Here is a 72,089-nt window from a genome sequence, read left to right on the forward strand (position 1 = left end):
GTAGTAGCTAGTAGTTTGTGCACGTTTGACAGGATTTTAGAAAAATAAAAATAATAATAATACAAGACGTAGTCAGCTAGATGATGAACTATCAATATTATTAATTAATAGTAATTATAGGATGCAGTCACACATGTAGCAATAATTGTTAGTTCTGTTTGTTGATTCAAGGTTAGCATCATCTGGGGTCCTCTGAGGGTCAGCATCATCTCATCTCAGGTGTTCTGGATCCAGACTGGAGCTTGTGTAAATCCTAGTTACCACGGGATGTAAATCATGCAAAACATAGAAACAAAATAGAGACATCATTAGCATAGCTCCTGATCCAACAAAGTAAAATTAGTTTAACCCAAGCTAAAGAATAAAAATGCAGATGCAACTACACTCACAATTTAAGAGATACATTATTCGAATGCTTGGCGAAAGAGATGCGTTTTTAATCTAGATTTAAACAGAGAGAGTGTGTCTGAACCCCGAACATTATCAGGAAGGCTATTCCAGAGTTTGGGAGCCAAATGTGAAAAAGCTCTACCTCCTTTAGTGGACTTTGCTATCCTAGGAACTACCAAAAGTCCAGCGTTTTGTGACCTTAGGGTGCGTGATGGGATGTAGCGTGGTAGAAGGCTAGTTAGGTACGCAGGAGCTAAACCATTTAGGGCCTTATAGGTAAGTAATGATAATTTGTAACCGATACGGAACTTAATAGGTAGCCAGTGCAGAGACTGTAAAATTGGGGTAATATGATCATATTTTCTTGACCTGGTAAGGACTCTAGCTGCTGCATTTTGGACTACCTGTAGCTTGTTTATTGACGAAGCAGGACAACCACCTAGAAGTCCATTACAACAGTCCAGTCTAGAGGTCATGAAAGCATGAACTAGCTTTTCTGCATCAGAAACAGATAACATGTTTCGTAGCTTGGCAATGTTTCTAAGATGGAAGAATGCAGTTTTTGTAGCATTGGAAATATGATTTTCAAAAGACAAATTGCTGTCTAATATAACACCCAGATTTCTGACTGTAGAGGAAGTAACAGTACATCCGTCTAGTTGCAGATTGTAATCTACAAGATTCTGTGTGGTGTTTTTTGGTCCAATAATTAATATCTCTGTCTTATCCGAATTTAATTGGAGAAAATTATTTGTCATCCAATCTTTTACATTTTTAACACACTCTGTTAGCTTAGATAATTGGGAAGTTTCATCTGGTCTCGTTGAAATATATAGCTGAGTATCATCAGCATAACAGTGGAAGCTAATTCCGTATTTTCTAATAATATTACCAAGGGGCAACATGTATATTGAAAATAGAAGGGGACCTAGGACGGATCCTTGTGGCACTCCATATTTTACTGATGATAAATGAGATGACACCCCATTTAAGTAAACAAAATGGTAGCGATCGGACAGGTAGGATCTAAACCATCTTAGAGCCTGCCCTTGAATACCTGTATAGTTTTGTAATCGATCTAGGAGTATGTCATGATCTATGGTGTCGAACGCAGCACTTAAGATCAAGTAAGACTAGATATGAGATGCAGCCTTGATCTGACGCAAGAAGCAGGTCATTTGTAATTTCAACAAGTGCAGTTTCTGTGCTATGGTGGGGCCTAAAACCTGACTGAAATTCTTCATACAGATCATTTTTATGCAGGAAGGTGCTCAATTGAGCAGACACAACTTTTTCAAAAATTTTAGACATAAATGGAAGATTTGAAATAGGCCTATAATTTGCCAGTACACTAGGATCTAGTTTTGGTTTCTTAATAAGAGGCTTGATAACCGCCAGCTTGAATGGTTTTGGGACGTGACCTAAAGATAACGACGAGTTAATGATATTGAGAAGCGGTTCTTCGGCTACAGGTAACAGCTCTTTTAGTAATTTAGTGGGTACAGGATCTAATAAACATGTTGTTGGTTTAGATACAGTGATAAGTTTATTTAGCTCTTCCTGTCCTATATTTGTAAAGCACTGCAGTTTATCTTTGGGTGCGATGGATGAAACTGAAGTGTTAGACGCTGTAGAATCTACATTTGCTATTGTATTTCTAATGTTATCTATTTTATCAGTGAAGAAATTCATAAAGTCATTACTATTTAACGTTGGTGGAATATTTGAATCAGGTGGCGTCTGGTAATTTGTTAATTTAGCCACTGTGCTAAATAAAAACCTTGGATTGTTTTGGTTATTTTCAATGAGTTTGTGGATATGCTCTGCCCTAGCAGTTTTTAGAGCCTGTCTATACCTGGACATACTGTTTTTCCATGCAATTTTAAAAACTTCCAAGTTAGTTTTTCTCCATTTGCGTTCAAGACTACGAGTTACTTTCTTGAGAGAGTGAGTATTACTGTTATACCATGGCACAGTACGTTTTTCTCTAACCTTTTTCAATTTGATGGGGGCAACAGCTTCTAATGTATTAGAGAAAATAGTGCCCATGTTGTCAGTAATTTCGTCTAATTCATGTGTATTTTTGGGTACAAATAGCAGTTGAGATAGATCAGGCAGGTTATTTGCGAATCTGTCTTTGGTGGCTGGAACAATAGTTCTGCCCAGACGGTAACGCTGAGACATATAGTTAATATAAGTTATACGCAGCATGCACGATACAAGGAAATGGTCTGTAATATCATCACATTGGGGTACAATATCTATAGCAGTAAGATCGATTCCATGCGATATAATTAGATCTAGTGTATGATTAAAACGATGAGTGGGCCTGGTGACATTTTGCTTGACTCCAAAGGAGTTTATTAGGTCAGTAAACGCAAGTCCTAATGTATCATTTGCATTATCAACGTGAATATTAAAATCTCCCATGATAAGCGCCTTATCAACTGTAACTAGAAGGTCTGAGAGGAAATCTGCAAATTCTTTTAGGAATTCTGTATAAGGCCCTGGTGGTCTATACACAGTAGCCAGAGCAAGAGATACATTAGATTTCTTTTGCATGTCTGACAGTGTAACATTTAGCAGAAGTATTTCAAAAGAGTTAAACCTGTATCCTGTTTTCTGGGTAACATTGAGAATATCACTATATATTGTTGCAACACCTCCTCCACGACCAGTCTGACGGGGCTCATGCTTATAACAGTAGTTTGGTGGAGTAGACTCATTTAGACCAAAATAATCATTTGGTTTTAGCCAGGTTTCAGTCAAGCAGAGTACATCAAAACTATTTTCTGTGATCATTTCATTTACAATAACTGCTCTGGGTGTGAGTGATCTAATATTTATGAGCCCAAACTTTAAAAATTGTTTTTGTTCATTTACTTTACATTTTTCTGGTTTAATTACGATAAGATTTTTTCTAGATCCTACATTATATTTTGACCTCACTATTCGGGGAACAGACACATTCTTAATAGTTTTTACAGCACAAGTACTTTTATCATTTAAGCGGGTGGAACAAAACTCATCATAATAGTTATTAGAGAATTGTCTTACTAGTCACATGGAGCGAAGTGTCCTGGAGAAGTTGTCAGAGAGCAGCTCCGCTCCGATTCTGCTGGGGTGTAATCCATCAGCGCGAAACAGCCTAGGACGCTCCCAGAAAAGATTCCAGTTATTAACAAATAGCAGTTTCTGTTTTTTACACCATGACAACAACCATTCATTTAAAGCAAAAAGTCTACTGAACCTTTCGTGTCCTCGTCGATATGTGGGCAGTGGTCCTGACACGACGATCGTCGCCGCGGGCGTCGTGCTGCGAACCGTCTCGATCAGGCTGCTGAAGTCCCTCTTCAGCGTCTCCGTCTGCCGCAGCGTGGTGTCGTTAACCCCTGCGTGAAGCACGACCTCTCTGGGGCTCTCCTCGGCCTTCAGGATCGCGGGTATCTGCGCAGAAACATCGAGAACACGAGCACCAGGCAAACAATGAGTGTGCACTTTACCTTCGGCTAACGTAGCACTTACGTGTCGGACGATGGAGTCTCCGATGATCACAGCGTCGCATCCTGTCTCGCGGAGGGGAGCGAAGCGGTTCCGGATGGAGATGTCGAAGGCAGGGGGGGGAGAAGTCGTCGCCCGGGACCCGGCTCGCGTCCTCCGCTGTGGATGCACCCAGGGTCCGTGGTGTCCCGGCGTCGCAGTGAAGGACATCTGGGAAGATCGCGTCCTGGGTGCACCGGGCCTGTGCAGAGAAACACACGGAGTAGACGTGGTGGGACTGTTAGCAGATCGCTGTATACTTACCCCGGACTTGTGAGCGTCAGCCCGGGATGATTCCAGCGTGGTTCTCCGCTCTCTCAGCTGGGCCTGCCTCACCTCCAGGTCGCGAATCTGCTTTCCCACGGCCTCGAGCTCGAGCTGCACAGAGTGGAGACATTCATCCGCCATTAAAGCAAGTAACAGTGAGTACAGCAGTGGTAATGTGTGTGAATAGAGTATTAGCAATGTTAGCGCAGTTAGCTGTATGTTAGCTGTAAAATGTATTTTCGATGCTTCAAAAAAATTCTAACTGACCCTCTGATGTCACATGGACTACTTTGATTATGTTTTTCTTACCTTTCTGGACATGGACAGTATACCGTACACACAGTTTCAATGGAGGGACTGAGAGCTCTCGGACTAAATCTAAAATATCTTAAACTGTGTTCTTTAGATACACAGAGGTCTCACGGGTTTGGAACGACGAGTTATTAATGACTGTTTTGGAGAATTCTTGCAAATCGGTACGATCTTGGGATAGCCACAATTCTGTACTGGTGGATCTTGCTTCTATCGGCAGGTGGTCTACCACATTTGGATCAGTACTTGCCCACTGGTGAAGTTCAAAACCACCGCTGGCAAAAAGGGAACAGAGTTTGTCTACAAGCTACCTTGCCTCTTGAGGTGATGTGAGGCTCTTCAAGCAATTGTCCACGTAAAAATTCCTTTCTACAGTGGTTCTGATACTGTCTTCAGGAGTGCTGTGGTCTATAACATGTCTTTGGACAGCATAAATGGCACAACAAGGACTACATGTAGTGCCGAAAGGTAGCACTTGCCATTCATAAATGTCTGGTGGTCTAGTTTTGTCCAAATCTCGCCATATAAAGCGGAGAAGATGACGGTCATCTGGGAGGAGATGAAACTGATGGAACTTTAATGTCGCCGCTTATTGCCACTGGGTGTTCATGAAAGCGTAGGAATACACCTAACAGGGATGGATCCAAGGCTGGTCCTGGCAGCAAATAGTCGTTCAGGTTATGGCCTTCAAAGTCAAACGAAAAATTAAAAACCACTCTGTTTCTTCGATTATGCTGCACAAGGTAGTGAGGGATGAACCATGACTCACTGTGTAAATGAATTGTTTCAGGTGGGAGTTTGACGACATAACCCAAAGTTTCTAGTTTCTTCATCTCCTGTTGGTAGGTGGCCGCTTTGATGGGGTCTTTCTCCAGGCGTTTCTCTGTGTTCCTAAGATTACAAAGCATTGCCTCCATGGGAGCTTGAAGAATAGGCATATATTTCTTACGCAAGAGAGGAGTGGCATAACGACTCACGTCATCTATCATTACTCTGACAGTCTTCGACTGGAGCAAGGTAAGGGCTTCTTTGTCCTGCTTAGACCGAGTAACAGATTTCTCTGATCTGTCGGGAATCACGTCTGCTTGCCAGAATCTCTCAACATTCCGGAACAACTCTGTCATGGAGGGATTAACTACAATGTGCAGACACTGATGGGAGGTGACATTATCTCTGAAGACTGTGGTTGGACCTTGTAAGGACCAACCCAGTCTGGTCCTGACTGCTGCTAGACCTCCAGGTGGCCCAAGTCGTACTGGCTCGATCGGAGTAATAAGGTGAGGATGATCCGCTACGATCAGTAACAGGGGACAGGCTTTGTGTACAGGCTTTAATGGTAAACCTCTCAGATGTCTGTAACGTTGCTGAAGCTCTGCAACAGGGTAAGTATGTTCAGTCAAGCTCAGCCGTTCTGCAGTGAAGGCTCCTGTTATGTTGTAGCTCCTGCCTGGCTGGGATGGAGTTAAAATCTGAAAGGACACTGAGGCACCATGAAGTTTAGTGATGTCTAGCCGTATAGTTTGTAAGGCTAAGTCCTCTGCCTGGCCTATGAGTCCCAGCTTTCTGGCTGCCGTTGGTAATAGCATAGTTCGTTCAGAACCATCATCAATCACAGCGTAAGTATTTAGGCTCTGCCCCTTATGCTTCAGAATGACTCTGACCACTTTCAGAAGTACGCAACTGAATCCTTGAGGGCGGTCTAAGTATAGCCTTTTGTTGAACTAACTAAACATGTCCCTTCATTTACTGGCTTAATGTTGACCTCATGGAGAATCTGGAGGTGTGTTCCATTACACAAATGGCAGAGTTTCTTAAGAGTGCACTGTGCAGCTTGATGGTTGCGTCCACACTTCCAGCATCTGTTATTAGTCTTAATCCAGTCAATCACTTGGGATTTGGTTAGGGACTGGAATGTGGGGCCCTGACTCAGGTAGTGTTCTTTACTGTCACAATATGGACAGAAGGCAGAGATCTTAACTTGACTCTTGGTTGACGCTGATGGAATTGAGGAAAATGGTTCATTTGAGCCATGGAGGATTGTAGTCTGTCTAGTCTTGGCTTGAGTTTCCTTCTGTTGATCCACTCGGGAATGGCCTCGAGCTTTCTGGGGCTTATATCCACCAAAGTTCTCTGAATCTTGGCACCAAGATTCGAACTTAAGCCATTTTGCTAGGTCAAGGAGAGTGTATACTGGTTCATAACTCATGTGTCTGCGGAAGGATGCTCTTTGTTCTGGAGGGAGTTTGGGCAAAAGTCAAGCCACATGAGATCCACAGTGTAGCTCAACATCTCCTTCATCCCCTACTGTCTTAAGAAACCATACTAAGGCTTGTATCTGAAGAGCAAAACGTTCAAAGCCTACAGTGTCACCTGACTGAACATCTGATGCATCCATAATGGCAGCAATTTTGCTCAACGCAAGCTGTTGAGGTCGACCAAACTGTTCAGTAAGGGCTGCTAGGGTACCTGAGTAGGGTAGGAAGTGGTTGAATTTAGAAAGGAATCAGCAATGAGGCGAGCATCTGCTAACTTCAGGTGATCTATCAAAACTTGGTACTTGAATAGCTCTGAAGCTTCGTCAGGTAGTAGGTTAGTCAAAGCAAGTTTGAGATGCGCAAATTCAGCAGGGTCTCGGCGGGTAAAATCTGGAATGGTTGGCTGTGGACCTCTATAAATTATCTCTTGTCTTGCAGTATTAGCCTGTATTCTTGGAAAATTAGCTGGTGTGATGTGTGGCTGACTGTAGCATGAAGAAGGAGGTGTGGATGTAACCGAAGCTCTCCTTCCTGTCATTGGCTGCCTTGTGTCCTGAGTAACTCTATGAGTGTCAACAGTACCGGAGTAAATCTGAGCAGCTATGTTATCTGGAGCAGAGACATTTGTATAAGGCTGCACTGAAGGAGGCACATGTTGTGAATAGCTGATTAAAGATCCATAAGGATCTGGATTCTTAATTGTAGAAAGGCAGCGCGGTGCAGGCACTGGAAAGGTTCTGGGGGCTGGTGTAGGTGCGGGAGACTCTGACTGTTTGCTTGCAATTCTAGGCAAAGGAATTGGAGGGGTTAGTACTTGGGGCTGTGGTTGAGGTGTAGGATCTGACTTTTTACTTTGCGGCTGGTTAATCAGAATCTCCTGCATGCTTTTCTGGATCTCTATCAGTCAGCTGATCTCCTCCCTCATGAATGACTGATCGGCACGGAGGCGTCTATTCTCTTGTTCTAAATCATGCACTGCACTTTGGACATCAGGAAGCGGTGAATGTGCAGTCCTGCGATGGTTGTGTTCTTCTCTCTCACTCCAATAATCTGTGGTAAGGTACCAGGGCTCCAGTGTCAAGCGTGATGATTCTAAAGAATCAGGTCATCAGACAACCTATTCTCTTTGATCATGATGAATACTGGAGGCACGCAAATGTGCCATACGACCATCTCTATCATAATCATTCTGTTGCATGTCATCTGACCCTTGTGGCAGGAGGACATTAGCTCTAGGCAGCCCAGTATAATGTAACTCAAAATCTTGTAAGTAGGTTGGTTGACGAACTGTACATCTAGGGCGTGTTCCTTGAACTTGATACTCTGCATTCTGATCCTCTGACATCATTAGTCCAATGTAGACACAGCTATCCGGCTCGAAGGACCAAATTGTTTTGGAGAATTAGGTAAGGACTGTATTTGTGCTGTCATAGGTGATTCTGTATCCGCACTGGTGTGTTGGTAAGAACACATAAGACTCAGTTGAATCAAAGTTAGGAGTTTACTGTTGATCAGGTAGAGTGGTAACAGTGAGTGGTCTGAAAATATCAAAGAATAATAAGAAATATTAGGTATACAGCAGATTAAATAGCATTCACACAAGCAATAATACAGGTTACATTATTAAAGTTGTTGCAGTACACAGTTGTCCACAAGGTGGTGTCGCGAGCTTACTAATGGCATTAGATATGACAGATGTCATTGCAACATGTCAGGGAAACTGCGCGTCACATAATATATACACAAATATAAACAGATAAAACTATAAATAGCCATTCAGAGATGTTATTCATATTATAGTGGCACTCAGGCTTAGTTATACATATTGTAACAGACAAACTTTGCCGCTTAGGCGCTAACGCGGATTGCCGCAATAAAGTAAACAAGCTTGTAATGCAAAGAAGCAACGCTGCTTTCAAACACACTGAAATGATCATATGATAACTGGATATAAACAACCTACTTTCTACGCATTAACTCGCTCATATAAGAACACTAATAAAGGCAATGGAGAGATTAGTTAGGTGTAGGAGAATTCACAGTTCGTCTCTAGCTGAGTACGAGGCACTGACTGACGTCACTTAATAAACTGCACTCTGATTGGATGAATCCTTCGTGACAATGACATAATTTTGATTTTTGGGTGAACTATCCTTTTAATTCCCAAAATGGCTAAGCTCATGGGACTGGTACTTAGTTGGAAACACATTTTATATTCTTTTTTTTAACTAGAGACAGTTAAACTCTCTCTCTCTCTCTCTCTCTCTCTCTCTCTGTGTGTGTGTAGCATTTGGAAGGTATTTCGTGAAGATTGCACAGAAGTGAAATTGTAACCTTTTTTCTAGATCGAAACTGCCAGTTACCTTACTCCTGGCGAGTGCGATATCATGGTCCATGAACTCGCCGGTGTTCTGAAATGTTCAGTGTCTGAGATATTTGGTGTCATTGAGAATAAAGAACTATATATAAAGACTCGTATGCAGTAAAAACTATTTAACTTTTTTTCTCCTTAAAAAAGGTGTCACATGGAAGTGCATGAGAGCCTACAGTTCATGTGGAGAAGCTGTTTGTTTGTAATTAATGTATATGTTACAAATCAGCAGAGTTTGATACTTGCAATTCTGCCTGTTATTTTTTTCCTAGTTTGCAGGAGCTCTTCTAGGGAGACTTACATTTTCTCAAGTTATATATGAGCCACTATTGCACACATGAAGACATGGTAAACATTCTCAGAATTAACTCTTGGTTTTTTTATCCGATGCAGGGGATGGTGGATGGTGGATCTTTATCAGTGTAATAGTTAAACATCATATGCCAATAAAAAAATAAATAATAAAAAAACTTGTATAGCCTATATTTGATACAAATGTTGTATTATTAACCAGTTTTAAAGTTTTACTGCATTCTGTTCCTGAAATCCAAACTTTTCAAATCAAGATAATCAAAGGTAATCAAATCAAGCACAACCTAAAAAAAAATCATGTTTCGTGGATAAAGGGTTTAGTAAAAAAGATCATGTTGGTGGATATTCTGGTGATGGTCCTTGGATAATTAATCTCAAAGTGCACCACAATGCAGTGTATGATTAAAGACAAAAACAAAGCGTATAAAGACATTTTACAAACTTTTTATAACTATATAGTACATTTTATCTTCTAAAAGTATTATTTTGGGGCAAAAAATAAAAAAATAAAAAAATAGAGAGATTAAGAATCTCTAAAAAAAAATCATTCAGCTTTCGCTTTGTTATTAAACCTTTTTTTTTTTTGAATGATTAAGCAAACGATTAGGAATCAAGCGGCAACATTCTGATCTGAAAAATGAAGCCTACCCGGAAGTGCGAAAAACTGCAATACATCGAAAATCCGCCAGGGGAAGGTCCCAAAAGGGAGCGAATGTCCATAGCCCCCATGTTAAAATGTCCGTTTTCACAGCATAAATTCATGTTTTTACAAGTTGGTCCAATGGACTTTTATTGTATTTTCCGATAGCTTCCGATTGCCTGACAACTGTGAGGGGGGTGATTTTTTTTCTAACTCGTTAGTTTAGATCGTATTTAGATATAAAATATATGACAATAAGGGTGTGGTTAACTTTGAGTGACAGCTTGATTGACAGCTGACAAGGCAGCGCCACGGAGAATGACAACAAGAAGCGCCATTTTTTAATACAGTTGACATATAATACTACTGTTTCTGTATCATGAAATGTAGTTTTAAGAGGTTTTCAGGCGAGAATGTAGTTGTTTAAAGCTCAAATCTGTGGTTTATTTAAAGATTTATGAAAATTTTATCCAGTTGATCCAGCGATGACCGGCCGCTCGGCGTTCATGTACCCCGCCTGAAGCAGTCTTTCCTCGGCTAGACCTTCTAAAGTTTGCCGCCAATGCAGCGGACTCTGGCGTCTCTGTAGTGGTTAAACATGAGATATAATTCATCTTGTGTATATCTAATGGGCGATTTTTGGTCTCGTAAATCTATAATTTTTTTCCCTGGGCAATCGTTTTGGCTGAAGGGAAGTTTCATAACTTTATAAGCTATTTAACTTTACCGATGTATGGTTAGACTAGAGCGCTGACTTTGTATGTTTAACTGAATTGTTTGCTTTATTTGTATAGCTTCTTATACCTTTTACTTATACTTTTATAATGGCTAATATTGATAAAACTGAAATTTAACAAAAAGAGACTGGGTTGAGTTTTGTCATTTTAAATTTTAATACAACGCTGTTGTTTAGTACAAATGCACATATTGCCTTGACCATAAAATGTTTAATATTTTTATATTATATTTAAAATGAAAAGAGGCAGGTTTGTGTTTTATATTTTGTTTTTTCATAAATAGGCAAACGTTATGAGCTGAGTGAAGCGCGCTGCGTCAGAAGGTGGGCGGGGTTAGGATTTCCCAAGATTTTCCAAGATGGCGCAGCCCATACCCCCCATAAACGGCTTCAAACCCGTTTTTCAGAAAGTCTATGGGTGACGTCACAGACGCTTTGTCCATATTTTTTACAGTCTATGTTAGGGGGGGCCAAGATGGCGTCCTTCTAATCAGACATGCATTATCTCCGTCCTTGGTAGACGCGGAGTTTGGAGCTGGAAATTACGTCCCAGCTTCTATTTAACTTTATTTAATACGAAGATACCTCTTACGTCTCAATGGTATTGAAGGAATAAACGTTTTGGATGGGCAAAAGGAGAAGTAGGAAACACTCCTCTCATCACAACGCTGTTGCAAACGAGATGGAACTTCCTTGTGAGTCTGTTATGGAGACCTGTTGCCTGGCCGATTTTCCTAGTCTGCCTGAAACACCCCAAAAAAATGATTCTCCGGCCAAAAAAAGGAATCGAGTTGGTGCAAAACCTGATTTTGAGAACACTTCGGAAGTGCTTGAAGCTATTCATGCACTTGGCTTGAAACTTGATCAAATGCACTTAAAGGTTTCGGCGATTGAGAAAACCACGGAGCTCACTTCAACCAAGGTGGACAGTTCAGCAACCTCTGTGCAAAAACTCATCGTCGAAGTTAACTCTCACGACGAACGGTTATCCCTGATGGAGAAAGAAATGCAAACTTTAAAGGACGAAAACGCGACTTTGAAGTCTAATATAGCAGAGGCTCAACGTTACACTCGACGATGGTCTCTCAAATTGCATGGCTTGAAGGAGGCTGATGGTGAAAATGTCAGACAGATAACTATTGATGCTCTTGCGAAGGTTGCTCCAGATGTTCAAGACCAGCTTGATCGGGTGGTGGATGTAGTTCATCGTGTTGGTCGCAAATCAGCGCCACCAAATAAGCGACCCATTATCGTTCTCTTCTCGATGCGCCGTTACCGGGACGAGATTTGGAGGGCAGCCAAAAACTCCAGATATTTACTGGACAACGCGCTACGCATCTCTGAGTTGCTATCGCCTGAAGACAAAGCGGCAAGAGAAAAACTGTGCCCGAGGGTGAAGAAGGCTAGAGAGGAAGGCAAAAGGGCTATATTTCGTGGTCCACATGCATACATCGAGGGGAAAAGGATTGACACTAATGACTGATTGATTTCTGATTGAAAACCCATTAAAGGCATCTTCAAATTTTCTTACATGCCGGGCGAATTTATTTTTTTTTTTTCCAATAATTGTTTACAGCCTGTTGCATCTCCGGGGCTTCTAATTTAAATAGTACATTTAAGCTTGGGAATTTGTGAATAAAATTTTTCTTTCTTTTTTCTTTTTCTTGTTCTAGTTCTTTCGGAATGGACTTTAAGTTTAATTCTCTGAGCATAGCATCACTGAATGTAAGGGGCGTTCGTGAAATTACGAAGCGAAAGGCTTTATTTCTTTTTTTAAAACGGACAGATGCTGACATTATTTTTTGTCAAGAAACACATTCGACAGACTTGGATGAAAAATTTTGGAAATCTCAATGGGGAAAATCTATTTTTTTCAGTCACAGCACTTCGCATTCAGCGGGAGTTTTGGTTTTGATGAACAGATTTAAAGGAGACGTTCTGAACTCTGTGGCGTGTGAAAACGGAAGATGGGTTATTTTGACTGTGAAATTAGACAATAGTATATTTATACTTTGTAATATTTATGGTCACAATTCCAATACGTTGAATAAGTCCTTATTTGCAAAGGTTTCTGATATTATTCAATGCAAACTTGATGCATTCCAAGCTTCATATGTTATATTTTCAGGCGACTTTAATGAATGCGTGGATAATCTGTGTGATAGATATCCACCTCGTTCTTCTCAACGTGATGCACAATCAAATTTAGCTTCTCTATGTGCCAATTTATCTCTTACTGATGCTTGGCGATTCTACAACCCTGGAATATCCGAATATACTTGGTCTAACAAAGACAAATCTTTGCAATCTAGAATTGATATGTTTTTTATTTCTACATCTGCTTTGCAATATGTCAAGGAAATCGATCAAAAGTATGCCCCTTTAACTGATCATAAGCTTATTTCTTTAACGCTTAGCTATAGGCACAAAAGAGAATTCTAGTCTTAGAGGGTACTGGAAATTTAATAATAATCTTCTTAAGGATGAATACTTTAATAATAGTGTTAAAAATGCAAATGACATTTTGGGAGGTGTAAAGGCAGGATTTAAATGTAAATGGGAATTTTTTAAATATAACGTCAGAAAGATTGCAGTTAAACGTAGTAAAGAATTAAAAAGAATTAATAGACAAAATGAGTTAGAGTTAATTAATAAATTAGGGATACTGGAACAGAAGCACAATTTTACTAAGGAGGAAGAAGCTGAACTGGTTGCAATTCAATCCCAGTTAGATTTGATCTATTTAGACCTGGCTAAAGGTGCTTTTATTCGTTCTAGGGCGAAATGGCTTGAAGAGGGGAAAAAAAATTTCAAGTTATTTTTTCGCACTTGAGAAAAGAAATGTTAAAAGAAATGCTTTAACTGCTTTAAATATTAACGGGAATCATTGTATGGATCAGAAAACAATTTCTGACTTTGTTTACTCTTTTTATAAAGAACTATATGATTCCAAATTTGATTTATATAATTGTGAAGAATTCATTCAAATAGTCCATCAACATACTCCTATTATTGATAAAGATTTTCATGATTTTTGTGAATCCAATATAACTTCTTCTGAGATCAAAGATGCCCTGTTAAGAATGAAAAAAGGGAAAGCACCATGTATAGACGGGTTGACAGTAGAATTTTACTTACATTTTTGGGAACTGATCAAAATACCTCTTTATAATATGTATAATGAATGTATTAACAGTGGTGAAATGACTAATACTATGAAACAAGGTATAATTTCATTAATTGCTAAACCGGATAAAGATCCAAATTTGATAGAAAATTGGAGACCAATATCTCTTCTAACAATTGATTATAAATTAATTACTTTAGTATTTGCTAACAGATTACGAGAAGGTTTAAATAAAATTATTAGTGAATGCCAATCAGGTTTTTTGAAAGGACGACATATAACTAACAATATTAGACTTGTGCTTGACCTTTTGGATTATGCTGAGAATGTTGATGAAGGAGCCGTTATTTTCTTTTTAGACTTTTATAAGGCATTCGATACAATTGAACATGCATTTTTATTTAAAACTATAAGACTTTTTGGATTCGGAAATTCAATTCAATTCAATTCAAGTTTATTTGTATAGCGCTTTTTACAATACAAATCATTACAAAGCAACTTTACAGAAAATTATGTTTCTACAATATTTAGTAGTAGCTAGTAGTTTGTGCACGTTTGACAGGATTTTAGAAAAAAAAATAATAATAATAATACAAGACGTAGTCAGCTAGACGATGAACTATCAATATTATTAATTAATAGTAATTATATGATGCAGTCACACATGTAGCAATAATTGTTAGTTCTGTTTGTTGATTCAAGGTTAGGATCACCTGGGGTCCTCTGAGGGTCAGCATCATCTCTTCTCAGATGTTCTGGATCCAGACTGGAGCTTGTGTAAATCCTAGTTACCCCGTGGCAAAACATAGAAACAAAATAGAGACATCATTAGCATAGCTGCTGATCCAACAAAGTAAAATTAGTTTAACCCAAGCTAAAGAATAAAAATGCAGATGCAACTACACTCACAATTTAAGAGATACATTATTCGAATGCTTGGCGAAAGAGATGCGTTTTTAATCTAGATTTAAACAGAGAGAGTGTGCCTGAACCCCGAACATTATCAGGAAGGCTATTCCAGAGTTTGGGAGCCAAATGTGAAAAAGCTCTACCTCCTTTAGTGGACTTTGCTATCCTAGGAACTACCAAAAGTCCAGCGTTTTGTGACCTTAGGGTGCGTGATGGGTTGTAGCGTGGTAGAAGGCTAGTTAGGTACGCAGGAGCTAAACCATTTAGGGCCTCATAGGTAAGTAATGATAATTTGTAACTGATACGGAACTTAATAGGTAGCCAGTGCAGAGACTGTAAAATTGGGGTAATATGATCATATTTTCTTGACCTCGTAAGGACTCTAGCTGCTGCATTTTGGACTACCTGTAGCTTGTTTATTGATGAAGCAGGACAACCACCTAGAAGTGCATTACAATAGTCCAGTCTAGAGGTCATAAATGCATGAACTAGCTTTTCTGCATCAGAAACAGATAACATGTTTCGTAGCTTGGCAATGTTTCTAAGATGGAAGAATGCAGTTTTTGTAACATTGGAAATATGATTTTCAAAAGACAATTTGCTGTCCAATATAACACCCAGATTTCTGACTGTAGAGGAAGTAACAGTACATCCGTCTAGCTGCAGATTGTAATCTACAAGATTCTGTGTGGTGTTTTTTGGTCCAATAATTAATATCTCTGTCTTATCCGAATTTAATTGGAGAAAATTATTTGTCATCCAATCTTTTACATTTTTAACACAATCTGTTAGCTTAGATAATTGGGAAGTTTCATCTGGTCTTGTTGAGATATATAGCTGAGTATCATCAGCATAACAGTGGAAGCTAATTCCGTATTTTCTAATAATATTACCAAGGGGCAACATGTATATTGAAAATAGAAGGGGACCTAGGACGGATCCTTGTGGCACTCCATATTTTACTGATGATAAATGAGATGACACCCCATTTAAATAAACAAAATGGTAGCGATCGGACAGGTAGGATCTAAACCATCTTAGAGCCTGCCCTTGAATACCTGTATAGTTTTGTAAGCGATCTATGAGTATGTCATGATCTATGGTGTCGAACGCTGCACTAAGATCAAGTAAGACTAGAAATGAGATGCAGCCTTGATCTGACGCAAGGAGCAGGTCATTTGTAATTTTAACAAGTGCAGTTTCTGTGCTATGGTGGGGCCTAAAACCTGACTGAAATTCTTCATACAGATCATTTTTATGCAGGAAGGTGCTCAATTGAGCAGACACAACTTTTTCTAAAATTTTAGACATAAATGGAAGATTTGAAATAGGCCTATAATTTGCCAGTACACTAGGATCTAGTTTTGGTTTCTTAATAAGAGGCTTGATAACCGCCAGCTTGAATGGTTTTGGGACGTGACCTAAAGATAACGACGAGTTAATGATATTGAGAAGCGGTTCTTCGGCTACAGGTAACAGCTCTTTTAGTAATTTAGTGGGTACAGGATCTAATAAACATGTTGTTGGTTTAGATACAGTGATAAGTTTATTTAGCTCTTCCTGTCCTATATTTGTAAAGCACTGCAGTTTATCTTTGGGTGCGATGGATGAAACTGAAGTGTTAGACGTTGTAGAATCTACATTCGCTATTGTATTTCTAATGTTATCTATTTTATCAGTGAAGAAATTCATAAAGTCATTACTATTTAACGTTGGTGGAATATTTGAATCAGGTGGCGTCTGGTAATTTGTTAATTTAGCCACTGTGATTAATAAAAACCTTGGATTGTTTTGGTTATTTTCAATGAGTTTGTGGATATGCTCTGCCCTAGCAGTTTTTAGAGCCTGTCTATAGCTGCACATACTGTTTTTCCATGCAATTCTAAAAACGTCCAAGTTAGTTTTTCTCAATTTGCGTTCAAGACTACGAGTTACTTTCTTGAGAGAGTGAGTATTACTGTTATACCATGGCACAGTACGTTTTTCTCTAACCTTTTTCAATTTGATGGGGGCAACAGCTTCTAATGTATTAGAGAAAATAGTGCCCATGTTGTCAGTAATTTCGTCTAATTCATGTGTATTTTTGGGTACAAATAGCAGTTGAGATAGATCAGGCAGGTTATTTGCGAATCTTTCTTTGGTGGCTGGAACAATAGTTCTGCCCAGACGGTAACGCTGAGACATATAGTTAATATCAGTTATACCCAGCATGCACGATACAAGGAAATGGTCTGTAATATCATCACTTTGGGGTAAAACATCTATAGCAGTAAGATCGATTCCATGCGATATAATTAGATCTAGTGTATGATTAAAACGATGAGTGGGCCCGGTGACATTTTGCTTGACTCCAAAGGAGTTTATTAGGTCAGTAAACGCAAGTCCTAATGTATCATTTGCATTATCAACGTGAATATTAAAATCTCCCATGATTAGCGCCTTATCAACTGTAACTAGAAGGTCTGAGAGGAAATCTGCAAATTCTTTTAGGAATTCTGTATACGGCCCTGGTGGTCTATACACAGTAGCCAGAGCAAGAGATACATTAGATTTATTTTGCATGTCTGACAGTGTAACATTTAGCAGAAGTATTTCAAAAGAGTTAAACCTGTATCCTGTTGTCTGGGTAACATTGAGAATATCACTATATATTGTTGCAACACCTCCGCCACGACCAGTCTGACGGGGCTCATGCTTATAACAGTAGTTTGGTGGAGTAGACTCATTTAGACCAAAATAATAATTTGGTTTTAGCCAGGTTTCAGTCAAGCAGAGTACATCAAAACTATTTTCTGTGATCATTTCATTTACAATAACTGCTTTGGGTGTGAGTGATCTAATATTTATGAGCCCCAACTTTAAAAACTGTTTTTGTTCATTTACTTTACATTTTTCTGGTTTAATTACGATAAGATTTTTTCTAGATCCTACATTATATTTTGACCTCACTATTCGAGGAACAGACACAGTCTTAATAGTTTTTACAGCGCAAGTACTTTTATCATTTAAGCGGGTGGAACAAAAGTCATCATAATAGTTATTTGAGAATTGTCTTACTAGTCACATGGAGCGAAGTGTCCTGGAGATGTTGTCAGAGAGCAGCTCCGCTCCGATTCTGCTGGGGTGTAATCCATCAGCGCGAAACAGCCTAGGACGCTCCCAGAAAAGATTCCAGTTATTAACAAATAGCAGTTTCTGTTCTTTACACCATGATAACAACCATTCATTTAAAGCAAAAAGTCTACTGAACCTTTCGTGTCCTCGTCGATACGTGGGCAGTGGTCCTGCCACGACGATCGTCGCCGCGGGCGTCGTGCTGTGAACCGTCTCGATCAGGCTGCCGAAGTCCCTCTTCAGCATCTCCGTCTGCCGCAGCGTGGTGTCGTTAACCCCGGCGTGAAGCACGACCGCTCTGGGGCTCTCGTCGACCTTCAGGATCGCGGGTATCTGCGCAGAAACATCGAGAACACGAGCACCAGGCAAACAATGAGTGTGCACTTTACCTTCGGCTAACGTAGCACTTACGTGTCGGACGATGGAGTCTCCGATGATCACAGCGATGCTAACGGGCTAAAAGCTAATAGCGGACCCGGGAGATCAAAATAAAACTAGTGATAGCGAGGCGCTCTGATTGTTTTTGTTGCAGAATACAATAGAGGATATATTCACACGTTATATAAACGGAAACGATGATGTATAAAATTGATTTTTGAGTTAAAAATAGTCAATGAAAAGAATATAGTGACGGAGCTCAAACGCAGTACAGCCGCCAACAACAAACGGCTGTCATTTACAAAAAAAAATACATTTTTGAATGTAGTTAAAATGTTTTACAATGATATTAATAGTTCTGTTATACTTAATACTTCCACCTATAAAAGATTTAACCTTAACCGAGGAGTACGTCAAGGTTGTCCAATTTCCCCCTTTTTATTTTTGTTGGTTGTCGAGTTATTATCCATTGGTATTGCTAATAATAAACAAATTCAAGGTCTCCAAATTTTTGGTAAAGAAATTAAAATTTCACAATTGGCGGATGACACAACCTTATTTTTAAAGAGCTCATCTCTTATTCCTACTGCTATCTCTTTCATCAACATTTTCTCTAAGGCTTCTGGCCTAATTCTAAATTTATCCAAATGTGAAATCCTTCCTTTACACAATTTAAATGATAAAGTTATAAGTGATATTCCAGTGAAATCCTCTGTCAAATACCTAGGAATTCTTGCAACAAAGGATGTTACAAAAAGACAAAGCTTAAATTTCTCCTCTAGATTAAAAAAGACCAAAGCATTATTAAACTGTTGGTTACAACGTGATCTCTCTGTTTATGGTCGTGTCCTAGTATGTAAAGCAGAAGGCTTATCTCGATTTGTCTATCCAGCCTTATCTTTATATGTTAAAGATTCTTATTCTAAAGATATCAATAATCTGTTCTTTTATTTGGAAAAACAAATCCCAAAGACTGAAGAAAAGGGTTCTTACTAACAAGAAAGCTGAAGGGGGTCTGGAAATACTCTATTTTGAAGATGTTAATAGAACTTTTAAAATCAATTTGATTAAAAAATGTTTGATTAATCGTTTCTCCCTTTGGAACCACATCCCACAGTCTCTTTGACCAAATAGGTGGCTTAGAATTTCTGTTAACTTGTGACTTTAATATTTCTAAACTCCCTCTTAAATTGTCAAAATTCCACCAGCAAGTGCTTTTAGCATGGAAAATTTGCTACTCACACAATTTCTCTCCTCACACTGCCTACATATGGAATAATGTGGAAGTCGACTTCTCTCCGAAATTAGGAAGTCGTGGCCTAATGGTTAGAGAGTCGGACTCCCAATCGAAAGGTTGTGAGTTCGAGTCCCAGGCTGGCAGGAATTGTGGGTGGGGGGAGTGCATGTACAGTTCTCTCTCCACCTTCAATACCATGACTTAGGTGCCCTTGAGCAAGGCATCGAACCCCCAACTGCTCCCCGGGCGCCGCAGCATAAATGGCTGCCCACTGCTCCGGGTGTGTGCTCACAGTGTGTGTGTGTGTTCACTGCTCTGTGTGTGTGCATTTTGGATGGGTTAAATGCAGAGCACAAATTCTGAGTATGGGTCACCATACTTGGCTGAATGTCACCTCACTTTCCTCACTTTCAATATCAATATAACTAGTGCCAATAGATCTTTATTTTTAAGGAATTGGTTTAACAGGGATATTAATCATCTGATTAATATGTTTGATAATTTTGGAAATCTTTTAACTTATGAACAATTTATGCGAATCCACAATTTCCCTGTGCATTTTAAGGAATTTAATTTGGTCATTAAAGCTATTCCTCCTACTCTTGTACATCTGGTTAAAAGTCATATTCATTACAACTCTATAGTAAGGACAAAACCAAAATTAATTTTAAACGGTCTTGAACTGATTGGTAAAAAATGCAATAACAAGCATATTTACAGTATTTTCCAAAAACAAAATAAAATAACACCTAGAGGAAAATGTTTCTGGAACTATATTATTGATAATATTAATTGGAAGACTGCTTGGTTAATCCCATTTAAATATTGTATTAATAACAAAACTAAAGAAATACATTTTAAAATTTTGCATACCATCTACCCTGTTAAATCAATAATTTTAAGATACTCTGATATTGATGATTTATGTTCTTTTTGTAAAAAAGAGAAAGAGGTGTTAACACATTTGTTTTTTGATTGTAAAATTTCCCAAAAGTTTTGGAAGGAATTGGCAGATTTCATTTTTTCTCTTGTAAAGGATAAATACTATTTTTCTTTAAAGGATATTATTATGTACTATGAAAATAATGTAAACAAAGGTCTTGAATACATTGTTAATTTATTCATATTGCTGGCGAAATTCTATATACACAAACAAAAATGTTTAAACTCATCCCCTATATTTAAAGTATTTTTAATTGAATTTGATTTTTTTATATCTTCATTGAAATTGATAAAAAACAAAAAGTCATTAACATGTTTAAAATATTATGAAATTTTCTTTAGATCCCCTGTAACTAATTAATGTCAATTTATATTACACTGAATGTCCTATGTTATGCTCTGTACTATGTATGTTATTTGTTCTGTGTTCAATAAAAAAAAAATAAAAATACAGTCTATGTTAGGAATGACACAGATCTCTGTCCATGATGCAAATGCGGTTACTTCCGTTCACGCTTAAATGACTTCCTTTTACACCACAATTTCCGTTTACACTGCAAATTCACGCACATCCACATATGAAATCACTTGCATATATATATGTGTGTACACAAATAATGCATATGTTTTTCTCATCTTAACTGTATACGTTAGTAAATGTTATTTTTTGTGTATGAGCGAGTGTTTTATGGATGTGTATGCGGCATCGAGTTTATATGTTATGTGCGAGTGTTTAGGTGTGTATGCACGGATCAAGTTTATATGTATTTGCGAGTATGTGCAGGTGTGTTTGTATGGAGCGAGCTTATACAGTATGTATGTGCCAGTGTTTAATAGATGTGTATGTACGGATCAAGTTTATATATATGTGCGAGTGTCTGTAGGTGTATGCATGCGTCAAGTTTATATGTTTACGCAAGTTATTCACAAGTGTGTATGCATACATTGCTAACATTATATGTATTGGTATCAATTTCATATTAGGGTTCACGTGTATTTTATATATGTATTTTTGAACATACAGTAGTATGCATGTATATGTGAGTAATTTATATGTGTATATGCACGTGTTTTATGTATGTATTGATAAGCGAAGTTTGATTTAAAACACGGCGCCTCGGATAAAATTATTTTTCGTAAGGGTCTAGAAAAACCTGGGGGGGGGGGGGGGCAATGATTTAATGGTGGTGGTGCCCAGAGTGAAACTGGCTTTGTAAATTTGTCCCAACAAAGTCGAGAGGGTCCCCTTATAAGAATGGTCATTAATCAATCGGTTGTTTTCTTTTTGCTCCATAACATCACTAAAAGAATGAATGAACATTAAAATGTTGTGCTGATGTTGATATTCTACACACTAATTCATATCCTTTACAGCTGAAAGTTAAAGGCCATTACACTTTCCAGAACTTTCTACATCCATTAGCTAATACAGACAGTCAGTTGTTGGGTTTGTTGGTTTTTACTACGCTTTTACTTTTGCTGCAAACACATTAACTTAAAAACCACACTACATTTCATAGTACATTCCAAATTAAAACTGATGAGCATGCAAACAAGTAAGGGTTGTGAAATGCCGAGTTGCTGTTTTCGTGACATGAATATTCACTTGAGTCATAAATTAAAGATTACTTTTAATTAGCTGAATAATAACAAGAAAAATGTTAAAATCTAAATTTTTTATGTTACAACAAATGTGTACAATTAATGTGTGTGAAACAAAATAATGTATGAAATAAATGGTGAGCTCAGAACAAACTCAAAAATGATGCATACAAGATGAATACAAATGTGAAAAAGATTTGTATATTTAAGAGATTTTTTAAATAACTTATTCAAATGGAAATACATTTAATTTTATTTTATTTTAATTTAATTTAAATACATATAGAGCAAGCTCAATAACTCTAAGATACAGTTTCTGTTGTGTTTGGCAAGCATTACTGTAAAAAAATCTCTGTACAAGCAGGTAAACACAGAAATCCGAACAAGGACAGGAAAACATAAAATACACATTTTGTTCTAAAAGTCTCTTCCACACAACTACAACGAATAGGGAAATTACATACATTTGCTGCATAAAACCTTCAGAAAGAACGAAAAAGCAGCCAGAAGTATCATAAAAAAATTGGCTGATAAATGAATGAAACATTCAGACCTATTTTGTGAAAAGGTGGATGAGAGTGCTGTACATTAACTCCCCCCACCTCACTCCCTGCCGGTACCAAGACTCAAACCCACAACCTTTGGGTTACAAGTCCAACTCTAACCATTAAGCCATGGCCATTATAGAATACAGTGTTCTAGAAGTATGGTATAATATTTTGTGATACTGTCACGTCTGCGATTAAGGACAGGAGGTAAATGCGAGTACTGGATATTTATTAGGATGAGTAATGGTGAGGAGATGATGGTGGGTGACGCAGGGACCTCGACGGCAGCACAGACAGGTGAGGAGGAGTTTGAGTGCGCTGGTGGAGGTGGTGGTGGTGGTAATCCGTGATGATGACTGGTAATCCAAGGTTGACCGAACTGGAACAAGACACGATGAAGCGGAACAGGAGGAAGAACAGACATGAAGCACGGAGGACCTCAAACAACGATCTGACAAACAAGAGACAAGTAGGCTAGGTGGAATGAGCTGCAGCTCGACAATCGACACCCACATGAAACAATCAACATGACATAACAAGAGACGAGCAGGAGACGGTGCATTCATAAACTGTGACAGTACCCCTCCTCCTAAGGACGCCTCCTGGCGTCCCCAGACTCCCTTAACTGTTGATTGTAATCATCGATAAGAGAAAACGCGCATGGGGGCACCTTGTCGTCTGAGGGAGAATGTTGAGATAACACCGCCCCTACCCCCACCTCCGACGCGTCGACCTCCACCACAAACTGACGTGATGGATCAGGAGCAGCTCTTCAGTTTGGCAAACACAGCCTCGGCTGTGTCTGACCACCTGAACGTAGTCTTGGGAGAGGTCAAGGCAGTCAGAAGTGCGGCTAGTTGGCTGAAGTTGCGAATAAAATGCCGGTAGAAGTTGGCGAACCCCAGAAACCTCTGTAGGGCCTTACAGGAATCTGGACTTGGCCACTCTACCACAGCCTTAACTTTCTCGGGATCCATGCGTATTCCCTCAGTCGATTCTCTAGCAACCTCTGAAGCACTCGTCGAACGTGCTGCACTTGTTCCTGGAGAGAAGAGGAAAAAATCAATATGTCGTCTAGGTAGACGTATATGAATTGATCAATCATATCTCGCAGCACGTCGTTGACGAATGCCTGGAAGACCGCTGGGGAGTTGGAGAGCCCAAAGGGCATGACCAAGTATTCAAGGTGCCCCCTGGGGGTGTTAAAAGCGGTCTTCCATTCATCCCCCTCCCTGATGCGGACCAAATGATAAGCATTACGCAAGTCCAATTTCGTGAAAATCGACACTCCCTGCAACCTCTCGAAGGCTGAAGACATCAACGGCAAAGGATAAGTATTCTTTACCGTGATGTTTTTCAGTCTCCGGTAATCAATTCAAGGTCGGAGCGATCCGTCTTTTTTCCCACAAAAAAGAACCCCGCCCCCGCTGGAGAAGAGGAAGTGTGGATGAACTTAGAAGCTAGAGAATCAGAAATATATTTTTTCCATAGCCTCCCTTTCTGGAACAGAAAGTGAATATAACTTGCCTTTAGGCTTACCAGACTTACCTGACAGTAAATCTATGGCACAGTCATAGGGACGATGCGGAGGGAGAGAAGCAGCACGAGACTTACTGAACACTTCCTTCAGGTGGAGGTACTCCGCGGGCACGTTAGACAAATCCACTGCCTCCTCCTGAAACACAGACATAGAAACAGAAGGACAAGCAGACACTAGACAAGACTCATGACATTTGTTACTCCAGGTCAGGATGGAATTTAGTTGGGGTTGTGTAAGATGAGCCAGGGGTGACCGAGGACTATGGGTGCCATAGGAGAGTCAAGGATGTAGAAGGAGATGGTTTCTGAGTGGTTGCCTGATGTGATGAGGGTGATGTCTTCAGTGATGTGAGAGATGACCGGTAGTCTCTGTCCATTAAGGGCGTGAACTGTGATGTGGTGCGTGAGGGGTCTGAGGGGAATGTAAAGTCTGTGTGCTAGTGTGTTGTCCATGAAATTACCTTCAGCCCCTGAGTTCAGTAGTGCTTGACAGTCGTGAATCTGTGCTGACCATCTTAGTCTTACCGGGAGGAGCGTAGATGATGATGAGGTCTTCTCGGCGGAGATCCCACCCGATAGTAGCCTCATACTTACTACCGGGCTTGGCCTTTTACCGGACAGATGTAAGCGTGATGACCGGTCCCCCCGCAGTAGAGCGGGCGGTGTGAGCGGCGCAGTGGAACTCGTAGAAGCTGTAGTTGTTGGGTGAGCTCGGACACCTGCGCCACCAAAGCCTGAACTGCGCGACCAGTGTCGTTAAGATTCCTCTCCTGGGAGTCCATCCTCCGAGCACTGGCGCTAAGAAATTCCTCCAAGGCAGATGACGGGTTACTCGCTGCCTCCATTGTTGGTCAGATCGTTCTGTCACGTCTGCAATTAAGGACAGGTGGCAAATGCGAGTACTGGATATTTATTAGGATCAGATGGTATCATCGGTAACACCCACATGAAACAATCAACATGACGTAACAAGAGACGAGCAGGAGACGGTGCATTCATGAACCGTGACAGATACCTTTATGGTGCCTTAAAAAGCTATAGTCCTCATTCATTGTAATTGCATGGAATAAATTAATTTCTGTCAAAATATGTCCATTTATATTCCACAGAAGAAAAAGTCCTATGGGTTTGGAACAACATGATGGTGAGTAAACAATGACAGTATTTTCATTTCCTGGCAAACTATTTCATTGAGGTCAACACTACCAAAGGTATGTACATGTGTTTATGAAAGTCTTTACAAACTAAAACAAAGCTTTTGAGATCTTATGCTGTAATATGTATTGTATCAGGATTTCTTCAGGTACACCACAATGATGAAAGTGAAATAGCGTTTTCTTCCACTCCTCTTTTAATGTGTCTGTCATTAGTGTCTGTTAGTGTAAACCAGACTCTTTGGAGCTAGGCGGTGAACAGACCACTTCCTCTTCATCATTAGACCTCTGTATAAAAAAATAACAGGAACAGAGAATGACAGGGAGACAACTAATACAATGAACATATTTTCATCATCATCAAAAAAAAGATAAAAAAAGGTTACAAAAGATTTTTAAAAAGTCTTTAAAAAAAGACTTAAATTGTCACAATTTTTTTTTTAAAGATTACACGTGTTTCATATTAAGGCTATAAAATTAAAACTTGTTTTAATTATTAAAGAAGAATCTACATTTGTAATATTTTTTAATCTAAATGTGAACTAATTAATTTCATTTTATTACATTTATTAAACTGCACTTTTTTTTTAAATTCCTGTTGAGGTAAATCTTGGAATAATTCATTAGTTGTGTACCTAAATTTGGAATTTCACATTTTGCTTTATTTTACATTCAATATAGTAACATATAGGCAACATGTGTCAGAAAAGAAAATTACTGCTTGACAAGATGCGGTCATACTACTTTGAAAATACAAAATTTCTTTGCACATTGCATCAGTTGTGACATGAATTTGCAGTTTAGAGTTCACCAAACTTGGACTTGGGAATGCAGAGAAATGTGAATCTTCTTTGCCTGAGCATGCATTCCCCATCCCACGCTCCTTGTACTCTCTCACCGCTCTTTCATACTCTTTCTTTGCATCTTCTGCTTTTGCTACCCACTCCTGGTGGAAAAATTTGTATCAGTTCAAGTTCAAAACAAGACCATTAGAAGGAGAAACAATCTCCTTCTAATCTGAACCATTAACTGTTGAAATGTCTGTTTGTCACCTCTTTCTTCTCTTTGCTAAGCTGTTTCCACATTTCCCCAGCCTTTTTGGAGATTTCTGTGACAGAGATGCCTGGGTTCTGATTTAATGCGGTCTCTGCTCAAGTTCAGCCAGAGCATGTAGGCACTCATTGGCCTCTTGAGGGCACTGCTGTCCTTTTCCTTTTCTACACACAAAAACACACAAAGTAGCATTGAATTTGAGAGTAAAAAAGCAAACAGAGTTAAAAAAAAAACTTGCCTTTGCTAGCACCACTAATTAAAATTGTGTCATATCAACACAAAGCCTCTTACTCCTCTGCGATTTCATCATCATCTTCTCCAGGACTAAAAGACTCATCTAAAAAAAAAAAAAACAAGTTAAATGTTAATTTCTCACACAAAACATTTTCCTATCAGTTATTATTCATGACATTTAAACACCTGCACCTAGGGGTGGGCGATATGGCCAAAATTTTGTGTCACAATAAGAATAATAGGTAACAATATAGGTCATTTTATTTCACGATAACAATATATATCACAATATAGTGATTTCTGCTGAAAATAAGATTGTAACAAAACCATCATTTTAGATACCACTAACATTGCACAATTCTAAAACGAAATATCTCCCTTTGGAGTGGACTTTGAGATTTGTATCTTTGTAGAACTTTTTATGCTTAAACATACATACTACAAACTGACTAAAATTCAAAAAGTTAAAAAGCATAATAGGAGCCCTTTAACTTGTAAGATGTGCTAATTTTACACAGAGTACGTGTGATCATGAAATCCAAAGTGACAGTGAACAGTGAGCACTCATTCAAAAGCCAAAAGCGGCTCCCTGATATGCAAAAATAATTTTCAGTATTAAATGTTTGCAGGAGCAGGTGGGGCAGGAACACACGTCACAGGAGCAGGATTAAGAAAACAGTCCCGCGCAGGGCTCTACACTTGTCCTCTAAACACATAATCATATTTAGCGTGCTGACAGATTGGCTCAGAGAGTTGACACCAAGCAGCAACATTCTAACTTGTGAAACCAACACCAAAGTGACTAAAACTGAAATTCATTGCCTGGCCGCTAGATGCTGGCTCCAAAAGGGAGTCGGTCCCATAGACTCCCCATGTTAAAAATGAGGAAAAAAATTATTACTATTACTCAATAATTATTATTATTACTCATCCGTTTCCATTATTTTAAGCCTTAAAGTTCCGAACTTTTAAGGGTGTGGCCACATGTGGATTGCCTACTGTAACCACTGTCAAGCTAGGTGGGCGTGGTTTTAGCAACCAGCTCCATCCACGTCCCTCATCTTTGCCCATTTATGATTATCCGGGAGTTAAATGCTACCAAGATGGTGACGGCTGGCTCTGCCAACTTTGAGCTTCAGAAACACTCTTCAGAAACCTATGGGTGACATCACGGACACTACGTCCATGTTTTTATACAGTCTATGGTTGCCACTCACTACTTACGCCCTCTGTGTCGTCACTGCCATTGGCCTCCTCACGGATCTTGCCCTCTTCTTTCATGCGCTCCAGGTATGCATCATGCTTGTCATCGTCTGAGTCACTGTACATGTCATCATTACCTTTCATGCCCTGACAGAGTTCAAATTAAAATTATTTTAATGCAATATCAAAATGCCATTGCAAAGTTAGGATTTGTAAAAAAAAGCAGACAGAGAAAAGCGTTTTCTAAGAAAAAGATTTTAAACCCACTCATTTCCTCATCCCAGCCTTTCTCTCTCACTCTCTCTCTCACACACACACATACACACACACATACACACACACACACACACACACATTCATATAAGCAATAAGTGTTAACTCATTCAAAAGCACTCCCTTGTGCAACGCTGTCTTCATAGCACTCAGAAATATCTAGCATACAAAAGGTTTTCTCGTACAGTAACATAATACTGTTGTGGTCTTAATGAAAGTCTGTGTGATCTGAACACAGCATTAAGCTGATCAAATCATAACCAGCAGTGAGCCACCTTTTACCACCTTTTTGTGGATGAGACATCTGCTTGAAGCCATCAAAGATAAAAGAGTACACATTTGACACTCGGTTCTGATTATTTTGAGTGTGTGCTGTGGTTTTGTCATCTAAAATGCTTGAGCTCTTTAAAGTTGTGGATTCTGACTGGCTGTCAATGTTAAAAATAATTAAGAACTTTTGAGATTAACTATCCCCTTTAATTTTGCATAAAGTGTTGTTTCTCACACAGTAGTGTGATGTGATTAACTGATGCCTTGGTGAATTAAGTTATAATGTGTGTCAAACTGAAAACACTGGAATGTGCATAAAGTAGCTTTGACTTTTTCCCTTTAACATCTAATGTAGAAGGAGTCAGGTCACTAAAAGAGAGGGTCTCTTTTGCCCCAGTATAAGACATAAACAAATACTGTATTTTCCGCACTATAAGGCACACCTGATGATAAAGTGCACGTTCAATGAATGGCCTATTTTAGAACTTTTTTCATATATAGGGCGCACCAGATTATAAGGCGCATAGAATAGAAGCACTGTTGTTTTTTGACAAAATTTAAGGCTTTAAAGTGTGCATTATAATGCAGAAAATATGGTAGAATCATGGGTACCTCTCGATGCTGCTGAAGGTGTATTGATTTCCCTGCTTGGTCTCAATCTTGAAGTCAAAGGAGCGGGTGGTGGTGGTACCACGAGCAAAGTTCACGCAGGAGATCTCCTCAGAGCGCAGGTGCACTGGGGGCTTGTGCAGATAGATTAAACCTCTTTCCAGAGGGTACAACAGCCCTGAACTGGCCTTATATGAACATGTTATACACTGAGCACCTGAGTGACTATAGAGAAAAGAGGGAGAGAAAAAGACATTGAGGTGTTCTCACAAAAATACTTTTCTTTTCCAGACTTTTACTGCAACTTTTTTTTGCAATGTTAAATATGTTTTACCCTTGGAAATTCCCAAGCACTGTGATCTTCCCGTTGACCAGGGCCTTCATGACTCTGCTGACCATCTCATAGAGAAAGCCAGACATGTTTTTATTAAGTTTCCCTTCAAAACGTCTCTCCACCTCATCCCTGCAGAATATAAGAGAGTGGGGTGACATATAGTAAAACTACACAGAATATATCTTAACATAAATGCAACTACAAAATACATTTTTGGTATCTGCCTTTATTCTTGGCAGCAAAAGTAAACAGTTTATTTTTGACATTCATCTCATCCTTCACCGGTGTACCTTATTCTCTGTCTCTCTCGCTTTAACTCACTCATTCCTGTTGAGAGTGAGGCTGATATCCTCGTCCTTGGAAAACAGAAGAATGAGAAAATGATAGCGGGTTTGACCTTGTTTAATGGGCGGGTCCAGACTGATCTGAAACAGACAAAAGGTCACAAATATTAACATTAACATAGACGTCTTATTTCAGCACAATTCTCAAATTAATACACAGCAAAAGTAGATCAATGGAATAGACAAAGGCCATTAATACTAGCCCTAAAGATGGATCCAGATAGAGAGAATAGATAATTTCACAGACTGATGCCATTCTCACCACAAAGAACATCTGCCACTGGTCCTTATGAGACAACAGGAAAAGGTGGAGCACTGTGGTCTATGTCTTACGTCTCACCATGCAGATGGAGGAACGTCAGATAAATACGAATATCGTACCTTCAGAGAGCAAAAACCATTAAACGTGGCTAGTTCACACCATATTCTAAGGAGAAAACAAAAAGGTGTTATGTTATGTGTCTGTATGTGTACCTGCCCCAGGTGTGAGGCACTGTAACTCTCTGAAGATACACACAGCATCTCCTGTAGCCTGGATGACATCTACCTTTGACAGAATGTTCTGAGCAAATGCCTGAAACAGCAGTGAATAGTACTGGGAGCTTATTATTTTCCAGTTTAAGTGGGCTTTACGGATCCAAAAGATTTTACTTTAGGCTTGAACTGGTGTCTGTGCAAAATCAGTAAAATTCTAAAATAAGATTAAACTGAACAACCAAATAAAAAATAAGCTGATTAAAATAATATTATAAATAAATATTTTAATAAATGATACATCTAACAGTACAGTACTATAAAAATCAATGTGACAAGTATTTTTTAAATAATGTTTTACACATTTATAATATTAATTGTTCAAATTAAATTCAGTTACATTGGCTTTTAAAATTAAATTTGATAGCTTAATATCAGGATGGGTGTCCCTTGCATGAGGATGATCATATTTGGGGTAATCTGAAAGATTTAAAGCCCAGGCTTTATAGGCAATTAAACATGTAATTATAATTACTTTGTAAACTCTGCCATCTGTTGGTCACTGTCAGGTAGTGGCGCACACACACCCTCGTCTCCTGTGGTGGCTGGGACATAGAAGCGCACCTCCATGAGGAACAGCTCTGTGTCATCATTCTGATGAAACTCCACAGAGACCTCATTCTTTCCAGTCGCACACTGGGATACACTGGCGAGTGGAGTCTCAAACGCAGGACTGTCATTCACCTCAAATGAAAGCAATGGCCCTGAAAAGAAGGGCAACATGTTTTCTACTTGGATATGGCAGTGAAAATACATTTTAGGCTAAGTTTATCAAAATGCACAGCTGGTTAGCTATTAACAGTCTCCTATTATTTCTAATAAATATCATGCATGGATTTATTACTAGTGGTCTAGTTTATTAATGGCAGATAGCGATGTATTAGGCTGATAACCTATATAAAGCCAATTTGTGATATCATAGTATTTACTTAAAGATTGTAAATAACACAGTTATAACAATTGCTCTAAGTATATTTTTATTTATTTTACAAATGTACTAAATTAGATTAAAAAATGGAAATGAATCAGTATGAAAAGAAATATTTGAAATTGATATAAAATCTAAAACATTTAAGTAGCTATGCTTGATTCTGTAATCCAACTATAGTATTTTTGCACAAGTAAATAAATTGTTGAATATATATATTCAACAATATGAATAAAAAAGGAAGTAAATACTAATTTTCCAAATAAAAACCTGGTTGTTCTAACTCTACATACAGTACAGTAGGTAAATATGACATATTACAGTGATTTGATAATTAAAAATGCCAAATATTGGCAGACACATCAACCATAGCAATATAATCTCTCAACAACTGATTATTTCTACTATTACTGATACAGTGTCAAAAGTCCTCTTCTAATATTGAACTTCTCATCCTACAAACCATATAAACTTTAAATAAGGGCACTATAAAAATGTTATACTGTACATATCTCAGACATGGTGTTGTATCATGAATGCACTGACCATTAAATTTAGCAGTGCCCCAGTTCCAGCCCTTCACACACATATCTTTCTCAATCAGCTCCATTTTTTAGTTGGCTTTGAAGTACTCTGAGATCTTCTCAAGGTCCTGTGCATAAAGAGATGGGGGAAAATGTAAAAGATGGAACGAAACTGTGGAGGGTGGAGCAAATTGATCTATTTTATTGAATTAATTTTGTATCTCTGACGCACAGTGTCTTTGAAGCCATAATATTTGTAGATGTTTCCGGTGCTGGTGCACAGTTTGATGCCGTGACCCAGACAGACTCACCTCCACCTCCACAGTGAGCTCAGGCACCAGAATGCTGTCCACCTTCCCAGTCTTACTGTTTTTATACACCACTGTCTACTTACTGAAGCGAAGACGCCCATCATTCTGTAGAGAAAGGTCAGTCAGACATTTTCTAGAATAACATCTCAGAAACCAGACTTGCAGCATCTGCACCCAGAGGTGCCCTTGAGCTCCTGATAAATATCACTGAATTTCAGCGTGTCATTCATGTCAGCCACTACAGCTTAGACAAGAGTGGACCTGTGATGTTCAAAAGCTGAGACTGTAGAGGTAAAATCATAAATATTACATAAAACAGTATTCAAATAGATTTTTGACATGAAATCTGTTATATTTCAACAGTATTGGTAGAAGTCTCCTAATTGGTTGTGAGGTGGCACACTTTGTTGCAGGTTGGTGTGTGATGTCATTTAGCTTTGCGCTATAAAATAAGTCTTTGCGAATCTTAATATCTTGCAGAGGCACTTTAAATGCTTTTTCTAAATTTAAACAAATACATGGAACAAGCAAAGCTGCCATATTCGGCTATTGTTTTTCTATTTTTGTGACGAGCTACACATTTTGAACTGACAGTAAATTTCCAACAGGACTAGTTTATTTCGAACACTTTTATTGCATAGAAAATGAAATACGTGAGATGTCTCAATCAACATTACTGTTATTCGGCGAGAGGATAAAGGCGGTTTCGTACTCATATAGACAGTAAAAGAAAGCGCGTACTGCGTAGATTTGCGGAGCGCAGCGCAGTGTTTTTGTTGCGCGTTCGTCATGACGCCATCACGCTCTGTGCGTAGCCCCGCCCTTCATATCGAATGTCCGTATGTTTTGTAAACGATCGAACCTCAAAGCGAAAGTTGAAAAGTTTTATTGATGAAGACTGCTGTCATCGTTCGCAAATAATTTATCGTCCGACAACATTCTAGCAGCATTCAGGTATGCCGTGAATTTCATACATTTCTAAGGGGATTCACGTGCAATTTTGCAAACGGTTTAACGTTAGTCGGAAGCAGCGATGTACAATCGATCGATTGATAAATAAAGATTGCCATAACTGGTCGGTTTAACACAATTTATTTTGAACTCTACACAAAAACGAATTGTTTGTTCTTTGTTACATACGTGAGCTTCTTTTCTAATGTTGGATAGCATCTTTGACCAAAAATGTTCTTTACTGTGCGATGCTGTGATATGTCCTATTGACAGAATGTATAAAACACGAGTGTCGATTAATATGTATATGTATATATAAACATTATGAACATAATGATGACGAGTCATTAACTTATCCTCTTGTTGGAAACCTGTATGACTTGTTAGCTACGTTTGTTAACATGAACTAACAATGAAAAAATAAATAAAGTCCTTTAATTTAAGATATGACACAAAAGCGTGGCCTCATAACCGACACCTTCAAGGTTGTAAATAAGGCAAGGAGAGGTGGCAAGAGAGACAAGTGTCCTTCACCGCCAATCGCAGGTGGGATAGTATGTTTGTCTTTGTGTATGTGCATATTTCATTGAAATCAGATATCTGCAATATGTCATCATATTCCTAAATGGTGCAAATTATTCAAAGGTGATTCAGCAGCATTTATAACAATGTTATAACTTATCAGAGCCTGAGCCCCCACAACTGAGTGAAAGAGAAGTAGATCTTCAAGAACTTAAGAAGTTTGATCAGGAGTGGAAATTCGGACCATGCACAGGTGCGTCATTAATTGTATTAACCAATCTCTTTTCATTGTATTAACCGATCTCTCTCTCTGTAAAATAATGAAACCATGAAAATATCATCTGCATCACTTCGAGGTATTGAATTTTTTTTAAAAATACAAATATTATATAATAATAATAGTGTTTGTGTGTGTGTATGTGTGTGTGTGTGTGTGTTAGGGATCAGTCGACTGCAGAGATGGGAGAGGGCAGCACTGCATGGGCTGAATCCCCCGCAGGAGATTAAAGACATTTTACTGAAGCAGAGCACTGACCAAGAGTACACACAGAGGTATTACAAACATACACTCACATATTCTCTCTCTCCCACATGCAGATACAATCAAAAACCAGCCGAAACCTGTCACTATAATGCTCACTTTCTTGCTCCGTTTCAGTCTCTGGTGTGACTATCCCCTCTGAAAAACTGATGGAGAAAAGACAGAAAGATGAGAAATTTTGTAGTGTTTGATATGTTCTACTATGTTTGCTTTGTTGTTTATTTCACTACATTTTATTAAACATTTTATACACAAAAGCTATTGTTGAGTCTCAGGTATTTATAAATCAGGATTTACTCTCTGTGGACCTGCTCCATATGCATAACTATATCAGTAACACAGATCCTTATATGCTTTTTTTTATTTAATCCATCTTATTAGTATATTCTGTCACGTTGACTATTCTGTCATTTTATAAGTACTTTTTTTTAAACTTAAACCACAAAGTAAACATTAAAAGGCCTATTTTGAACAATATGCACAAATAAGTCATGATCTGAGAACATTTTAGCAGCATTCAGTATTTACTCAGGTATTCACTGAGTTGGAGGCATTGTTGTTAAACCAATCGATTAATAATGACCACCTTTACTAGTGATTTTAATACTAATTATTTGAAATTTAAAATGGATTTGCTACACAGAAATGCAGTTTTATTCTATATTATAATACTACATCCACTTGTTTGTGTAATTTACAGCCACGGAGTGCATGTTTTATGACTAAAGATCCTTAGTGCTGTAATATTTCCTAATTACCAATATATGTATATAATCCACTTTGATGTCACTTCACTGATACAAATTATCGACCACTCAATAGACAAGTGCATTTTAAGATTGATTTTGCATCTATAGCTGTTAAGATAGCTTTTAAAGTAAATCATAAGCACAGTACATGTAACATATAACGTTTCAGGAATTACAGCAGCCCCTCTGGAGAATGATATTAATTAGGGGCAGATAATTATGGCAACAGCTGAAATAGGTCAGATCCCTTTCCACCCCATCAACCTGCATGTTTGACTGGAATTCATTATAATATCTTCAAGTCGACGTAGATTATGGTTTTGAACACATTTGCTGGTTCGGCACAATGACCTTGAACACTCAAGGACGTTGTCCTGACATTTTACCCTACCCGTCAGATTTTACTACCAGGGTTTACTGCGCGTGCGCAAAATTGCGTCTTTTTTCTCATGCTGAACAACATTTAATGTGTCTCCATTACTGTTAAGGGTAGGTTTAAGGTTGGTGTAGATGTAGACTTAAAACACAATCTAACATTATTTATTGTTAGTTTCCTGCGGCTGTATCTCTTCTTGATTCAACCGCGAATACAAGACGTGATTACTGCACTTGTATTACTGTAAGGGTAGGTTTATGGTTGTGGTAGGTGTAGATGTTAATAAACCATACATTTACAGGTAGTATTTTTATGTAGTCGAATTGTACTTTCCACTGTCAGGGTAGGAATAATAGACAGAACACCGTCATTAGCTCCAATAGCAATATACCTTCCTTGAGCGACAGATGGATTCGGGGGAGGGGCTGGATTATTGACGTACACGAAGTTGTCACGCCTCTTCGGTCAGAGTTGTTTCTCATTGGTTCATAATAGCGTCACTTAACATTTACGTATCCTGCGTCATTATTTTAAATGTAAATTTTATGACGTATACTGTCGCACACATCGGTCACTGGTTAAACCGAGAGGCACGGTGCGTGTGGAAGCCCCGCCCTCCTGCAGCAAGAACGAGTGGGCGGGACTATCAGAGGAGGAATGAAGATGATTTGTCCAGTCCATCCGTCAGGATGATGTTTTGACAGCTCATTGGTTGCAGCTCTGCCCATCGATGCTGCGACTGAAGCGCTTTCGGTAATAATGTCGCCTAGTGACCTAGTATTAAATAAAGCGACGGTTATGTAGCGGTGGATTACAGCATCGGCTTGGACATTTTGAATACTACCCGTACATTCAGGAAGACTTGACAGCGTCGAAAATCTACAAAAAAAAAAGGAAATAATTCATCTCGCTGCGATTTTGTTTTTGTATAATTTTCCGGATCATGCTGGAACGCATAGCATAAAATCATCGTTTGCCTTGAGCAGCGCTGCAGTGCGATCTCTGCCTCTCTGTCCTGGAGGATTTCAGCAGCACATCGATCTAAAAAACCACACCGCATTGACTTATCACTGGGATATTCTCTTCTGTCGCGGTTTAGTGTAAAGGTTTGGTAGGACGGAAGTTATTGGTTCGCAGAGGACTGAATTACAGTTAAACTGGTGAGTAGCGTTAAGGTGTTGTCGGCATCATGCTGTTTCTGATAATACAGTAGCTTGGGGGGGGGGGGGTGTCGATCACAGTGTCTGCAGGGTCAGTCATTTAGAGGGAATCTGATCAGCAGTGTGTGCTCTTATTATGCTCAGTCAGATGAAGGCCACACTTGACAAGAAGATAAACAATTCACAGCTTATAAATTATTGCATCGTCATTTGACTTAGGCCATAGAATGAACCGAAACATTTAATCTCGGATATTTTTGTGTGAAATTTATAGTGGTGAATACTATCTTGAATGGTTTTATTCAAAAATCGCCATAATAACTGAAGCTGCAGTTACAGTAACAGGTGCGCAGTAGTTTCGCGTCTTAATAGAGTCAAATGAAAATATAATATCCTGGGTCTTTTAGGTAGATACAGAACTCGTGCAGGTGTTTATTGTCGTTACGTTTACGTTAGGATAATATATATATATATATATATATATATATATATACTTTGAAAAGTAAATATATATAATCCACATAAAAATGAAAAATCTTTCATCATTTATTTCTCATGTTGGTCCAAACCTGAAGATGTTAGAACAGAGAGACTTGGTCACCATTCGCTTTCATTGTTTCTTTTGTTCATACAGTCAAAGTGGACGATGACTGTGACTGACATTTGTGATTTTTTTTTTGACCAGAGAATATTTTATATGGTAACAGATGAGGTTGAGTAAATGATGACGGAATTAGATTTTGGGATGGTGTTCGTTAAAGATACATGCATTCTTCTCTTGCAGGGATGGACAATGCCCATACAAAGACGGTTGAGGAGGTCCTGGGACATTTCGGTGTCAATGAGACAACAGGACTCAGCTCTGAACAATTAAGAAAGAGCAGAGAAAGATGGGGTCCCAATGGTACTACATACTTTGCAAAAAAAAAAATTAATTTTGTTCAAAAACAATAAAAAATGTCATTATGAGATTATTAACTTTTTTTTTCTTCTTCCCATTTTTCTTTTATTTTGCTATAACCTGTGCCACAGAGTTACCTGCAGAAGAAGGTGAGCTGCTCCCTTGGGTTTGTGTAATTATTAGCAGATCTTTCATCATGTACTCTAAGCTAAAAGTCTCTCTGATCTTACCTTTGTGGCTTGGGAGATGCTGGTTGTGAAGATAATTAGTTATTATTGGATTCCCTTGAGGAGACTGTATAAGGTTTGCATTCTGTTTGTAGCTGAATAGATCTTGACTGAATGTTTCTTAAAGACTTATTTGTAAAGGTTTTAAATTTTTTTACATGTTTCAGGTTTTAGTGTTCTGAAAGCTCTTTTTCACTTGATGGAAAGTCATCTTTGTCAAACTTTGTGACCACTGTAGGTCTTTATAATCTTTGTTGTGTTTACAGGTAAGTCACTATGGGAACTTGTTCTGGAGCAGTTTGAGGATCTGCTAGTTCGGATTCTCCTCCTTGCTGCCTGTATTTCCTTTGTAAGTATAAATCAAAGACTGTTTTTACTCACAATGTTAAGCAAGAGTAGCGCTGGCACAGAACAATAGCACAAGCTATTCACATTCATAGATACCAAACACAAATGCATTAATTCTACAAAACTAGCAATCTTCATCCATCCACAAATACTACTGCCAAATGTATAGATAGATAGATTGATAAATTGGGGACAATTAATTATGTAAAAAATAATGTTAAAATTATTAACGTATTTAACGCACCTTGGCCCGGCCCAGAGCTGTACGTGATTTTACATTGCTTGCAACAGTTGTTGATGAACATGATGCAGGACGATGACTGACTGCATGATGTAGACCAGGGATAAGCAACATCTGTCCGCTGCCCTGCAAAGTGTAGCTCCAGCCCTAATCAAACACACCTGAACAAGCTAATCAATGTCTTCAATATTACTACGGCTGCAGGCAGGTGAGTTTTTTTTCAGGGTTGGAGCTAAACTCTGCAGGACACTGGCAATCTAGGACCGACGTTGCCTATCCCTGATGTAGCCTATTAGAATGCAGTGTTACATGCCCCTAAAATTCGAGATATTTATATTTTCTATTTATATCCTATGACAGGGGTCATCAACTGTATTTGTCAAAGGGCCAAAATTTTTCTCTGCAGACACTGTAAGGGCCAGATACTCGTAATATAAAATAAAATTTGAATTGTATCCTAATATGTTATTATTTGATATACTAATTCTAATTCCAAATTTATGTTATTTTTTTTACATATTACCTGTACTGCAGCGAGCCACCAGGGGGCGATAGCGATATTTTATGCTTCATATTTGTGAGGCTGTCAAGCTGTCCATCACTGTCACATGAAGGTCGTAGTTTGTGGAGAACACTAGAAGAAAGGCCTTCTTAATATATTTAAATGAAAAAATGGCACTCTCAAAGAGCCTTAAGCGAAAAGTTGATTCAGAGAACCGTAGTTTTAATGAATAATGGACTGATAAGTACGTATTCATAGTGCCTACTGTTAGAAATGCTGTACCTGTGTGCCTCATTTGCTTTTTTTCTCGTTAGATTTAAAAATAAATAAATATGGAACGGACCCGAATATTCATTCGGTGGGTTGGTATTCGATTTGAAAATTTGACATTTGAATATTATTATTTTTATTTTAAATTTTTTTGCACACCTGGGATCCCCCGCAAAACTGTTCTCATTCCCCCTTGAATAAGGCCGGCGACACACTGGCTGCGTGAGCGTCTCGGCTGCGTGGCGTGTCCGTTTTTATTTCGGCTCCCATTTAACAGGTTGGAGTTTGCACACTGAAACACGCGTCTCAGGCGCGCTCGAGCCACGCGGAAAATGCGTGCATGCTAGAAATAGAACCGACGCGTGTTCCAGCAACGGCAGTGTTCTCTGGCTAGAGCGCAGAACAGTGGAGTTTGTATGGACCAAAGTGCATGTCTGAGCTTCTGTTTTGTTGTTTTGACATTGTGGAAAATAGAATAATAGAAACAAAATGTATTAGCATTTTTACCCGTTATTATTAATCTAAATTAATATAGTTTTTAATTTAACTTAATTTCATTTTTTCTTTATTTAAATTTATTTTTTTCTTTAGTTTTTTCTTTAATTTGAATTTCGTTTTTTCTTTGATTTGAATTTCGTTTTTTCTTTAATTTAAATTTAGTTTTTTCTTAAATTTAAATTTCGTTTTTTCTTTAATTTAAATTTTGTTTTTTCTTTATTTAAATTTCCTTTTTCTTTATTTAAATTTCGTTTTAAATTTCGTTTTTTCTTTATTTAAATTTCGTTTTTTCTTTATTTAAATTTCCTTTTTCTTTATTTAAATCTACCCTTACTGTGGCAATTTGTTAGTCAGAAAAATATTAGACTACCTTAAAAGTATTCCTTAATTTAATAGACCTGTGTGTGTGCGTTTTATATCACTAGTGCAGTGTCCGTTCTTGGAGCATAATAAGCCCTGCCCGCGTGAGATGCGCCGCTTCCCGCTCGCGCTGTTCTGACTGTAGTTTACTAAAAGTTAATTAATTCTGAATGTGTCATGTCTCGCGTGTCCATATTGCACCAAATGCAACACTCCCTTGTGAAGTCGATTGGATGAACGGTTCTCGAAATAATAAAAATGCAAACGGACATACAGACACAGATTCCTGCCTTTATTAGAGAGAAAAATATGTTAATTGCTACCGAAGCTTCGAAGCTCAAAAAATGGTATTCGGACCAGCCCTAAACTTTTTCCTCTTACAAGGCTATTCCTTAATTCAGTATTATTCTGGGGGCCGGATGGAAATCTCTGGCGGGCCGGATTTGGCCCGTGGGCCGCCAGTTGACGTTGCATGTCCTATGATATAGTTAAGCATATCACCTGAGCAAGAGTTTGTTCTTTTCTCGAATATCTGCATGATTGCAAATATAATATTGATTTTAGTGAACAGTGCAATAAACAATAAGTTAAAGGTGCAGTAAGCGAATTTTACCAAACAATGTTGATTTAAAAAAAAACAAAAAAAAAAACACGCCCATACCCCAACAGAACCTCGCCCCTATTTTGCTAACTCCGCCCCACATGTACGTACATAACCATGGCAGCGATGAGAGAATCTGCTATGCCTGCCGGCTGTTTGCATATTCAAGAAAAGCCAACACATATTTGTTGTGTGAAACAAAATCAAAATGAATGTGACTCACCTATCAAGAAACAATCAAAGCAACCTCCGCATCGGATTCCAGGCCTTCCCGCTCCTTGAGTTCTCTCCACCGCTGAAAAGCATTTTTCACATATTGCTTAGTGCACCTTTAATATTGTGCTACATTTAAGACACAATATTGTCAGTATCTTCTGTTATTGCTCAATTTTGCTTACAAAACTGTTCCAAAATACGCCACAACACACTGCCTTGGAGCAAAACAGAGGTGTTTCATTAATGAATCAATTAATATTTTAAACAAACTGAGTGAGCTGATAATTCAGCGAGCCAATCATAAACATGGTCACTTGCTTTATTTCTGAATAAATCAGTCATTTGAATGAAGTGGTTGAATGAATCATTGAATGACTCACTTGACTTAAAAACAATGATATGGTCACACTGTAGCTAATTTAATACTTTATCTAATTAATCAGTTACTTGGGTGAAAAATTCATATAAACTTCAAAGTAACTCATTAATGCCCATTTCTTTTTAAGCATATCTTTTTTTTTTTTTTTTTTTTTTGAGTTCAATAAAGATATTTGTGTATAATCATTAGTTTAGCTTAATCTTTGCACACGCACACACAAATGGTTTGCAGGCACAAGTTTTGCATATACAAATGTTCAGACAAAAATTGTTTGCACTGAATTTAAGATAAAGTTTAGAACCAAGTCAAAGTTTCATTTAGAATCATTTTGATCTTTAAATGGAAATGTATGTGTCTATAACATTACAGTCCACTGTAGGCGAGTTGTGATGATACCCAGGTTGGCCACATGAAATGAACTAGAAATGAACTAGAATTTGAACCTGAACATAAAACATGACACTCACCAATAGCGCTTAGAGGAAACAAAGCTAAACAAGGGGGAATGGCAACATGAGGGATATATATTTATCACGGTTCGGTTCATGCAGTCAGACGATGAATACAGTCAGTAGCTATGTTTACATCACCCTATTTTAATGTGCATTTTGAAGTATCACATGAAATACGAGTGATGGAAACGTAAATATTCAAATAAAAATCCCTTAATTTGTATATATATAAATAATTAAATAATATATATATATATATATATATATATATATATATATTCCATTTAGTTTGTTGAAATATTAAAATAACTAGGCCTCTATTAAGAGGCATGAAATGAGAAATATTTTTGTGTAAATCATAAAGAAAAATTTCTTTAAGTGCCTACATCATTAAAATCCACTTGATCACAAAGTCCACAGAAGTCCTCCACATCATCCTCAATAGCACAATGGCCTTGGTTGATATTTTGGTTTATCATTCTGTAACGGGGGAACCATTGAAGCCGAGAGTAGTGAAACAAAATGTAATTTATTGATATCCAGAAGTGTCGAGGCATGACTTGATAATTCTTGTCTTGACAAAGAAACATGAAATGAACTAGAACTTGAACCTGAACATTAAACATGACACTCACCAACAGCACTTACAAGAAACAAATCTAAACAAGGGACAATGGCAACATGAGGGATATATATACAGTAGGTGCGTTCGGTTTCATGCAGCGCCGCGCAAACCGTTCACAATCTGACTTAAAGCAGTGCCGGTTAGAAATTTTCAGACTTGAGACTGCGCCGACGACACATGATTGTCACATGTGGCATCAAAGTACCGTGAGAGCGTTTCGAGAGCAGCCGGCTGACTCAGCCGCCGCAGTTTCTCCAGAGCGACTGCAGGAGCGCTGATGACGACACAGCTGTTCCACGATTGGCCAGATTCACCAAATGACAATGATCACATTTGTTTTGGGTTATTTGAACTTTTTCACTGATAAAACTGACTGATAAAAGCATATATAACCCCACTTTATTAGTATTTAAATAGTATATGATTGTTGAACTTTATTCTTGAAAAGATGGAGCTGTATTAAGCAGTATATAAAAAGTGTTTCTGTTGCTTATGGAAATGTTTCAGAAATATCTGTGTATTTGACAAATATTGCATTTAATTCACTTCATCTGTGATTAAGTATGCAAACACCGCGTGAGGGTCACTAACGGGAGCAGAAAGAGTCCAGCTTGGTGGTTCCGTTTTCAACTCTGCCCCCGACTGCAAGCAGCTACTCTCGCCGATCGCCATCTGTAGCAGTGCTTCAAGTCGAACGCACCTAATGAGAACACGACACATGACAGGGTCAGGGAAACATATGACAAGGAACCAAGACAAGAAAATACACAATAAAAGAAAAGAAAAACCTAAACAAGGAACAAAAACCAGTGTGACTGTCTTTGCAGCCTTTTTTTCTACTTTATTGTTACCATAGCTTTGACAAAATTTGCACTGCCCATGTTTTGCATTACATTACTCTCTCTTTCAGACTCTGGCCTGGTTCGAGGAAGGTGAAGGAACGATCACAGCTTTCGTAGAGCCATTTGTCATCCTCCTCATTCTTATTGCCAATGCCATTGTTGGAGTGTGGCAGGTACAGCCTGTTTAAATTATAAAATACATCTTAAATAAGTTAATATAAAATATTTCAAGCCTGTGGATTAGACATTAATGCAATGCTAGATTTTACTAGATGCTAGAATACTAGTTTTACTAGAAATTGCAGCTCACTGTGTGTATTTTTCTGTAGGAGCGAAATGCAGAAAATGCCATCGAAGCCCTAAAAGAATATGAGCCTGAAATGGGGAAGGTCTACAGACATGACAGGAAGAGTGTACAGAGGATCAGAGCCAGGGAGATTGTGCCTGGAGACATTGTGGAGGTGGCTGGTAAGAATGAGAACTAGATTTCTTCATCTATTTTTTTAATTTTCCAAAATAAAATGCATTTAATGAGAGCATTTCTGTCATTTATGTCCCAGTTTCCTTTCATAATTTTTGTTAAACTAATAAGTTTCTCAGAGGCTGGAGTAAGAGTTGATAGAAAATAATGGTGGATGTAGTAGTTTTTTTCTGTAAAGCAAAAAAGAGATATTCACTCTCAAAGGACATGTCTGGAGATAATTTTAGGACATTGCTGAATAGAGATGGCTATGATCTGATTGGTTGTAGAAGCCAACAAAAACCGCCTAGCATGGTCTGTCTCAGATGTATTAAGGATGTTTCTCAACAAAATAGCCAGCTGTTCCCACAGTTAAGCAAAGTATTTGTTAAATGCATGTTTGGAGAAGGTTTGATTCATTCCAAATACCATGCACATTGATTATCCAATGCAATGACTCCCGTGAGACTGCTGCCCAAAACATCAAAGCTCCCCACCATATTTAAAATTTGGCAAGAATATGTGGGTTTCTCCAAACTTTATGAAAAATTACTCATCAGTCCATTTAACTTTTTCATTGATTAGGGATTCAGCCTCTTTAACCAGGACTCTTTAACCCTCTGTATCCTTTGTGCATCAATAAAACACTTCCATTTTGAAAGCATTGCCAGAAATGCCAGTTTTATGAAGTTTATTTTAATTACTGTTTACATTTTTGAAATTGTGCTTGGGCTTCAGGCCAGTTATGCAGTTAATTGTTCTATCATTATTGTTGGTGAGCTGTGACTTGCAGCCACAGTTCCTTTTGCATCAGTGAAGTTTTTCAGTATGTTATTTTTAAGTTACTATTTCCCTGGATGCATTAAATTGTGCCGCATTCTGTATATCTGACGCACCTGAAACTAATTTGAGTATTCAAAATCGAATTTAAACTTAAAAAAAAAGATTGTTATAATATTTTAATCATTCATCCATCCATCTATCAATTTTTCTCCTATGAGGGTCACAGGGAGGATTTTAAACAGTCTAAAAGAAATGTAATTATGTCACTAATCAAATTAGCAACATTGACAATGTGAACTCTTTTTAGTTCAGTCATTTACTCAAATTATTATGCCGATAATGCATAATTTATTTGATTTGTGTGTGTGTGTGTGTGTGTGTGTGTGTGTGTGTGTGTGTCTGTGTCTGTATGTGTGTGTGTGTGTGTGTGTGTGTGTGTGTGTGTGTGTGTGTGTGTGTGTGTGTGTGTGTGTGTGTGTGTGTGTGTGTGTGTGGTTTTTAGTATGAGATTTGCCAGAAAGGGTTAAGACCCAGTCTCAGAATTTTCTTGGCCCGTCACTCAAAGTTCTATTCTTAGAATCCCAAAGTGAATTAATAAAAATAAGGTTGATGTCTTTTTTGCATCAATCTGTATCTTGACTGAAATTGGTTTCTAAACATAGACCGTAAAGTATGGGGTGCTAATCAGCAGTATTGTAGTTTAAACCTCAGAGTCCCACTGTAGCAAAATGACATTAGTTATTTAAAGCAATTAAATAATACTTTTTGTCTATATTCCCAACATTTAGTGATAGAAAAACATCCCAATATAAACCAAAAAAAAACCAAAAGCTCAGAAATGCTACAGTTCCTTTTGTATGTAATTAACACATCAGGGCACAGTACATAATTTACGTATTTGATGTCTTTACTGCGTAAGTTGTTCTTATCGTATAATGTGCCTGATAAAAAAAATGACACAAGTCCCTCTTTTTTTTTTTTTTAACACCTGCTTTTCTCCAGTTGGTGATAAAGTCCCAGCAGACATCCGGCTGACCTCCATACGCTCTACTACTTTGAGAGTGGACCAGTCCATCCTGACGGGGGAGTCTGTATCCATCATAAAACACACAGACCCAGTGCCTGACCCTCGTGCCGTCAACCAGGATAAGAAAAACATGCTCTTTTCTGTAAGATTTTCTGGAGTGATTATGTTAGTTATCTGTTTATCTGCAGCGCTATCTTTATGAATTTTGCGTTTTGTTTTTGTTGCCTGTGGTAATTAGGTATTGGATTAAACGTGGCCAGATGCGGATGTGTATTATTGTTTGTGTACTGTAGTGGATTATGTCCGGCAGTCGAGTCTGTGTGTTGAATAAAACATCACTCATATTGTTTGCTCCCACATGGATATAGACTGACTCAACACATCACACAGGCTTTGAGCTCTCAGATGGATAATGACCAGAGAGTACCAGCCTCAAAGACTCCACACACACAAACACACACACACACACACACACACACACACACACACACACACACACACACACACACACTAAAGCCTCCATTACTTCTGTCCCACTGAGAAAGTCTAATGGACATCTAGCCATGACAGGAACATAAACCATGACTTGGAGGATCCATTCAAAATGGATAATTTACTATTTGTCTCAGCTGACATTAATATGTGTGTTATAAAAGTACTTAAGTAATACCTATTATTTGAAGTACTATGAAGAACTATGATAGCTGTATTTTATTCATCAAAATTATTCAAATACAGCTTGTAATTATTTTATACAGGCATGTAATTATTTTAATTACATCATTTATTATTTAGAATGTAGATAATGTATTATGTAACAATTCTTGTCCAACTGGCCAGTAACCGTTTTATTAATTTATGTTATTCAAGTACTAATTTTGTACCCTGGATCATTTCTAAGCTTGTTAAAAGTACTGTAGGTGATTATTAATCCATACTGGAATTCAAATATGCTCATGGTAATTAAGCTATGGGACAGTTCTTCTCCCCTTCACCCATGTAAATGTGTGTTTATGTAGGGGACAAACATTGCAGCAGGGCGTGCGATAGGTGTTGTGGTGGCCACAGGTGTGTACACCGAAATCGGGAAGATCAGAGATGAGATGGCAGCCACCGATCCAGAGAGAACCCCTCTACAGCAGAAACTAGACCAGTTTGGAGAGCAGCTCTCTAAGGTAGGAAACTCCATTTTCTGTGCTCTCTCTTTTTTTATTTTTACCTTCACTCCATTTGTTGAGTAACTATGCTATGTCTGTTTTCTGTGCATGTTATGTAATTTTTTTGTTTATATTTCCCTATTACATTTGTCGCATTGTAAAGCAGTCAATGTGATTCTTCATTTCCAGTTTGACGAATGAACTGAAAGTGTGATTTAAAAAAACATTTTTTTCTTGATTAATTAGTGGAATGAATTGCCAAGCTACATGTGATTAAAAATCTAAATATTCATATTTATTTCTGAAATATGCAACATAATAAGGTCAACAATTTAGCAAATATTTATTCTTACATGCATCTTTTTAAAAACTAGTTGGCTTTTAAAATATACTGTGCAGCATTGAGAAATGATGTTCTTTTCAGCTCTCAGTCTACTAAACTATAAACCCAAATGCAAACCATTTCAACGAGTAAAAAATAACACGAAAATCTGTTGCATATTTCATATTCTGCTGTTTTGCATAATTTTGCTATTTCCTGGTATGCTTGAACTCAATGCACCTTGAGTTTTTTTTAGCGTACATTATTTGCACTGCGATGGTAATTTGCCATTTTTGTTCCTCATTATTGTACCTCATTATGTTTACTATTTCATTCCTTTTTGCCCATTTTTACTATTCATGGACTCACTGCACCTTTTTTATTTATACACATTGCCATTTAGACTATAACTGTCATCTGCCATTTATACGTCAGTATCACTGTTCCTGCACCCTCGCTTATTTTTATACTTTGTCATTTGCATTTAACTTACCTCTTGCCATCTATACCTCATAACATTTGCACTTGCACTATTATTTGAATAATATTTAACTGTATTTTATTGGCTGTGTACTTATACTTTGCCCAATGATATTGAATGTAATCTAATCTGATCTAGTATTCCACTCTAGTAAAAGCCTGCATGTTAAAAGAACCAAAAAATACATTTACCTTCAGAATGAAAATGTTTTCTAGCAGTATTTAATTGTCAGATCCTGTCATTTTCTACATAACAGTTTGCCTTCATTCTTTAGCAATTTGTCAGCATTATCGAGCTCCAGAAGTTGAGTAGGAAGTAGCTGTTTGAATGTGAGCCATTCACTCTCTCTCTTTCTCTGTCTGAAGGTGATCACCGTGATCTGTGTGGCGGTTTGGGGTATTAACATTGGTCACTTCAATGACCCAGTGCACGGAGGAAGCTGGCTGCGTGGAGCTGTGTACTATTTTAAGATCGCTGTGGCTCTGGCTGTAGCCGCCATCCCTGAGGGTGCGCAAATCTTAACCGATTTCTTTCCTTCTGCCATAGCCAAATTATCAAAATTTCCTTTTCTCAGGAACACTTGCAATCCAACTACTGTATATGGTGGGAAATGAACAGAATGTTTTTAGGATTTTGAAAAATGTAAAACATAAGGAAAAATGTAAAGTAATTACAAAGTGAAGATAAGGATTTTGCATTTTTTTGATGGTTATGGACCCCTTTCACACTCCTAGGTTCTTAGAATTGGAACTTGTGATAGTTTAGTATACTTCTGTAGTAGTGAATGGATACTGTAACAACAACATTTTATGACTTTACAAAAGAGGAAAACATTTTTGATTAAGTTTTAAATATATATTTTTTCAAATGTCTATATTATTTTTATTAATTTTTATGTTAGTTTTTAGTTACTTCAGTACATAAAGTCAAACTTAACTATAATAACCCAGGCATGGCATTAACAATTTCTCTGTGGAATAACTGTGGAAACACATCATATCTGTGAAAAGGGTCCATTAATCAAATCTGTGACATGATCATGTGAGCTCTCTCTAATAAAAGGTCAGATGCATTTTCTTTCATTTTGAAATCATTATTGCGAACACAAACATCAGGTTTTACTAGCAGCTTGAGTGCTACTTTAATCAAAGCCAAAAAAATTTGTATGTTCGTGTTTGCTGATAAAATATCTTGTATTGAAACATTAGAAAAAAGTGCACAATAGAAAGTGTTATAAAGCTTTTTGAAATGGCAATATATTTAAATTCACAGCATTTAAATCTGCAAGTGTTGATTTTCATAAAAAATTTAGAAAGGATTTAGAGAAATATTGTTAAATATCTCATTGTAAAATGGTACACTCCTCTTCCTTTTCTCTTAACTTACTCACTGATGTCTTTGTTCTTTCTCCCAGGTCTTCCTGCTGTCATCACCACATGCCTGGCGCTTGGCACACGCCGCATGGCGCGCAAAAATGCTATAGTCCGTTCTCTCCCATCTGTAGAGACACTTGGCTGTACCTCCGTCATCTGCTCTGACAAAACAGGCACTCTAACCACCAACCAGATGTCTGTCTGCAGGGTGAGAGAGACTTGTGTCCAGTGCAACAATTTTACTCTAATACTTAAGAAATGGTAGATTATGTAGAAGTAATAATAAAGAAGATCTAATACTGTATAATAATTCTAACATATGCATAGTGGGATTTTATTATTCTATGGTAGCTTAAAAATTAATAACATGGAATGATGCTCGAAAACCACAGGTCAAACTTACTAATCATGTATGTATGTGTGTGTGTGTTGTGAATGCATGGCTGTGCATGTGTGTTCGTCTGGGTGCAGTTGTTTATTGTGGACAGCGTCGCAAGTGAGAGGTGTTTACTGAACGAATTTACAGTAACTGGATCTACTTATGCCCCTGAAGGAGAAGTGTGAGTTTATTTCACATCTAACAACACAGACACACACACACACACTTCTCTTCTGAACTAACTTGTGGTTTGCGTATCTATGTGATGTCTTTCACAACACTTGCTCTCTTTTCCTAATCGATCCCTTTTTCTCACTTACCATTATTCTCTCTATTTTCAGTCCTCAATTCTCTATTTGCAGTCCTCCTTCTAATCCCTCCCATCCTTTTTTTGTCTCTTGTTTCAGGTATAAGGATGGTGTACCGATACGCTGCAGTCAGTATGAAGGGCTGGTGGAAATGGCCTCGATCTGTGCGCTGTGTAACGACTCTTCGCTGGATTACAGTGAGGTGCGTGTGCACATCTAAATACTCTCTCTGTTATCATGAAGCTGTAGAAACCGAATTTTCTTTTTATTTTCTCTCCAAAAATCCCAGAGTAAAGGTGTGTTTGAGAAAGTGGGAGAAGCAACTGAGACAGCTCTCTGTTGTCTGGTGGAGAAGATGAACGTGTTTGACACAGACCTGAGAGGCCTCTCACCTGCTGAAAGAGCCACTGCCTGCTGTTCAGTGAGTGCTCATATTATTACTGTATATGTTGGCCCGCATAGAATCAGCAGTATGATATGGTATATTACATGTAAAACTATTATAAACATACTTTTTCTAATTTTATATTGTTTATAGAATCTATATGATGATTATACATTTATTTTTATTAAATAAATATATGAATATTATGTGTTTTTCATTATATGTTATTTGTCAGCAACTCTGGCATTGAAAATATTCTCTTTATTCTGTATAGTTTATTTGTCAAGAGTAGATGAATACACAATTTTGTGTGATATATATATTTTTTAATGTTGGTAAAACATTATTCTCTCAGGTTATAAAGCAGTTAATGAGGAAAGAGCTGACTTTGGAGTTTTCTCGAGACAGGAAGTCCATGTCTGTTTTCTGCTCTCCAAATAAGCTCACTCGCTCTGCTTCAGGTGCCAAGATGTTTGTCAAGGTCTGGTTTTCTTCTTTCTTTGAAGGGTTCTCTTTTTCCATTCTTGTAATTTTGTTGGAGGATCACTGAATTATTTTTATTTTTTTTATATAACCATTCCACTATTTGTCACTCTTCCAGTCTGCTGTGTCACATGATCCTTCAGAAATCATTCTCATGCTGATGCTTGATCTGATTTTATCAATGTTGACAACAGTTCTGCTGCTTAATATTTTAGTGAAAATTTATTTTTCAGGATTATTTGATAAATAGAAAGTGTAAAAGAACAGCATTTGAAATAGAAATCTTCACATTAAAAATGTTTTTACAGTCACTTTTGATCTATTTTGAAAAAATGGCAATATTAAAGGTGCAATAGGAGATCTTGGAAAATGCTAACATTAGCCTGATAGCACTGAAAGCGAACATCCCACCCTCCCTGCAATCGCCATCCAAAGCCACGCCCCCTGAACGCATTTGTGCTCACAGACCAGATACCAGAGACAACATCAATACAATAGGCTACATCAGCGGTTTCCAATTCCAGTCCATGTTCTGAAGTGAAGTAAATCCCTGCTCTGGGAGTAGGGAGCAATGAACACGGTGTAGGGATCATATCGATTAGAACACAGTTCATTCATGTAGCTCGAGTTGGTCATCGGAATCGGGTGTGTTAAGTAAGCGAGACATGCAAAATATGTGCGTGAGCACTGGAATTGGGAACCTCTGGGCTACATCATGTGTCATTAACCAGCGAGAAAACTTTAAAAGTACTACAATACCAGGAAGGAAGACCGGGTTGTTGATGTTTTGTCTGCCATTCTAGTTCTGTCTCCACAGCGTGCGTGAATGCGCTGATGATGTATTCTGTCTGTACGAACAGGGTGCACAAAGGTATGCAGAATGTAGGAAAGCTATAACACTCAGACCGAGCTTAACCTAATGATTGCTCTCGGGATGTGAAGAGACTTTCAACCAGTATAACAAAAAAATGTTTCTGAAGACAATCACCTTTTGCACATTTAATTGGTTCTTGATTCGTGAAATGTATCATTGTCCAACCATCTACAATTCTACATGCATTTTATCTCTTGATATTCATTTATTTAATTCCCTTCTTAATATTAATTGGTTCTTGATTCTTAAACTTTATCCTCACCTTCCTCACAATTCTGCATGCATTTCATCTCTTAATCCCAACTCCACAGGGGGCGCCAGAGGGTGTGCTGGAGCGCTGCAGATGGATACGGGTCAGAGGTGGTACACGAGTGCCTCTGACCTCTGACCTAAAGGAGCAGCTCTTAAGCACAGTAAGAGAGTGGGGCTCAGGACGTGACACACTACGCTGCCTCTCCATGGCAACCAGGGATTCACCCCCTGACCCTCGAACCCTGAATTTAGAGAACTCTGCGGCCTTCACAGAATATGAGGTCAGCAAATTAGATGGGATAAATGATTTGAAATCAAGAGAATAAGTTTAAGACAAATTAATTTGAAATGAAATTGAAAGTACTGTAATACACTGTAACGTTCAAACTTTTTTTTTCTACTTCTCTCAGTCGGATTTGACATTCATTGGTTGTGTGGGAATGTTAGATCCACCCAGGAAAGAAGTTCTGAGTGCAGTGCGCATGTGCAGACAGGCTGGTATACGGGTCATTATGATCACAGGTGGGTTAAACTCACACATAGAGCTGATTTTATAGGGATAGTTCACCCATCATTTACTGACCCTTATGTTGTTCCAAACCTATATGAGTTTGGTTAATTCTGACCTTTTGGATCTTCTGTTCTGAGTTCTGATTACTAGGATTTCAATGTATTAACAATATCTGAACCTCTCAGGTTTCATAAAAAAATTTCTAGTTTTAAAGATTAACCAAAGTCTTATGGGTTTGGAATGGGATAAGTGTGTGAGTAAACGCTGACAGACTTTTCATTTTAAATCAAAAAGCGCAACTTAAGTGACAAATTTAAGTCTAAATCCTAGGCATAGTAAACACAAACTAATATGCCTGTCAATTTCAATCTAAGGTCTTCTTCCTGTGTTGGTTTGTGTAGGTGACAATAAGGCCACTGCCCTGTCTATCTGTCGTCGAGTGGGCATCATCACTGAGCATGAGGAAGAGGAAGCTGAAGGTGGGCCGTTTGGCAGTGGCCTCACAGGACGGGAGTTTGATGAGCTGCCTCCCCACCTGCAGCGCCAGGCCTGCCGCACCACCCGCTGTTTCGCCCGCGTCGAGCCAACGCACAAGAGCCGCATTGTAGAATATTTGCAAAGCCTCAGTGATATCACAGCGATGGTAAGTGTAACTAGACCCATGAGAGTGCAAAAGTGCAGAAAACTTGATCTAATGAAAACGAACACTTGCGGTCTCTGTCCAGACGGGCGATGGTGTGAATGATGCCCCTGCTTTGAAGAAAGCTGAGATTGGTATTGCTATGGGCTCAGGCACGGCTGTGGCTAAATCTGCTTCCGAGATGATTTTGGCAGACGATAACTTTTCAACCATCGTAGCTGCAGTGGAGGAGGGACGAGCCATTTACAACAACATGAAACAGTTCATCCGTTACCTCATTTCTTCTAACATTGGAGAGGTAGTCTGGTAAGTACAGACAGAAATCACTGTAAAGCCATGGTCACAATATACTTTGAGCATGCAACATTTCTGTGGACACTGCACCTGCTCTGGGTGTGTGTTCACGGTGTGTGTTTGTGTGTTCACTACTCACTGCTGTGTGTGCACTTGGATGGATTAAATTCAAAGCACAAATACCTAGTATGGGACACAGTACTTGGCTGCATGTCATGTCACTTTTACTTTCACTAACAGTTGAAATATGACATGACACTGTGTGGCATCTTTTCAAAAATCTAGAAGGAAATGAAATGCCTCCAAAATATGTGTGAAGGAAATTGTTCACTCTCACATGAAATTCCTGAAAAGGCCCTAAAAGTGATGGTGAATAATTGAAAGTTTCTTGGGGGATTTCAATACTTTTGCAAGAGAACACCAAAAACATTTTCTCATATTTTCTTCATATTTTTTACATCACCATGTCCCCAATTACATAGATTCCCAGTGAAATGACTGGATTTCACCTGCAAAAATGTTGCACATTTTAAGCATTGCATGTCTCTTTCTGTCTCTCAGTATTTTTCTCACTGCTGCTTTGGGAATGCCTGAGGCTCTGATCCCAGTCCAGTTGCTGTGGGTCAATCTAGTGACGGATGGTTTCCCAGCTACTGCTCTTGGATTCAATCCCCCAGACCTGGACATCATGTCCAGACCCCCACGCTCACCTAAAGAACCACTCATTTCGGGATGGCTCTTTTGCAGATACCTCATCATTGGCTGTGAGTCATTTACACATGCCACTCCTTGTTATTAATATTAAAACCTTTCATTACTGCATATAGAAAGAATAATGTCATTGATAAGGTAAGATCAGATTATATAATACACAAGTGTAGACATTGTTTTCAATTCACTTAATGATGCAAAAAAAAACAACAACAACTCTTCTTAGCCATAATATTTGGGTATCCACTAAAAAGCATGCTTTTTTTTTCTTAAATTTAAAATGTGGTATAAATTTGAAATAGATCCATTTTATCCACAGGTTTCTTAACAAACAGCTTTGTGTGAGGTGTGCTTAGTGATTAGATTTGTTCTGAGCTATCTGGTACATTCTTATCCAAGCATGATCAGCGATCTCACCGATATTTGTGTCATCTTTCATGGCTATTTTGTTCAAAACTAAATACCTACGAGCATTTAAAAAAAATTCAAATCAGCGAAAAGACCAATGAAAAGCTAAAAATGTTTGCACTCCAATTAAGTATTGAAATACAAACTGTCATAAAAATTTGTTTTAATTTTAATGTGTGATTTTTTTTCAAACAAACAATAAATGAGACATTGCGAACAGTTTAAGTAAGAACATAATGAATATGTAATATAATGCGTATCTTTCACACCACATTAAAGAGTGGCTATTTAGCGATCTTGGATTTCCAAAATCGATGCTGGTTCATTACAATAAAGATCGATTATAATCAGTATTATCAACCCAGCGCTAGTAAACACAAGAGAGCATTCAACAAGCTGAACTTTCATACACTTTCCTTCAGAGCACAGATTCAATTTAAAGAGCCAGTGAACTCGCTTTGAAAATGTTGATTTGATAAGTTGCATTTCTTTCTCTTTCTCTCTCTGTTTTGTAGGTTATGTAGGGGCAGCAACAGTTGGAGCTGCTGCCTGGTGGTTCATGGCAGCTCATGATGGACCAAAGCTAACTTTCTACCAGCTGGTAATAAAAACAAAGACAAAATCATTTACTGCAGTTTCAAAGAGTATAGTTTTGAGTCTTGTTTTGTCTTAAACCTTGATAAAACCTTGTCTTTTTGTTGTTGTTGTTAAATTATCATTTTTCTCTGTTGTTTCTTCTATAGTCTCACTATCTGCAGTGCAGTGAAGGTCATGCTGAGTTTGCAGGAGTGCAGTGCTCAGTCTTCGAGTCTCCATACCCCATGACTATGGCGCTGTCTGTGTTGGTCACTATAGAGATGTGCAATGCTCTCAACAGGTATGTGATTTTTGTTTTATCCTGTGAATGAAAGAAAGTCACTGCTGAATGTGAAAAAAATCAAAAAGTAGCTCTCTATCTGAATATATTTTAAAATGTAATTCATTCCTGTGATGCTAAGCTGCATTTTCAGCATCATTACTCCAGTCTTCAGTGTCACATGATTTTTCAGAAATCATTTTAATAGGCTGATTTACTGCTCAAGAAACATTTTGTATCATCAGCAATGCTGCAGTGCTGCTTTTTTTTTTTTTTCGAAACCGTGATACATTGTCTGAACAGTGAACTGCTCTTATTCTCTTCATGTATTTATGCTTCAGTTTGTCTGAAAATCAGTCTCTACTCAAAATGCCACCGTGGTCAAACCCCTGGCTGGTGGGAGCCATCTGTCTCTCCATGACCCTACACTTCATCATCTTATATGTGGACCCTCTTCCAGTAAGTATGCATCTGTGTGCCTGAGAATTAGGAGAGCTGATGCAGGACAATCTCAGACAGATGCTTGGGCATTATGAGGAATGTAAGAAAAGTGTGTGATTAATAGGGGTTGCACGACTACTGATTTCCACTAGTTGATGTTTTATTAAAAAAATACTCGAGTTACTCGACTACTAGTGGTTCATGCTACTGTAAATGAAAAGACATTACATAGTTTTTATCAATAAACGATAATTAATTCATAGCCTAATGCAACAATTACATATGTAAATTATCAAAACTTTATAATTATGACATTACATATTTAAATGTTCATGTAACAGACAGTATTTCTATCTGTACTTGTATATGTAATGATCACAAATTGTTTCGTTTCTGCATTCGGATACAACGTCGTACAATTACTTGATAAGATCTTTTTTTTCATAGTTATCACTGAACAAGTATGCTGTGTTAAACTAAAATAATTATTCATTTCTAAAATAAATCTTTATCATGCAAGCAGAGAGATGTCATGACAAACGTTTAGTGATCATTTGAACACGACTGAATCAATTCAATGCGCACATTTTCATTATGCAGAAAGCGAGTTATAACTATAAGGTGCACTTAAAAGCCTTTAATTTTCTCACAAAACGACAGTGCGTGTGCCGAGCAAACCAGCAAATGATAAAGATGCAAACATGTAGGCCAAATAGAAAATATATCTGTATCTAAGTTGATTATTAGCCTACTCTCGAGAGCGAGAACTGGTTTGGCTTTTGAGAGTCTGAGATGCATAACGCGGCTTATTATTAATAAGTGCTTATTCCATTCATTCTTATCATATAGTAGCCTAAAGTCTAGATCATTGCCTTTTAAATATTTACAAATAATATAATGTGTATGATGTATTATTAAAGGTGATATTACTCTTTTTACTGATTACTGAGAGACGCACAGCGAGGCAACAGCAATGCTGTGTTTGATTTGCCCTCTTTTCACTCATAAAGTTTACATTCATTCACTTCACACTCGTTACTTTTGAGGTCTCTGTATAATATTGCGCTGATCCCCTGGCTCAACGGTTCCCTATCAAACTCCGGACTGTGTCCGCTTAAGTCGAGTATTCAGGCAGAATTATTACTTGTCTGTTATTCGTTTTTGAAGCCATTATTCTTGCCATTCCGAATAAGGTATTCGGCTTCAGGCACACCCCTAATTATTACATTACATATTTTAATTTTACATGTAAAATAGGTAAGGTCATAGAAAGTAACAGCTACACGCAATATTGTAATCCTAAAATTCACGTCGTACTTGCAATCTCTTTGTATGCATGCTGGAGTAGTTGATTGTTTCCGACAGCGCCCACTAGTGGTTGAGGTAGTCAATCACTCGACTACTCGACTAGTCTATGCAAGCCCTAGTGTTTAATAGGCTAGACTTGTGCATGCCTGTCTGTCTTAAACCATACTCAAAGTGGTTGCCTAATAAATCTAGGAAATTATCTGCTATTAATTGCATCACTGATGATGAAAGGCTTCCCGAAAAAATGAAGGAAATGAGGTAATACAGGAAATCAAAACCCCCTCATAACTTATGTAGAATTTCTGACTTTATCAATATAATTGTGTGATGCTAAGGAAATTATGTAATCTTTAAGAATGAAAAATGTTGCCAATATTTATAGTGCTGGTGTTTTGCGATTTGCTTGTTTTTATTGAATTTCTAACTGCATTAGTGGCAGATGCCAGGCATCCTTTCTTCAATACTTAATTTTAGGTGATTTCTATAGAGTTATCTTAATGAGAAAAATGTCACTCGCAAGCGGATTTTCTTTCGTTATCACACAAAACTGGACATGCACATGTAAATAGACAGTGCTCTCTTATGAATCGGCTCTGCTCTCGCTCAGATATTGTTTGTGCATGCTCAAAATTTGTCCTTGCATCATTGAAGACCAGAAAAGTTTTATTAACTCAAGAACAGGCTTAATCCCACTAGATTAAAGGAAACTGATAATACTCAGCTCTCTCTAGTTATTTATTATTGTTTATTATTTAATACTTATTTAATTGTGTATATGCGTAAAAAAATTATATTTGAGTGCGTTTGTTGTTTTTCTATATAGTTCTACAATAAAAGAGGATAAACCAGGACTGGTTTAATTTCGTCACCTCCATTATCACTATTTCAATCTCTGCTATGTGAAGAACAGAGAATCGGGAATTAGTCAAAAAGTGACTGACACAAAGCTATTGTTTCACTTTAGTAGCTTTCAGTGGCACAGAAAAAAATGTGCTGGCTCATTTAACTGCTTTATGTTCTGTGGAAGAAAGTCATTCAGACGGTTTGGAATGATCTGCGTGTGAGTAAATGATGACAGCACTTTTGTTTTTAAGTGAATTATTCCAGTAAATCACAGCTATGTCTGTTACTGTTTTTCCTCTGTAGGTCATATTTCAGATCAGGCCATTGTCTTGGCGCCAGTGGGTCACTGTTCTCAAGCTGTCTCTGCCTGTTATTTTGATGGACGAAGCCCTGAAGTTCTTGGCCAGAAACTACATTGAGCCTGGCAGCGATCTGCTGCTGGAGGAGGATGGAAATGCAGCCAGAGGGGTGATTGGGAAGCTGCGACGGGTATTTAATGGTGTGTCCTGGTCATTTGTGCTCATCTCTGGCCCATTGCTGGTCTGGATCTTCAGCCTGGACTCAGATATTACCAATATCTTCTGGGATTAGAAAGGAGGAGTGTGTGAGTGTGTGTGAGTGTGTGTGAGTGTGTGTGAGTGTGTGTGTGTGTGTGTGTGTCTGGGTCAGAGAGAGAGAGGCAGACAGAAAAGTGGCTGACATACAAAAGCAGTTTACACATCCAGTGTAGAACGAATTTGGTGCTCAGTTGGAAAAAACAGAGCAGTATGAATGAAATGTAGAGCAGGACCAGGACAATCACAGATAAAGGAATGCTAGGGACAGATAAAGGAAGGGAAATTGAATTCAGTCTTATAAAAGGACAAGTTTTGTGCTCATGACCATCTTCTTCAGCTTAACTACGAGTCACTGGTTTTGCATTGTTTTTTTGTTTTTTTTCAAAGGCTATGTGTGTAATTTCTGTATTACTAGCGACACCAAATGCCTTATATTTGTTTAAGGACCAGATGAGACGTAACAACATTGGCTCAACCGTTGGCATGAATTTAGCAGGACTATCATTTTAACAGACCTATGAAAGATCGTGGGACTGCTTGGTACTGCTGTTGGCACAGAAATGACACACTTCCCTTTTAGGCAATGTCGCTGTAACACCCCAAAAGCATTGCAATTGTCTGTCACATATCCCTAATTTCATTCTTTTTTCACGTACATGTCTTCTTTGTACTTAAGACAAATTTTGTTGGGGCCTAAACATTTTAATGAAATGTTTAAGGATGTTGTTTTTTAGTCAAAGCGAGTTCAAAAAAGTAAATTCACCATGAAGAGGGTAAAAAAAAAATTATTTAAATCACCCCTGAAGTATAATAGCATAATACCAAGTTCCATTAGTTCCATTTGTTTGACGTTACTTCACTTAGTGCTTGGGATAAAACGCACATCTTTTTTTTTTTTTAGCAGCAACATTCAGTACTCTTGTTTTTTGAGGTTTTATATTAATTTTTTTGCTTCGTACCCAAAGCAATTGTTTTTTCTTTTTTAATCGAGTCACAATGTCTGTCATCTTTATTTTGTCATACCCGTTTTTTTAATTTCCTCAAATGCCCACAGTCCATGTCATGTGACAGTACAAAAAACAAAACATTTCAGCCTCTTACCTGGAATGCTTCCTTGTAATTGTGTTACATTTCTGAAAACGGTCACTCTCTTATATGCCTACTACTCCGCAATGCTTCAAATTGTAAGTTATGAAATACTATTTACATTCTTCAACCCTGTGGCTTGTGATCTTTTATTCTGGTATGCCAGCGATACTGTGCTTCATTAGAGCTGGTCATACAAGTCACGCTGCATGTGCTGTCACATCTCTCATTCCCTGTTTTGGGACCCCCATGCTCGCGTTGAATCATTACTTTCTAAATGAAAATGGGATTTTCTGAAATATTTTCAATGTGACTGTTTTAGTTTTATTGCTGTGCCTGTATGGTGAGGGAAGTTGTTGCCTGCCTTTTCTCTTATAAAAGGACCCTCGTTTGACAAGGTCAAATTAATTTTTATTAAGATCAGGTGTCAGGAGTCCATTCATTAAATTCTTTAAAGTTCATTTAATCCCATTGTTTCCCCCATAGATCTCTGAATCTTATTTCATTGATTGTTTTTTCATTGGAAACCATTCCACAGAAACGAGCTTTATAATATAGTGAAAGCCCTGTTCTTTCTATTTGTGTCTTTTTAGATTCTATTTATTTCCTATTTCTTGAAAAAAATACATTTTGAATATTTGTAGTATTTTGTCATTCATACAGTTGATACCATAACTGTCATTGAATCGCTGTCTCATTAACAGGGAAATGGAAACCGGTTCATGAAATGGAAAATAAACTCTTGATTTGAAAGTCATTACCTGTGTGTTTTGTTTTGTTATTTTGAAACAAAAAGCAGATTTTTTTTTCTTTTTTTTTTCTTTATTGAAAAATATATTTATCACAATAAAACAAAGCATATTTCCAAATTATACCGGAGGAAATGTCAGATGCACAAAACAAGGTCTAAAGCATATCAGATAATATAAAAAAATACATTAAATGATAAATAAAAATAAATAAATATAAAAATGTCAGGATGTTCCCATGCATTACTTTTTAGCTCTTTAAGACAATTTAGGACACACATGTTGCATTGCATGTAAACACGCTCCAATGACCTCCTCCACAAATTTTTCAGTTTTGCTCCAATAAGAATGTTTAGTTTCCAAGGGGCACAAGGGATTTGATAAGTTGCATGTTTTTTCTTCATCTGAGCACTTGAGCATCTGCAAATACAAAGAAACATTGTAACTCATCATGTGTAATATTTGCAAATGTACGGCATCCATCTATAACACTTTTCATTACCTGTAAGTTATGAATTAGGCCCAGAATTTCCTTGATGGGGTTATTGCCACCATTATGGAATGTCATGTTACAGTGATGATAATCACGAAGTTTCTGTAAAACTGCACACTTTGCCTGAGAAGAGAATAAATACATATCTTATTAGATACAGTACAGTAGCTAAGAATTTCCAATAAGCCAATCCATACAGTACTTAAAGGGAACTGTTAAAAGTAAAATGTCAACGAGTAACTTACCGCTCTACAGTTGTTTTCAGAAGAGATGGTACTGCTTTGAGAAGGTGTGAACTAAATATACAATTGGAATTGGCATTAGATTAGAAACCAACCAAAAACAGACTAATATTAATAACAAACATGCACCTACATTTTCATTATTTAGCATTTCTATTATCATGTCAGCCTGTATCCTTATATTTTGGCATGTTTTTGAACTGCTGCTGTCCAAAGTGTGGGTCCCATGCGGTGCACATCTTCCAGTTCTCCCACACAGCATCAGGAGGAAGATGAGAATCATAGAAATCACTGCAAAACAAAATGTATCATGCATGTTGATCAAAAGAAAGCTGATTTCCTGGCAAACCAAAGAAATGCCAAACAAATTGTAATTCAGTCATGTACTTAATCTTATGAAGACTTACTTGTATCTCTGTTGGTTTGTGTCTAAGGTCTTCTAAGGCAGTGTTTTAGAGTCAAGTACTCTTGGTCTTCCTCTGTGCCACAACTTCTGCAAATGTTCCTGATTCTCCATCTTATATATCATGAGGTCCTGTCCCCTTTCAACATAAACCTCCAGCAGGGGCCTCAAAAGTTTCATAGAAAACTTCTGAAGTCATTAGCCGTCAGAGTATCTGAATTTGTGGGTGTGTGAGATTGGACATGTCTCAACGCTGTTACTTCGTTAGAAATTCCTTCAAACTAAGCTTTGCTGTTATGCTCACTGCTTGTCACTTCCTTTAGGGAAACCTTCAGTCGTGTTGAAATTCTGGGATAGTTTTCCCTGAAATGGTAACTGTTTCAGGTTGACATGAAACTGCTCAAACAGGTTAGTGGATGACACCATATCTCTGGCACTGCATATTGTGGAAGAACATTTAGATGGTTAGTCGGCTTTGTTAAGATTCTTCCCAATAAATCAGGAAATTGGACTGTATTTCTAAGATTTCTTGACAAATTTCTACATTCTACATCAGGTTCCTTTCAGATTTTCCTCCTGCCCTTCAAGAAATGTGGCATCAGGATGCAGCCTAATGGATTTCTGCTACAGCACTATATGAATAGTTCTACAGCAATGCACTAAATTTGTTATTGTACATTTGTATAATGCTCTTTGCTCAGTTCAGTATCTGAACATACTTTACAGACATGCTTGTGTGTTTTTTACTTTTCATATTTCTATGTAGGGGAGATATTAGCCTATACACTGAAAGCAAAAGGCAGAAAACAAGACCAATATTCTTGATTTATCAACCTGTTAACACAGTATACTCCCATTTCCCCATGATATGTACGTGCAAGTTATTTGCCCACCGGCAACTATAGTTGTCGCTTGGACATTTGACTAAGTGTACAAATAACGAAAGATCTCCTGGAAGATTTGTTTTGTTTGGATGATTCGAAAGAAAGACCTTCATGATTATATATATATATATATATATATATATATATATATATATATATAGAGTACAGACCAAAAGTTTGGACACACCCTCTCATTCAAAGAGTTTTCTTTATTTTCATGACAGTCACACTGAAGGCATCAAGGGCTATTTGAGCAAGAAGGAGAGTGATGGGGTGCTGCGCCAGATGACCTGGCCTCCAGTCACCGGACCTGAACCCAATCGAGATGGTTTAGGGGTGAGCTGGACCGCAGACAGAAGGGAAAAGGGCCAACAAGTGCTAAGCATCTCTCGGGGAACTCCTTCAAGACTGTTGGAAGACCATTTCAGGTGACTACCTCTTGAAGCTCATCAAGAGAATGTCAAGAGTGTGCAAAGCAGTAATCAAAGCAAAAGGTGGCTACTTTGAAGAACCTAGAATATGACATTTTCAGTTGTTTCACACTTTTTTGTTATGTATATAATTCCATATATAATTCCACATGTGTTAATTCATAGTTTTGATGCCTTCAGTGTGAATCTACAATTTTCATAGTCATGAAAATAAAGAAAACTCTTTGAATGAGAAGGTGTGTCCAAACTTTTGGTCTGCACTATATATATATATATATATATATATATATGTCAACAAAAAATACTTATCAGTAATATGAAAATTACATTTCATTGGGAGGGTTTGCCTTCGCCATGCTTCCAGGAAGTAGGGGTAGGAACTTGACAGCCTCATGTGACAGGACGGAAGTAAATAGAGGAGAAACAATTATGTACATTATGTGGAAAGTAATGTTTTTTTTTTTTTTTTTACATTTAACCGCAAAAACTTAAAGACTGTTGAACAACAAACATTAAATAAAATTAATGTTTTATTTTATAGTTTTCCCTGTATTTCACACTAACCAGCTAACTTGTTTTTCTATTTCAAATGTGACTAAGTTCATCTGTTTCTTCCTGTAAATGATATCAGTTAGTAGCTGTGTCACATGGAAAGTACAGCGCTGCCAACTGTCACATATTCCATTAGCACATCATGCAGGCTTTTTCAGACTCTCATGCTCTCATGTCTCATGTGCATTTAATATTATCTTATCTTATTATTATTATCTTATCTTATATTACCTTGCCATTAGCATGAGCCTTAATTAAAATATATTCTCCAATGAACTCGTCTAAAGCAGCATTGTCCTGTCCTAATGAATGATGTCACTGCTGTTGAAAAAGGTTTTTTATTGTTTCGTTTTTTTTTTTTTTTAACATGAGGCCACAGCTGCTGTGAGGCCTTAAGAGCCAGGGTGGCATTGTCTACATAGATTGTTGTATAGTCCAGCCCATCAATGTTTTGTGAAGTGTTTTTATTCAAATATAGCCTAAATGCTTATTCTGCTATTATCTGGGTCATTCTTGATGTAGAATTTCTAATAGATAATCTGTTAGGGGAATATATTTTCCTTTATAGATTTATATTACAACTGTGGCATGTTGTAACTGTTGTTTCTATAACAAATTCTATATAAGTAGATTAATAATATTAATAATAATAATAAAGTCATTATTTGTCTGCTAATGAAGGAGTATGAAATAAACAATATTAATAAAAGAAATATAAGAAAATTTTATTTTACTGTTGGATTGACTTCCAATGGCATGTTGAATTAGAACAGTCTGTCAATCTATGAGTGCTTAAATCATATAAAATAAGCTACATCACTTATCCTATGTAAACAAGTAATTGTTAACTAAGCTATTTACTTTATTGCAGTTATGTTATTAACCAACTTTGCATCTATGAATTCAGCAGGTTTGGCACCGTTGTTAATTATCAGCAGTTTTGCAGTTTAGTCTCACTTTTAAAGTGATTACTAGAAAACACAGTGAAAGAAATGAAACCGAGCGCTGTTGCCACATTCAACACAGAAACTCACCTGCTTGGAAAAAAAAGAGGTTTTCCAGTAAAATCTAAGCCTACCTTTTCCAAACATCAATGATGAAGCGCAATTATCGCTGTTGTTTTTAAAAAGTTTGAATGTAGTTTGACAACATTTTCAAAGTAGGCCTACATGTAGCTTTAAAAAGGGCAATGTCCAGCCTATCCACTCAGGTCCATCCACTTGGAGATTTCTACAGGCTCGCCATTTGTAGTACAGCATTTATTATATGCCTATTTTGCAGTAGGACTATCAAAATCTCATTTAATAGAAAAAAAACTAAACAGATCTCATTACAGCCAGGTAACCTAAGTTCCCAAGTAGGTTCTGGCGGTTATGGCCACACGAGGGCGCCGCTGACACTGTGAATGATCTTACTGTACAGGCTTCTACAGTCGCGTGTGCTCTTTGGGAGACGTCCATAAATTGAGTTTGGTTTGGAGAGGTGGGTAAGTGCCGAGAGCCATTTATAGGCAAAACGAGCAGGGAGAGAGAAAGAGCATACAAAACGTAACATATCCTTTTTTTTTTTTTTTTTTTTTACAAACGTGCAACCTGGAGTGCGCAAACAGAAAAAGGCTAAATTAAAGCACCATTGACTCGTTGGACAGAATAAGTAACACTTAGGAAACCCAGACACATGCCATTGCTATAATAGTACATAAGGCAGTGGTAAGTTTACGCTCTCCATGCTTCCAAGAATTTGGAAACTTGTTTAAAGAGCAAAGTTAGGGTTAAATGAAAGTTCTCTCTCTCTCTCTGTGTGTGTGTGTGTGTGTGTGTGTGTGTGTGTGTGTGTGTGTGTGTGTGTGTGTTTTAAACTATTTGTTGCCTAAATGCATACCTGGCAACATTCTTTTTTAAATCACTTTATTTTTCTACAACGAATGCACTTTTGTGGCATAAGGAAACATATTTTGTAAATGAGGAAGTAAAAGCTGTGACTGCGTTAGGTTTTTGAGCTTGAATTGTACGTTTGAAATTTTATTTTTATAATCAGATTGTGCTTGGCGCGTGCGTTTTAGAGCTTTCTCATTTTGTGACATTAATTTACAATAACATGTCAGATTCCAACTTCCAATGCAACAATGAACATTAACAATTAAATTACCTTACAACTGATGCAATGGTGTTATGCGCGGGCGGAGTGAAACTGGAGCGGCACCTGTTTTTATACAGTCTGGTGAGCACGCGGCACTTCCACTGAGCTGCTGAGAACGTCTCCGGTTACTATCGTAACCTCGGTTCCCTGAGAGGCGCGGGAACGAGACATTACGTCAGCTAAGACGTATATGGGAACTCTTCCCTTCTCCACTTTCACTGAAATCTTATTGGCTAACGCCAGCTGGGGACAGCTGGCCAATTGACGCGAAGCATGCAAATACTGACAGGTCAGCGGGCAGTATAAAATGCATGGGCGCGAAAATTACGTCAGAATCACGACTCAATGCTAGCACAGCTGATCAAACAGCGACCACGGCGGCTAACGTAATGTCTCGTTCCCGCCTCTCAGGGAACCGAGTTTACGATAGTAACCGGAGACGTTCCATCTCGAAGCGGTAACTCAACATTACGTCAGCTAAGACGAATATGGGAACTGTATAAAATCCCGCCGTGAGAGCAGTGAAGATAAGCCCTGAACGGAGTCAATCACCCCCACACATAAGCAGGACAGTTCTAGCCAATGGCCGTGTCGCTAAGAGGGCTTGCATCTGATAGGCGGAACTAGGCCAATGAGACATCTGCTCCGACCCTAACAAAATTTGCATAACTTCAAGCAATAAATCGAAGTCTGCACTAACCAGGGCAGACACAACGCAATTAGTGATGGGATTTATGGCTCTTTGAGGGGATCCGGATCTTCGCGATCCGTTCCTTTCAAAGAGCCGTTCAAAAGAACGGCTCTTTTGGCTCTTAAATATTTAGTCAGTTTTAAGAAGCCAGCTTGGTGCCATCTCAATTTATCCTGGAAATAATCACTGGGAAGAATGATGAGGTGAGATTTGTAGTCAAATAATTAAAACTCAGATATCACACACCAATATCTGAGTTTGAATTATTCTGAAATATTGATTATTACCTAATTTGTCATGTGTGGACTATATTCCATAGGGTTGCACAAATCCCTCTGCTTAGACAGTGACATCACTATTTTGGATTTACCTTTAGTACAAAGTGTGTGTGTGTAAAGCTACGTTGACTTATGTTATTCATACAATACCTACTCACGAATAAACATCAAAAAGAAAGCCGGCTGCAATGAATTTATGTGCAAAACAGCTTTTACTACAAACACTTCCACACAAGAACATTGTTTTCACACAAGAACATTTTGATAGAAAACAAAAAATATTTAAAGTTAGAATAAATAAAATGGAAATGTCTACATACAATTACTACTGTAAACTTTGCAAACATCAGCCCCTTCAAGTCAATGAACAATAACAAAGTGGGCTGCAATAAATGTCTGTGCAAAACAGCTTTTTTTTCAACGCTCCTACCCAATGACAGAGGCACGCAGGATGTGAAGGACGTGGTTATGTTGGTCCCCGGGTCAACATAAATGTCCTCGCACCATTTTGTGAAAACTCCCCACTTCTGCGCATAGCAGCGAATGTTTGATGGTGCTCGCGTCTCTGTAAGTGTGTTTAGCACTCGTGAGAGCAGAGCGTCCCGCTTATTATGGTCCACGCAGCGGCCACACATGAAGGTTCCACAGCTCGGGGCTGGGGTGCCATATTGTGCCGTTCGCCTGAGACAGCAGGTCCTGCCTGAGGGGGATTCACCATGGGGGAGCCATCACTAACTCTCTCAGGTCCGCGAACTAGGGCTGATTCGTCCCGCTTATTATGGTCCACGCAGCGGCCACACATGAAGGTTCCACAGCTCGGGGCTGGGGTGCCATATTGTGCCGTTCGCCTGAGACAGCAGGTCCTGCCTGAGGGGGATTCACCATGGGGGAGCCATCACTAACTCTCTCAGGTCCGCGAACTAGGGCTGATTCGGCCAGTTCGGGGCCATGAGTATAACTGACGCTCTCTCCTCCCTGACTTTGCACAACACAGGCAGAATCTTCACCGGAGGGAACGTGTAAGCCTGGCTTCCGGCCAACGCGATGTCAGAGCATCTCCCGGCAGGGGGGAGTGAGATAGCGAGAAGAACGTCTTACAGTGTGTGTTCTTGCTCGTGGCAAACAAATCCACTTCCTCCCTCCCAAATCATTAGATCTGATCCTGGGTGAAGCCTCCATCTCCTTGAGGAATCCCGTTCCTCGAAAGCATGCTCACTCCACGGTTCAAAGTACCGGGGATGTGCGACGCTCTTATGGAGATTAAGTCTCGGTCCGCCCACAACAGGAGACTCGCTGCCTGTTTGAATAGAGCTCTGGAGCGCACGCCGCCCTGGCGATTTATGTACGAGACCACAGACATGTTGTCGGTTTGAATCAGTACAAGTTGCCGCTCCAATTTCGACCGAAAGGTGTATTCCAAACGGTGTATGTGCCACCTTCTCTGTGACTCCAACCACAGGCCTGAGGCAGGTACGCCCAGACGCACTGCTCCCCAGCCTTAAATAGACGCGTTCGTAGAGAAAAGAGCTCCTGGGCTGAACATATTCGGGCTGTTCCACGGTCTCAGAGTGCTGACGCAGCTGTGAATGACCGTATGTGCTTGTGGACTTGAAGACCACGCTCTCGGCGGAACTCGAGTTACAGCCAAAACAGTAGCGGCCGCAATGTAGCAGACCCAGATGGCGCACTGAAGAGGCCGCCGCCATCAGTCCCAGAAGCCTCTGAAATTCCCTCAGTGTAAACGACCTGCCCGGTCTGAAACAGCGCATGAAATGAGTCGATGAAATGCTCTAGAGAGAGATGGGCTCGAATCGCCATCGAGTACAAACATATTCCCAGATATGTTACAGTCTGACTCGTAAAAACACACTCTTCTGCTTATTCACACGCAGTCCCAGCGTATCCAAACGGCGAAGCATTGTTTTCACGTGACTGATAGCACATCTCTTGAGTGGGCTAAAATCAGCCAATCATCCAGATAATTCAACATGCGCATTCCGCTCGATCTGAGGGGAAATTTCGCTCTATCGCTCCCTCTTGAGGAGACTGAGAACTTCCTGTCGCAGAACAGGACGGTTCTGGGGCAAAGTCAGTGACGGGACCACGCCATTGAAGCGGGGAGGTCTGCATTTGAATTAGAGAGAATATCCATCGTGAATATTCCCAGTATCCACGGTGAAACGCCCGGGATAGCCTTCCTACCGTCCATGAAGGCCACGCTCCATCGCGAGGCCATTATAATCATGGGTTGTGGCTCAGCGCTGCTATGAGACAGGGCGAGTGACACAGTGTTGAGTGTAAGAGAAAGAAAAAGCTCTTTTTTTTTGATTGTGTACATGCTTCTATTGTGGAACTCACACAAACAGCATTTAAACACACATAGCAATCGTCGCCCGAAGGAAATGGGGGGCATGATGCATTTGAACATGGCACTTGGGGGCGGGGCCTCCCGCGCACTCACTCTTTCACTTTATCGGTCAGTCAGGGAGACGGCTCGATGGCGTGCTGGCTCTCTCGCCGCGCAGGGTCCTTAACCGACCCTGACTTTTCCTCCAAGGTTCTTACCACTGCTGGTTTCAGCCGAAACGAGCGTCCGGTTCAGAGCGGGGTGTCACGGCGGGCTATTTTAGCTGGTCTTAGAGCCTGACGAGGTGCATAAGAGCGGAACCTCGCAGATGAAGACTGGAGTGAGCGACGGGGTATCACATGGCTCATCGCCTTGGCGCGCTTTCTGCGTCTCTGAGAAAAGCTCCATGACGTCACCAAAGAGGCCGGAGGGAGCAACTGGAACGTTTAGGAGCGTCCTACGGTCCGCGTCTTCCAGGACAGCTAGGGTAAGCCATAGGTGCCTGTAAGGACGACCATGAGCCCCATGAAACGGCTGAGCAGAGCGCTTAGTAACCATCAGCGCGAGATCAGTTGCCGCGCGCAGATCCTTGATGACGTCAGCGCTACTGTGCCGCCGTCTGCCTGAAACACCTTGAGTATTGCCCTGGCATGAAGAGTAGAAGCTGCCTTCCCTCAGAAGTATAGGCTTTGTCCGTCTAAGGGCCGTGAACCGCACGGCTTGGAAGGCAGGCTGTGGTCCGAACCAAAGGCAGAGGGAGACGGGCACAGGTGCACAGTCTCCTCGACGGGGGGAGGGTTTCCGCCCCGTCCACGTGCGTGAACATGGCCTGCGTAGCAGAGTGGGTGTGCGCCGATTGGGGTGCAGCCCACGACTTCACCACGAGCTCTTGCATGCCTCAATGCCGTCTGGTAGCAGCTCGACTGGAGGAGCCACGAGTCCAGTTACCTTTCACAGGCTTGTCAGGTGCGTTGCAAGCGAGACCCAGCTCCGTGACGGCCTTTCCAAAAACCCTGACGAGCTCCTCCTGGAGGTCTGCAGGGCCCTCTTGGTCAGGCGATCCCTCTTTACTGAGAGGTCCAAGCCTTTTCTGATGTCGAAAGCGACATGGAGTCGTTTTCCTCGCCAGCTCCGAAGAGGACGAATTTCGCGGGGCAGAAGCTATCGTCCACCACACCGAAGTCAAACTCGTCTTCGGGCGGGGGAGGGCCCACCAACAATTGGATGTGGAGAGGAAAGAGATTCTGACGTAATTTTCGCGCCCATGCATTTTATACTGCTCGCTGACCTGTCAGTATTTGCATGCTTCGCGTCAATTGGCCAGCTGTCCCCAGCTGGCGTTAGCCAATAAGATTTCAGTGAAAGTGGAGAAGGGAAGAGTTCCCATATACGTCTAAGCTGACGTAATGTTGAGTTACCACCTCGAGAGGGAACCAGAGCCATTAAATATGAGAGTTGCGACACTCTTTGATCTTGCCGCCATGCTGTCACGTGGTTCATGTAGCTCTCAATAGTTCCAAACAACTCTGCGCTATCAGCCAGTTTGAATGGTTTTAAGCGGGACAGACAGCTGCAACTATATTTGCAGCAATTATCGGTAAATATTGACGCATAATATACATTGATTATTACATTGACACTAGCATTACATACATATAATAGCATTATTTTCTGGGGAGTGGCGGAAACACGGCATTAATCAGTTTTTGTGTTTGATTTTGAAGGGGAGATCGGGCTGCTCCTATAGCGTAAAATACATTTACAGCAACGACTATATATGACAGCATTTTTTTCGGCAAATATTAACGCGTATGCATTGATTACTATGAGTACTACACTTACAGTGTGTTCTCTTTTCCTAAATACGATCCATAACTTACCGTTACTGTTAACGGGATTAATTTCAGTATGGTTAACCCATTATGGTTAACCCAGTTTTCTGCAGCTCTGAGCTGATGGTACTGCTGGACATCTTCCGATTGCGAGGCAAGTAAGCATCAGGTGCGTTGCAAGCGAGACCCAGCTCCGTGACGGCCTTTCCAAAAACCCTGACGAGCTCCTCCTGGAGGTCTGCAGGGCCCTCTTGGTCAGGCGATCCCTCTTTACTGAGAGGTCCAAGCCTTTTCTGATGTCGAAAGCGACATGGAGTCGTTTTCCTCGCCAGCTCCGAAGAGGACGAATTTCGCGGGGCAGAAGCTATCGTCCACCACACCGAAGTCAAACTCGTCTTCGGGCGGGGGAGGGCCCACCAACAATTGGATGTGGAGAGGAAAAACAGGGTGAGTAGTCCTCTATTGCAACTTCCACGATGACTTAGATAAGACTTCTAGCGTGAAGAAAGAGATTCTGACGTAATTTTCGCGCCCATGCATTTTATACTGCTCGCTGACCTGTCAGTATTTGCATGCTTCGCGTCAATTGGCCAGCTGTCCCCAGCTGGCGTTAGCCAATAAGATTTCAGTGAAAGTGGAGAAGGGAAGAGTTCCCATATACGTCTAAGCTGACGTAATGTTGAGTTACCACCTCGAGAGGGAACCAGAGCCGTTAAATATGAGAGTTGCGACACTCTTTGATCTTGCCGCCATGCTGTCACGTGGTTCATGTAGCTCTCAATAGTTCCAAACAACTCCGCGCTATCAGCCAGTTTGAATGGTTTTAAGCGGGACAGACAGCTGCAACTATATTTGCAGCAATTATCGGTAAATATTGACGCATAATATACATTGATTATTACATTGACACTAGCATTACATACATATAATAGCATTATTTTCTGGGGAGTGGCGGAAACACGGCATTAATCAGTTTTTGTGTTTGATTTTGAAGGGGAGATCGGGCTGCTCCTATAGCGTAAAATACATTTACAGCAACGACTATATATGACAGCATTTTTTTCGGCAAATATTAACGCGTATGCATTGATTACTATGAGTACTACACTTACAGTGTGTTCTCTTTTCCTAAATACGATCCATAACTTACCGTTACTGTTAACGGGATTAATTTCAGTATGGTTAACCCATTATGGTTAACCCAGTTTTCTGCAGCTCTGAGCTGATGGTACTGCTGGACATCTTCCGATTGCGAGGCAAGTAAGCATCAGGTGCGTTGCAAGCGAGACCCAGCTCCGTGACGGCCTTTCCAAAAACCCTGACGAGCTCCTCCTGGAGGTCTGCAGGGCCCTCTTGGTCAGGCGATCCCTCTTTACTGAGAGGTCCAAGCCTTTTCTGATGTCGAAAGCGACATGGAGTCGTTTTCCTCGCCAGCTCCGAAGAGGACGAATTTCGCGGGGCAGAAGCTATCGTCCACCACACCGAAGTCAAACTCGTCTTCGGGCGGGGGAGGGCCCACCAACAATCGGATGTGGAGAGGAAAAACAGGGTGAGTAGTCCTCTATTGCAACTTCCACGATGACTTAGATAAGACTTCTAGCGTGAAGAAAGAGATTCTGACGTAATTTTCGCGCCCATGCATTTTATACTGCTCGCTGACCTGTCAGTATTTGCATGCTTCGCGTCAATTGGCCAGCTGTCCCCAGCTGGCGTTAGCCAATAAGATTTCAGTGAAAGTGGAGAAGGGAAGAGTTCCCATATACGTCTAAGCTGACGTAATGTTGAGTTACCACCTCGAGAGGGAACCAGAGCCGTTAAATATGAGAGTTGCGAAAACTCTTTGATCTTGCCGCCATGCTGTCACGTGGTTCATGTAGCTCTCAATAGTTCCAAACAACTCCGCGCTATCAGCCAGTTTGAATGGTTTTAAGCGGGACAGACAGCTGCAACTATATTTGCAGCAATTATCGGTAAATATTGACGCATAATATACATTGATTATTACATTGACACTAGCATTACATACATATAATAGCATTATTTTCTGGGGAGTGGCGGAAACACGGCATTAATCAGTTTTTGTGTTTGATTTTGAAGGGGAGATCGGGCTGCTCCTATAGCGTAAAATACATTTACAGCAACGACTATATATGACAGCATTTTTTTCGGCAAATATTAACGCGTATGCATTGATTACTATGAGTACTACACTTACAGTGTGTTCTCTTTTCCTAAATACGATCCATAACATTACCGTTACTGTTAACGGGATTAATTTCAGTATGGTTAACCCATTATGGTTAACCCAGTTTTCTGCAGCTCTGAGCTGATGGTACTGCTGGACATCTTCCGATTGCG

General features: G+C 39.0%; 2 protein-coding genes and 2 long non-coding RNA genes across 5 annotated transcripts; 2 read left to right on the forward strand and 2 right to left on the reverse strand.

The window, feature by feature from the left end:
- Window positions 1-8,246: 8,246 nt before the first annotated feature.
- Window positions 8,247-8,851, reverse strand: LOC132141969 (uncharacterized). Its single transcript, XR_009433978.1, has 2 exons — window positions 8,728-8,851; window positions 8,247-8,302 (listed from the first exon to the last, which is right to left on the reverse strand). It is a non-coding gene; the product is annotated as an uncharacterized LOC132141969 (long non-coding RNA).
- A 20,725-nt stretch (window positions 8,852-29,576) lies between these two features.
- LOC132141970 (uncharacterized) lies at window positions 29,577-32,046 on the reverse strand. The gene is made up of 6 exons (XR_009433979.1): window positions 31,912-32,046; window positions 31,702-31,807; window positions 30,703-30,931; window positions 30,241-30,363; window positions 29,956-30,074; window positions 29,577-29,705 (listed from the first exon to the last, which is right to left on the reverse strand). It is a non-coding gene; the product is annotated as an uncharacterized LOC132141970 (long non-coding RNA).
- Window positions 32,047-32,754: 708 nt separating this feature from the next.
- LOC132141971 (DNA polymerase delta subunit 4-like) lies at window positions 32,755-34,261 on the forward strand. 2 transcript variants are annotated; one of them, XM_059551617.1, is made up of 5 exons: window positions 32,755-32,825; window positions 33,386-33,487; window positions 33,627-33,716; window positions 33,904-34,015; window positions 34,122-34,261. In XM_059551617.1, the coding sequence occupies exons 1-5, from the start codon at window positions 32,780-32,782 to the stop codon at window positions 34,144-34,146; spliced, it is 375 nt and encodes a 124-aa protein (XP_059407600.1). In that variant the 5' UTR covers window positions 32,755-32,779; the 3' UTR covers window positions 34,147-34,261. The 2 variants fall into 2 exon arrangements, with proteins under 2 accessions (XP_059407600.1, XP_059407601.1); XM_059551618.1 differs by having other exon boundaries at window positions 32,769-32,944.
- A 1,569-nt stretch (window positions 34,262-35,830) lies between these two features.
- Window positions 35,831-57,948, forward strand: LOC132142608 (sarcoplasmic/endoplasmic reticulum calcium ATPase 2-like). Its single transcript, XM_059552603.1, has 23 exons — window positions 35,831-36,289; window positions 37,074-37,193; window positions 37,322-37,339; window positions 37,684-37,766; window positions 42,820-42,924; window positions 43,081-43,219; window positions 44,997-45,163; window positions 46,041-46,196; window positions 47,347-47,488; window positions 48,396-48,562; window positions 48,826-48,914; window positions 49,141-49,243; window positions 49,331-49,462; window positions 49,782-49,907; window positions 51,095-51,316; window positions 51,446-51,557; window positions 51,948-52,189; window positions 52,272-52,492; window positions 53,042-53,244; window positions 54,115-54,200; window positions 54,343-54,476; window positions 54,797-54,914; window positions 57,351-57,948. The coding sequence occupies exons 2-23, from the start codon at window positions 37,076-37,078 to the stop codon at window positions 57,636-57,638; spliced, it is 3,171 nt and encodes a 1,056-aa protein (XP_059408586.1). The 5' UTR covers window positions 35,831-36,289; window positions 37,074-37,075; the 3' UTR covers window positions 57,639-57,948.
- Window positions 57,949-72,089: the final 14,141 nt, after the last annotated feature.

Source organism: Carassius carassius, chromosome 6, assembly GCF_963082965.1.
Source record: "Carassius carassius chromosome 6, fCarCar2.1, whole genome shotgun sequence".
In the NCBI taxonomy this organism is placed as follows: Eukaryota; Metazoa; Chordata; class Actinopteri; order Cypriniformes; family Cyprinidae; genus Carassius; species Carassius carassius.

Bases quoted from the DNA above. Each gene is read 5' to 3' on its own strand.
- LOC132141971 (XM_059551617.1), top strand. From the start codon at position 32,780: ATGACGCCATCACGCTCTGTGCGTAGCCCCGCCCTTCATATCGAAT. The intron at 32,826-33,385 runs GTCCGTATGTTT...CTTTAATTTAAG, and splicing joins CCCCGCCCTTCATATCGAAT to ATATGACACAAAAGCGTGGC. The intron at 33,488-33,626 runs GTGGGATAGTAT...ATAACTTATCAG, and splicing joins TCCTTCACCGCCAATCGCAG to AGCCTGAGCCCCCACAACTG.
- LOC132142608 (XM_059552603.1), top strand. From the start codon at position 37,076: ATGGACAATGCCCATACAAAGACGGTTGAGGAGGTCCTGGGACATTTC. The intron at 52,493-53,041 runs GTAAGTACAGAC...TCTGTCTCTCAG, and splicing joins AACATTGGAGAGGTAGTCTG to TATTTTTCTCACTGCTGCTT. The intron at 54,477-54,796 runs GTATGTGATTTT...TTTATGCTTCAG, and splicing joins ATGTGCAATGCTCTCAACAG to TTTGTCTGAAAATCAGTCTC.